Consider the following 72089-nt stretch of genomic DNA (forward strand, 5'->3'; position numbering starts at 1 on the left):
TTGCTGATGATCAAGTAGTCGTAGCACAAGATGGGGAGGATGCTAACTATATGTGCAATCAACTAGCAGTAGCATACAAAACTTGGGGTTTGAAGATTAATTACCAAAAAACAGAATACTTGACTAATGATTCAGATGAGCTACACATTGAAGGAAAGAAAATCAAAAAGATAAACACTTTCTGTTATTTGGGATCCATTTTAGAAATCGAGGGAAAATCAGAGTCAGAAATCAATAAAAGAATTAGTAGCGGACGGAGGGTCATTGGGATGCTTAACTCAGGAATGTAATGAGCAGAACTAAAAAATTAATATACAAATTCATATTAGAGAGTGTGGTTCTGTATGGAACGGAGACCTGGACAATTAACATGAAGCACATTAAAAAATTACAAGCTCTAGAGATGGACTTTTGGAGAAGATCGGCAAGAATCTCTAGGAAAGAAAAGATAAGGAACACCGAAGTAATGAAGAGAATGGAAATAAAAGAAAGAATATATGACGTAATGGATAGGAAGAAATTACAGTGGTACGGGCATGTACGACGAATGGAGGAAGCCAGAATACCAAAATTGATACTGGAGTGGGAACCGGAGGGGAGAAGAAGAGGACGACCTCTGACCACCTGGCTCCAGAATGTACAGCACACAATGAGGAGAATTGGCGCAGAGGAAGAGGACACGCAAGATCGAAACACCTGGAGAAATATTTTGAGAGTATAGTTTAAGAACGTTTATTGTTTGTATTGTGATTTCCAAGTAAATTATTACGTTGGAGATAAGCCTCTGTAATGAGGAAAAGCTCTAAAAATATATATATTTTTTTTCATGGAGGTATGTTGCATCTTCGCAACTAAATCTTAGGCACTTTGATTTTTGAGTTTCGCTTCTCTTATTTATGAAGCATCTTCAGTGGCGATGGGATCACAAAGTGAAGAGTGCAAGTGATGTGTTGTAATAAATGTGGATGAAAAACGCCACAAATCGCCCAGCTAGAGTATGGGGACTGAATGAACACATCTCCAAGACCACACCCATGGATTAACACTTTGGAAATCGCCACTTAAGATGCTTCGTAAATAAAAGCGAAACTTGTGAGGCAAAAAACACACTGCCTTAGCAAAGGCATGCGCGTTTATCACCTGCTGCCATAGCCCATTAACGCCAAATTCTGCGGTTATTTCAACCAGTGTTGTATGTCCGCTAGCATTGACAACTCTACAGTAACACAGCTGCCTTGTTCTTGGTTAAAGGTAATGCCTGAAATTTGATATTCTTGGCACGCTCTTGACGCTGTACATCTCGGAATACTGAATTCCCTAATGTTTCCCGAAAAGGAATTCGCAAGCGTCTAGCTCCAACTACCATTCTGCGTTGAGTCTGTATCACGGAATAAGTGTATATTTTTTATTTTTATAATTATATATTTTATGATTTTGGTTGGGGTGGCTTTAAATATTGTGGGCTAGCATGAGACTTTTAACTAACTTATACCGCGATACCACTCGTACGGACATCGGCTGCCCCGAAGTACGCACGATATAATTTTTTTTTTAAACACAACGCGCGACTTACCGCCTTCTAATAAATAGTTTGCGTGAGCGCTGCAATTTAGAAAAGAAAATATGTGTATTCTTTCGCAAACTGTAATTATTAATATGGGTCTAAGGGGCTACTGGTTATTCATGTACCAAATTACACAAAGATGAACTGAGATATTGCGGAATGTAATGCTTTTCAATATTTCTTTTTCATTATTTGCAAGGCCAAACTGGAGAGAATCTCGTCTGCCGTTAGGCGGTCAAAATGAAACATACTGAACTCACTCAGTATTCTAAATATTAATAAACCAAATCTATTTTGACACTTTTTTACTTTGAAATTAATGAAAGATCAAAATTGAGAAGTCTCTCGCGTTTACATTTAATATTATGAAATGAAATTTTTAATTAGATAATACAGTCATAGTAATGGCTGACTAAGTCCTGCTCCCTGCACTGCGAGTCCTGTAAAAACTTTGTTAATTATAATTAATGGTTGCGATCATGAGAGGTGACAACTAAGTCAACAGTACAGACTTTCTAATGACAATTTCTATTATATTTTTCAAAATACAGATAAAACTTACGTTAATTATCAGGCAGCACTACAATGACGCCCTACCGCTAGACGAAACAAAACAGGAGAGCTATTTCAATCAAAGCATTTTCTCTGATCTTCATGGCCTTTGTTACACAGAGATTATACCAAAAAACTGTGTTTTGTTAATTACATCGATATTTGTGTTTTGTTAATAATAACTTACGTTCTTTACTATTTGTTATACATCGCGCACACGTACACAGTCTTGAAATAGTTTATAATTCACATGTCTCCTAACAAAAACTTCCTTTCCCTTTCTCCAAATCTCCATTTATGTGACGTACCGTCACATCTGTTAATTCCTGTCGAGTTGCAAAGTTGCAAAGACGGAAGATACCTCCATGAATTTTGAAACAACTAAGGAAAGACAGAAAACGAAAAAAAGAAATTGCGTCTACTATTTAGTTGATAAGTGGTACCATTGCCAGATGAGAGGACATAAAGACGTAGGACATGCGTGTCATACCTTTGTGCCACTAGAGTTCCCTCAGTCACTACCAGCTCTGACCGGAAGTGATACCAGATGACTCCGCACGCCAAGGAGCACTAGGAGGAACCTGTAACTCTCCAAAGGAAATGTGAGTCGGGAAGAACCGCGATTCATCGCTGAACACAAAACAGCGCCATTCATCAGCAGTCCATGATTCCCTGTCGCGGCATCACTCCAAACACAGCCATCTGTGTGTCTATCCATGTCTCCCATCAGCCAGTGGTGCGATACGATGCAGACCGCTGCTGGGAGACCATTACTCGCTCTGCAAGGCAAGCGCAGTTATGAAGGTATTACGACGTGCTTGGTGCACTATGCAGTGACTCTCCTTTTTGGTTGCAAGACATGGTTCACCAGAATCTCCACGATTAGTATGACCGCCGACATGTTCCGATGAAGTCGAACATCAAGCCACTGTCACATCCCAATGTCCCACACAAAAAGATATTACAGGATCAGCTAGCCAAATGGAGACCCACAATGAGGTACCTCTTGAACCCTTGTCACCTGCTTGTTGTATCCATTTGTGTTGTATTGTATGGAACTGGGGACCTAGAAACGCCGGAGAGACTTCGTCCCTGCGGTAGACCTCAGTGGTTCACAACCCCACAACAGGCTACAGCAGTCCACTCACCCCACCGTCGCCCCACACCGAACCCAGGGTTATTATGCGGTTCGGCCCCCAGTGGACTCCCCCGGGAACGTCTCACACCAGACGAGTGTACCCCAATTTTTGCCTGGTATAGTAATAAGGGTGTACGCGTACGTGGAGAAAGTGTTTGCGCGACAATCGCCGTTATAGTGTATCTGAGGCGGAATCAGGGTCACCAGCCGACATTCGCCGAGGCAGATGGAAAACCTCCTTAAAACTCATCCACAGACTCGTCGGCACACCGGACCTCGACACTAATTCGCCGGGAGGATTCGTGCCGGGGACCGTCACGCCTTCCCGTCCGGAAAGCAGTGCGTTAGAACGCACGGCTAACTGGGCAAGCAACGCTGTATTCATAGTTGGTGCGAGGTAATTGGGAAAACTATAACACTCCAAACATTTAATATACCAACAAAATATCAACGCTTCTATTCATACCATATACAGGATAATGTAACTTTGGATCACTGTAAGCACACGTTACACCAATGATTCTTATGTATTTAGCACTGTACAGTCTTGTAAATATTTGGAGTAATAACTTCGTGCAATGACTCTCAGTACGACTTCTCTGGGTTATCAGAGATGTTAGTGAGCGGTGTCTTAAACAGACACCCGGACGAACAAATTTGCATGCAGTGAGTAGATGAGAAGGCGTCATTTGTGCCAACCGTAGGAATATGGCGAACACTGTACATAGTGTGGTGGACCCTGCTGGCCCGTTTAAACGTTGCATTTTCTATGTTCGTCACAGCAATGAACGGTGACGGATGCAGTCGCTGCGGCAGAGGCTACATTAAGAGGGCAGAAGTCTACTCCACCATAGAGTCATCCACTGACCCATGCGCTCGAAAAGTCAGGAACTGGCAAACGCGGGCCGGGGGCAGCGGGCTGGGCTGAAAAATGAAGATCTACTGCGGGATCACAATAATGACGAAAACGAAGTTGGTTTTGATGCCATGGATGGGCGGCTGTTCTGCCATGAACCGTATAATGAGCTCGGTCAGTCGTCTCCGTGACAACGACAGATTCCCATTTGTGAGGTTCGTCGAAAACACGACAAAAAACTTCCCTCGAGTGGGACTTCGTAGAAATTTGGTGTCTAAGGCAAGGTATCGAGGGATATATAGATGCAGCGAGGTGCGGTAACGACAACCATGTAACAATTCAGCTGGCGAACATCTTGAATAGACATAGTGTGAAAGGAGCTGAGGGACAATAAAAAAACATTTTGCCTCCTCTGTGAAGCACGAAGTTTGAACATCTGAGCCTTGAAAGTGTGAGCGAAACGTTCGGCTACACCTTTCGATTGAGGATGGAGCAGACCCATTCCAACATGCTGAATCTCATTTTCTTGGCGAGCTGTTGAAACTCCAAAGAGGAAAACTGCTGACCATTATTCGAAACGATTGTCAGCGGCTAACCGAAACAGAAGGGAGGGCTCTTATAAAGCTAGTGATGGTGCTCAATTCATTGGAATGACAAAATGATATTTACTGTGTGTATCCACAACAATTAGCCCTGTATGTTCCAGAAGGAACTAGTAAAATCAAAATGGATCCATTGTCAAGGACCGTCAAGTCGAGGCCAACTGTAAAATCCGTGGCATGGCGCTGTCTGTTACCCATGCATGCATGGCAGTGGGCAGTCTTCTGTTCAATCTGCCTAACATGATTCAACCACTAACGATGCTATCGCGTCATTTGCATAGTTTTAACGATTTCTTATGTCTTCTGTGTAAAAGTCAACTTGTTGATCCAATGTTGTGGCAGTCACAAGTAATGTTTGTTCATTAGGAGTATGCAACAAAATCACACCATTATGAAGAGAAAGGCTATTGCTGTGCACATGGTGTTTCCAAGCTAATTCATCCGAGACTGATTTTGGATTATGAGATCAATCCGTTCAAATGTAATACTTGAGCATTCATAGCAATTGACCGTGTTCAGTAGCTTGTGTGACCAACTGATAATCAAAGGGGAAGGCTTGCTGTGATTGCTGATCAAATGAGTCAGTTTGAAGAAGCTTCTGACGCATCGAATTCAGGATCACTTCCTACTATTGAGTGAAATAGAGCTGTAATTTATCCACCAAAGAGGAAGTAGCTTACAAAGGCATTTCTGGATATTGCTTTTCAGCCTGGGACTTTAACCAGCATGTATAACAGGAAATCCATCTAAAAATGGCAATTATGCTGTTGAATAGTCGTAAGAAGATGCTTAACGTACCCCTATATGTTAGTCACTGCCGGCCGCGGTGGTCTAGCGGTTCTAGGCGCTCAGTCCGGAACCGCGCGACTGCTACGGTCGCAGGTTCGAATCCTGCCTCGGGCATGGATGTGTGTGATGTCCTTAGGATAGTTAGGTTTAAGTAGTTCTAAGTTCTAGGGGACTGATGACCATAGATGTTAAGTCCCATAGTGCTCAGAGCCATTTGAACCATTTTTTTTTTTTAGTCACTACAATACGGTTTTACCACTGTAAATCTGAGGAATATGTTGCAGGCGATATATTGCTTACTTGCATATACGTCTCACGAAATGACTGTAATGAGAAGTAGCTAGCCATCAGTTATCCTTTACACTTGGGTGGAGTGTGGATGTGGTTTAAAGGTCAGATATTCTCTCACCACACACTGTAAGATGATATGCAGGTGTTATGCATTTTGATACAAACAGTAGCATCATCCGGAAAAAAATCTATGGATGTTCTAAGAACTGACAGGTTGACATATTGTAAGTGTAGTATGTATATGTATATCATCTAGAGACTCGGACACTACAATTTGGACCAAAGTGAAAGTATTGGGTTTGTTTTTAAAGTAACTACCACTATATGTATGCCCACTTCCCATCTGGGAGGAGAAAATATATGCTGCTCCAGCCTGAATACGCTATCATGGTCATTCCACTCTCAAAAAGCATGTTCGAAAAGATGAACGATGCTGTGATTAAACGCTAATTCTGCATTGTATGCAGTTGGTTGTGGCTGATCTGTAAAGCAGCTGAACCAATGTAAATGATCCAGTGGATAGTGTTGGAAGCTCTGTGACAGTGTTAGGATTATACACTCCTGGAAATTGAAATAAGAACACCGTGAATTCATTGTCCCAGGAAGGGGAAACTTTATTGACACATTCCTGGGGTCAGATACATCACATGATCACACTGACAGAACCACAGGCACATAGACACAGGCAACAGAGCATGCACAATGTCGGCACTAGTACAGTGTATATCCACCTTTCGCAGCAATGCAGGCTGCTATTCTCCCATGGAGACGATCGTAGAGATGCTGGATGTAGTCCTGTGAAACGGCTTGCCATGCCATTTCCACCTGGCGCCTCAGTTGGACCAGCGTTCGTGCTGGAGGTGCAGACCGCGTGAGACGACGCTTCATCCAGTCCCAAACATGCTCAATGGGGGACAGATCCGGAGATCTTGCTGGCCAGGGTAGTTACTTACACCTTCTAGAGCACGTTGGATGGCACGGGATACAGGCGGACGTGCATTGTCCTGTTGGAACAGCAAGTTCCCTTGCCGGTCTAGGAATGGTAGAACGATGGGTTCGATGACGGTTTGGATGTACCGTGCACTATTCAATGTCCCCTCGACGATCACCAGTGGTGTACGGCCAGTGTAGGAGATCATTCCCCACACCATGATGCCGGGTGTTGGCCCTGTGTGCCTCGGTCGTATGCAGTGCTGATTGTGGCGCTCACCTGCACGGCGCCAAACACGCATACGACCATCATTGGCACCAAGGCAGAAACGACTCTCATCGCTGAAGACGACACGTCTCCATTCGTCCCTCCATTCACGCCTGTCGCGACACCACTGGAGGCGGGCTGCACGATGTTGGGGCGTGAGCGGAAGACGGCCTAACGGTGTGAGGGACCGTAGCCCAGCTTCATGGAGACGGTTGCGAATGGTCCTCGCCGATACCCCAGGAGCAACAGTGTCCCTAATTTGCTGGGAAGTGGCGGTGCGGTCCCCTACGGCACTGCGTAGGATCCTACGGTCTTGGCGTGCATCCGTGCGTCGCTGCGGTCCGGTCCCAGGTCGACGGGCACGTGCACTTTCCGCCGACCACTGGCGACAACATCGATGTACTGTGGAGACCTCACGCCCCACGTGTTGAGCAATTCGGCGGTACGTCCACCCGGCCTCCCGCATGCCCACTATACGCCCTCGCTCAAAGTCCAAAAAAAATGGCTCTGAGCACTATGGGACTCAACATCTTAGGTCATAAGTCCCCTAGAACTTAGATCTACTTAAACCTGACTAACCTAAGGACATCACACACACCCATGCCCGAGGCAGGATTCGAACCTGCGACCGTAGCTCAAAGTCCGTCAACTGCACATACGGTTCACGTCCACGCTGTCGCGGCATGCTACCAGTGTTAAAGACTGCGATGGAGCTCCGTATGCCACGGCAAACTGGCTGACACTGACGGCGGCGGTGCACAAATGCTCCGCAGCTAGCGCCATTCGACGGCCAACACCGCGGTTCCTGGTGTGTCCGCTGTGCCGTGCGTGTGATCATTGCTTGTACAGCCCTCTCGCAGTGTCCGGAGCAAGTATGGTGGGTCTGACACACCAGTGTCAATGTGTTCTTTTTTCCATTTCCAGGAGTGTATTACGTAGCTATGTCCCATTGGAACAAAGATAGTGCGTTACTTGCGGAATTCACTGGGTAAATTTAAGTAAACCACATTCAAACACTATTATACCACCACCATCATATATCCGCAGCAATGATCTTGAAAAGAATATGACAAATGAAATTAGGGCATACAAAGAGGAATGGAAGAATTGTTAAATGCAAGAATGTGGGAAAAAGAGGTGTCATCCACATCTTTCCCCTAATTACAGCATCCCACACAAGTCTTGTGAAATAACCACAATGAGAAATAACGGAGATTTTCCAAGCACCATTCGCAAATGTCTTACAGATAGATGACTCTAGCAGGAGAGGAAAGTACGTCTGATATCTTTCAGGAATGACACACTGTATCTCTGATCACTGTGATATTGAAACTCAAATGAAGGGTAAGTCAGCCGTCATTGCTAGAACGCCAGTTCATGGTTGACATATTCATCGACGATCATTCTGTAAGAATAAGAGAAACGCACTAGAATTGTCAAACCTTAATTGGATGTGAATTTTTTGAAAATATGAAGTGATATAGCTCTGGAAACTTACGCAGGCTTTGCGTCACATAGAGTTAGTGTTGTATTCTTTGTAAATGGTGGACCAATAGGCTGTTAAGGTGCTCGACTGGATTAAGCCTTTATTATGCATCTGTGGGTTAGCATATAGGTTTTAGCCAATGGCTATCTACTGTGCTCCACTAAGGTAAAGTTATAGAATTGCTCTCCTGCTCAAAACTGCGTGTGGTAGGCACTCTGTAATATTTGTCTCTCTGCAGTGGCTAGTTAACCCTCAGCTGATGGTTGCAGTGAGTGGAGATAGGCAATGTTGTCTGCGTTCAGCATGCTATGGATGGGTCCACTTTGAATATGTTCTGGAGACCCCATGCTACAGTTTTTGTTTGTTTTAGATAAAGAAATAATCGTTGCCCTCTTTTCTCCCTACTGCTAAGCTAGCTGATCATGTGTGCAGTAATTGCTGCAGCAAGGAAGCATGGGCTGTCAGTGTTATCTTTTTAGTGATGAGTGTGTGTGTGTGTGTGTGTGTGTGTGTGTGTGTGTGTGTGTATACATGCCTACTCGGATTTCTCACTGTTACTTTACAATTCCACATTAATCTTAGAGTCCCAGAATCTTAGAGTGTTCGACCCATCTTAGCATACCTAACAGTGACGTCACACGCTAGTAACGATGGAATAAATTCCTTACAGCGAAACAATTTAGCACTAGCGTATTTGTTGCATTGCACTAAGCATTAACTATTATTGAACCAGTGCTGTTTGTTTAACTATTGAACTCTGGTGTTATTTGTTAAACAATCAGAGTCTTGTACTTATGTGTGTATTCTTAAAAAGTGGGAGAAAATTGGCAAATCTATAAAATTAAATTACGGTAAATAAGATCACAGTTGTGGATCATTAATTAGATCCTAAGCAAAGAAAACTAAGAGCCCAAGTGAGTGGTTTGTATCCATAAGTACGTTAGAGAAAGTGGCCAGGATGTTTAGATAAGGAGAACAAAGGATCCCTTGTGGTGAAATGCCCATACCCCACTACTTGTTATTCTTCCCATTCTGACCTTGAATATAATGGGATAAAAATTAATATGGTAGATGTAACATACTTTAATATTACATATTTTGTAGAAGTGGTGCTCCTCTGTACTTCAAAAAAAGAAGACATGACTCCTAGAAGCTGGAATATAATTTCATTAAATCACTACTCTCATATAATATTGTCATACTCAGGTCGTCCTATTTACACAACGTGTAAATAAGTCATGCTTGTTTTCTAGGGCAAGTTATTGTCATAAAATGTGAAACATTAAACGTCGTACAAAGCTTTCGCTGATGTCTGCCTATTATGCAGGTATAGTAACAAAAATTTGTACAGTTCTTATTTATTCTTAATATATAAAGACAATGGCAGACCCTATCATGGTAGTATTGCTTAATTACAAATTGCGTTAATAGGTCGACCAGAAGATAACAACATTATTTCTACCAGTAATGGATAAAAAGTCATATTGCAGCTTCTTGACGGTCATGTGCTTTTCTTTCTTTTTTCTTCAAGTTAGTTGCAGATGAAGATGCCTCAGTTGGTAGATGGTATCTCATTGCCTCGGTGGCCACTCGTTTGTGAGCTGATTATACGAGTTGCGGACCAAGCGCGGATCCTACGGGAGCTCATGGGGTTACAGTCCTTCCCCCTCCCCCCCCCCCCAAAAAAGTTTTACTAAAGATGGTCATATTTTTATATTTTTACATATATCTGTATGAAAATGCAACAGTTCGAAAAATAAGAGTCCCAATCAGTGCTAGCAATTCTAGAAACTAAGAGAAGCACAGACCTCAGCCGCAATTGGGCGACAGATTTAATTCATTGCCGCCAAGTGAAAATTTGCGCCGGACTAGGACTCGAGCATGGATCTACCGCTTTACACGAGCAGTCATCCTAATTGCTTCAGCTACCCGGGGACACGCTTTCCGTCCAACCCAAATTCTCAAGTTCTCGCACACTACACATGCAGAGTTCACTGTCCATTACCCTCATTGCTCGCAGCTTTAGCCAATTCGGACATGGCGTGCATCCACACTGAACTTATCATAACCGTCAATGCACACACATATTATTATATGTGTAGCGTCTGTTCTGTCAGACATGACTGACACAACAAACACTACGCATATAATAACTCTAGAATTGTTTTTAGAGGGATTGCCAAGCGGATGGGCTTGCGGCCTGGTCACTTACAGTGTACAGACAAAGAAAGTAAAGACGCCCACTTACTGCGTGACCATACTTGTTGTCAACCACAAATCTCGCACGATTCGTGAGCCCTTTGGTAGAACAGGCAGTCCACATAAAATCCAGAAAGGTAAAGACAATAGAATGAGAAAACCCTCTAGTATACGAGGTGACAAAAGCCATGGGGTACCTCCTAATATCATTTTTTGTCTGGCATAGTGCAGCAGCTAGAAGTGGTAAGAACTCAACAAATCTTTGTAAATCCCCTGCACAAATACTGAGCCACGTTGCCTCTATAGGTGTTCATACTGCGAAAGTGTTGCCGGCGCAGGTTTTTGTACACGAACTGACCTCTCGATTGCGTCCCATAAATATTCGATAGGATTCATGTCGGGCAATCTGAATGACCAAATCATTTGTTACAATAGTCCAATATGTTCTTCAAATCAATGTCGAACACTTGTGACCCATGACGAGGCGCATTATCATCCATAAAAACTCCATCGTTGTTTGGGAACATAAAATCCGTGAATGGCTGCAAATGGTTCCCAAATAGCTAAACATAATCATTTCTAGTCAGTGATCGGCTACATTCCATGTAAACACAGCCCCTACCATTATGGAGCCACCACCAGCTTGCACAGTCCTTGTTGACAACTTTTGTTCATTGCTTCGTGAGGTCTGCGCCACACTCGAACCCTACCATGAGCCCTTACCACCTGAAATCTGGACTCACCTGACCAGGCCACGGTTTTCCAGTCGTTCAGGGTATAACCGATATGGTCACGAGGCCAGGAGAGGCACTGCAGGCGACGTCATGCTGTTGGCAAAGGCCGGCCGGAGTGGCCGTGCGGTTCTGGGCGCTATAGTCTGGAACCGAGCGACCGCTACGGTCGCAGGTTCGAATCCTGCCTCGGGCATGGATGTGTATGACGTCCTTAGGTTAGTTAGGTTTAATTAGTTCTAAGTTCTAGGCGACTGATGACCACAGAAGTTGAGTCGCATAGTGCTCAGAGCAATTTGAACCATTTGTTGGCACTCGTGTCGATCGTCTGCTGCCATAGCTCACTAACACCAAATTTCGCCGCACTGTCCTAACAGATACGTTCATCGTATGCCCCACACTGATTTCTGCGGTTATTTCAACCAGTCCTGCTTGTCTGCTAGCACTGACAACTTCACGTAAACGCCGCTGCTCTCGGTCGTTAAGGGAAAGCCGTCGGCTACTGCGTTGTCCGTCGTGAGAGGTAATGCCTGAAATTTGGTATTCTCAGCACACTCTTTCCACTGTGGATTTCGGAATATTGAATTCCCTAACTATTGCCGAAATGAAATGTCCCAAGCGTCTACCTCAACTACCATTCCGCCTTCGAAGTTTGTTAACTCCCGCCGGGCGTCCATAGTCTCTTCGGAAGCCTTTTCACGTGAATCATGTGGGTACTAATGACAGCTCGTCCAGCGGATTGCTCCTTTGTCTCTCGTGTAAATGAAACTACCATTATCTTTGTAAGTACATATGGGCATCCCATGACTTTTGTCACATCAGTGTACACTCAGTTTCTGGAACGTACGCGGAAAGCACTGAAAGAAACGGCATTGCCCTCATTTAGCTTCTATCATTCTCTTCGTCTGCAGACGTATCTTGACGATCGTTGTGCTAAGTAAAATACTTACAATTATGAGTATACACATCTATTTTCTACTACGCAAATTATGACGATGTCCAAGTTGTGGTAATCTGTAGCTTTCTTCAATCTATAGGATGAGAAAAGTATAGGACGGGGAAATAACAGTGGCCCGGACGAAAGGATAGGATTGGTTGTGAATGTATGCATATAATAACATCCCGTACGTCCACACCACGTGCATGCTCGCCGAGTGTTCCACACGATTTCAGAACGTAGTGTAGTCTGTGTCAGTGTGGGTGAAGCAGTACAAAGGGGACGGCGGTACTCATAGTGGGGCAGCGGGTATTCGTTGTGGGACGTTACGAGACAACAAGGTCGTGGAAACTATGTGGTCAGATGTTTGATGAGAAGTTTAATGGTGTCAAAGTGCCAGCAAAGAAGGTCGTGCAACGCTTATTCCGACAATGGTGTCAGACAGGATCTGTATTGAACAAGTTAAAAAACATGTCGAAACGTGCCCGCACACCAGAAAATGGGGCTGCAGTTCACCAGAGAATGCGTCAGAGTCCTACCAAATCAACCCGATGTCTGTCACAAGAGACCGGCATGTTACGTCAATCATCTGGACGAATACTCCACCTGGACCTGCGAATGCATCCCTACAGAGAGGCTATTGATCATCCATAAAAACCAGTAGATCCTGCCCAGCGCCTCCAGGTTTGTGGCTGGCTGTTCACTCTGCATTGAGATAACAATGAATGGCTTGGATGTGGATCTGTTCTTTATGTATGATTGTACCGGTTATATCAAGTCACAGAATCACAGGTTCAGGGCAAGGGAGAATCCGCATAACTTCCACAAAACACCATTGCATGATCAGAACTTTGGGGTTTTGTCTGCAGTTGCTGCACGCCGCATTTTTATCCCACATTGTTTCAACAGATGCTGATTTCTGCGCGTTATTTTGCCAACATTTTGAAACCATTTGTGGCAGCATTAACGGAGGAGGAAAAGACCTAAAGTTATTTCCAACATAATGGCACAACTACCCATACAGCCGACCGAACCTTGGAGCACATTTACACTATCTTCACGCCTGATAGAGTTGTTAGCAGAGGTCAGATGGGTCGCGGCCCTAGCTGGCCGTCCAGGTCATCTCATCTGCCAGTGTGAGATTATTTTTTATGGGGAACCCTCAAGTCTAAGGCGTATCGCAACAACCCTCATAGTCTTCAAAAACTGCAGCAATTCCAGCGGTTCAACTTCAATCCGCCTTCAGCAACTTGCTGACCAGGGCCCAAAAGTGGCAAGAGGTGAATGGTGGTCACTTTAAACATCTGCTGTAGTCAGATTAGTACCGTATTTCCTTTCCTCTGCTGCGTTTCTTTGTAGCATGGAACTCTATTCCCCGGGCCATTTTTATTTGCCCCACCCTGTACTTCTCAGCTTGCGGACAAATGATTTTCAAAGTATATATTTTCCTGACTTGCAGTTTATTGAAAGTCTTACTACGGCAGTGCACTAAGCCCTGATGCAAGCAAATTACTATCATTGTTATATTAAATCGGTATATATACTTGCTGCTGTCATTAAAATCCTAGGCATTTGTGCATCTTTAAAATGGGAGGGAGGGAGAAGGGATGGCATTTTATATTATGGAATAGGAATGAGGAGGGATGCGAACTGTGGTCCCCCGCCCTCTCCTCCCTCCTGCAAGAACTGAAATCTGAATCGTTGCAGTCCGTAGGCTGCACCTGGTTAGTCACCTGAGACTCGGCTACGGCGTGACGGCGCGTTGTCTCGAAATAGTCCTGTGTTCACAGTGAGTCAGAACGTGACAGCGACGGCAGACACTTAAAAGTCCACCGCCAGCTGCCCGCATGACAACTCCTGCGGTGGTGACGAGATTCCACCGGTTTGCCTGGCAACGTCAGCAAAGGCCTCGCTTCGTCTTAGTAGTCGACTAGTAAAGTCTGCCTTGGATACCATACTACCAAGTGCTCACCATAATTAGAGCTCTTCGCAGATTACTGCATCCATTACCACGACAACACTGAACTTCTAGATCAAGCTAAACTCCAGTATATGTGATACGTAAACTTTGTTGGTGTTTTTGACTGCTAATTCTACAAGAATTGTTGTAACTAAATGGGGTTTGGAATCCAGTTATTCCTTCTATAAGACGAGACAACACTGCGACAGACCATTGCAGGTCATCGTCATAAATGTTTCTGACACAAACCAGGCGTACTACAGTGTGACCCACTTAAAAAAAAAATTAATTACATATTTCAGTCTCGGGTCACGCAAGTTTTTTCATCACCGCTTTTAACTTACTACCAAGTCATCATCAGATGATCTTTTTGAAAAGAAAGGATAGGCGATAACAAAATACTAAGAAATTGAATTCCAAACCAAAGTAACTTCTGTACATAACTATAGGACCACGTTACATAGGCCTATATTCAAAGGAAACTGGAAAAAAATGGGGAAAATTTTTCAAAGTTTTCAAACTTTGGTAAAACACTTATAGAGCATGTAGTAGTAAGAAACAGAAAAGTTCGCTCCCCTGTTGGGTGAGCATCTCACTCACCCAACACTTAATATAACTGTTTTCTCTTTTTTATTTAATTTTTACGAAAACGGTTCATTTTACGAAGACATTTCTTATGACAAAAAAACATTCTAGTGAAATTCTGCTCATAGATAGTCATAATCATGTTTTAAGAAAGCTAACCAATCTTCGAGACAAACCTAAGGTTTGGCATAATTTTCCACTTCGATTTTAATTCAGTTACATCTTCTTCCTTTTTTTTGAACATCTCATATACGTATAGAAACATGTATGCAGCACGTGAATGTTAGTACTAACATCTGCAGGTAAAAAAGAAGAGCGGTTGATATTCCTTTTAAAACTAACTTTTGTTGATTAAAAACAATTTTGCTGTATGTACAACACCGACACAACTAACACCACAATATCTCTTGAATAAATAAGCTGATGTGTATAATTATTTACACAAAACCATTCTCCAAATCTTCTGTTAAATCAATGCGAGTCACATTAGCACATCTTTGACCTCGATCGCTTTTGTACATAGTTGTGCAGCCTCAAGTCACGCTTCACGCATTTACACTGTCTTCCGAAACCATGAGTGCAGCCGCATGAAATAAGTAGTAATATCTTGCTTGGAACTGGTGGTCGTTTCACATGAAGTGGAGACAGGGGTGTGTTTGAATCCTCCCAACACCAGTTTCTGGGGTCCAAGTTGTTCTCCATCCATAGCTGGGCTTGTAGATGCATTCGATGGAATACTAAGGTATACTAAGTCAGTAATGGGTGGTAAACGAGTGGTGTGACAGCGTTGCTTGCCTGACCCACAATTACATCAAAACATTGAAATCGGACACCATATTTCCTGTTTTGTTTATAGAAAGAAGATGAACTTCTCTCCCACTTTTCCAGAAGACGAAGTTGGATCACTGAATATTCGTGGAATATCATGAACGTGGGAGGATGGGTTGAATAGTTGCAAACGCCTGCAGATTCCGTTTACCAAACAGGGTGGAAGTATGCTGTCGCAACCACTTACTGCGTAAAGAAATAGGACTGATTCCTTGCAGTCGTGGATGAGTGAGGAGTTATGTACATCTATACAACAGTAACAACTCATTCTGACGCTGTCTTTACCTTACTTCATCGTGATAATGTCTTTTTCGTCGAGCAAGAGCTATAAATAGCACGAGAAGATCAACATTTTGACCGACAATAGAAATTTGATGCTACAATTTCTAAAAAAAGCAACCACTTTCTGCAAAAATGTTAAAAAAGAAGAAAATGATTGTTGGTGGTGGTTGGGGAGGGGCAAGGGCGGAAGGGGACGCACCCTCCCTACAGGAGCCGGACATGAACACAAACAACGCATCAAGAAATCTTGTCATTCCGTTCATTAGTTCACCCGAGTTTTCAAATAAATTTTGACTCAATGAAACTTAACTACCAAGTGTTTGTGTTTCACTTAATGTTAAATTAAAATCGTTTTTGTATTATCTTTTTCTCACGTATCCGCTGGTCTTCAATACATTAAACAAAATGGCGACTGTAATAGATAAATAAATGCCGCTATCATGGTTTCTCCCTTTGGAATGGGATTAGTAACGGCAAAACAGCACGTCATTGCAGTTATCCGTTACCACCTGCCAAGTATACTCCTCACTAAAAATCAGTAAATCAGTAAATTGTCTCAAGAACAGCGTGTATGGTGAATCACGACAAATAGAACGGAGGTACTCCATGCTATACGAAAGGCGAGTCACTACAACCTTTCTGAAGTCTAGGGCAAGTCGGTCGGTAGGAAGATATACCATTAGAAGATGTACTGCGTTTTACAAAGAGCAGAATTTTGACGTCTTTCATGACTCAATCATGTGGACGTTACGTCCGTTTGCAACTGAAGAAATGTAAATTATGAGTCAACTTTACAACATGCATTTACCCAATTTCTTGAAGTAGCATACACTGCTATCTGACTAAAGCATAAACGTATTTAGCACTTTTTATTTATATTTTATTAGATTAGGAATTCTAATTTTAGATTATAAAAAGTTATGGCATTTTTTGATTTGGCATATGTTTTATTATTAAACTGTGTGCTGGTGCACTTCTTTTATGTCTGCTTTCCTTCGGGAGTAGCAGCACTTTTGCTTCCAGAACAACAAGCAGATCGCTTCCACATTGTTCAAGAATGTGGATATGCCGTGCGTGAATTAGGGTTGCTGACCGTTGCATGTACTTCCTTAAATTGCTTTTATTAAGATGAATTAAAGCAAAACCTCTGACCAGCGACCAAAGCCATCTCATTAATGTAGTGTGTTATGGCCTTTAAAGTCAAATAGAAGTATTTAGCTTAAATGTTCTGTTTTCTTTGTTCTACGATTACATTCGCAGAACCTTCATAAACGTCCAGAGCTTTCCACAGTGAGAGCGAACAGCGCCTTACCTGAAATGAGAGACTGGTACCCGTGCGGAGTAAAACCTATAGAGTTCCAGCACTGGGACGTTAAAAAAAAATTCAAACAGGTTTTCTTGTTTCTTCCATAAATTATCACAGACAGTACTTACGTTACCCATAAGCCACTTACAACGCTGAGTTTATGATTCTATCGAATGGTCCTGTGACAGATTGTTATTGATCTAGTGTGTAGGTCCCGTCTTTATGACTTGTTTACTCAACTTGGCGCATGAAACATGGCTCCATCATAAAATGTGCACACAGCCCACAATCTGTTGTTTCTATTCTGAATTGAATCAGTATTTACAAGTGAACTAGTAGTAACATATTTTCATGGCTTCAGCTCCTACGTAATCTACAGTTCTATACAGGAGCAACTGGGGTGCAAAAGACTCGTCCGTGATATTTCTATTTCAACAGAAATCTGCAGATCGCCTTCGCTGGTTATCAGGTGAATACATTCACCATGCTCTTCTCAAAAGACGTGTAGTTGTCTAAATGCATTCTGATAATCATGTCGAAACTCACATTGTGTGAAATCTCATTATGAGTAAAAGAAAGGACATTTCGTAGTAAAATTCTAACTATGTGGGACGAGGTAGGACAACCGCCTTTGGAAAAAGGGGAGAAGAAGTATAAGATCCGTGGTGAATCACGGAAGTGTACGTATTATTTATGAGCGCGAAGACGTAAACGTGGATCACAAATAAAGCTAGGAATGTTCCTTGAATACTATCGCACAGCTGTTGCGAATTTAGTAATGAAACGAATGGAATATACACTCCTGGAAATTGAAATAAGAACACCGTGAATTCATTGTCCCAGGAAGGGGAAACTTTATTGACACATTCCTGGGGTCAGATACATCACATGATCACACTGACAGAACCACAGGCACATAGACACAGGCAACAGAGCATGCACAATGTCGGCACTAGTACAGTGTATATCCACCTTTCGCAGCAATGCAGGCTGCTATTCTCCCATGGAGACGATCGTAGAGATGCTGGATGTAGTCCTGTGGAACGGCTTGCCATGCCATTTCCACCTGGCGCCTCAGTTGGACCAGCGTTCGTGCTGGACGTGCAGACCGCGTGAGACGACGCTTCATCCAGTCCCAAACATGCTCAATGGGGGACAGATCCGGAGATCTTGCTGGCCAGGGTAGTTGACTTACACCTTCTAGAGCACGTTGGGTGGCACGGGATACATGCGGACGTGCATTGTCCTGTTGGAACAGCAAGTTCCCTTGCCGGTCTAGGAATGGTAGAACGATGGGTTCGATGACGGTTTGGATGTACCGTGCACTATTCAGTGTCCCCTCGACGATCACCAGTGGTGTACGGCCAGTGTAGGAGATCGTTCCCCACACCGTGATGCCGGGAGTTGGCCCTGTGTGCCTCGGTCGTATGCAGTCCTGATTGTGGCGCTCACCTGCACGGCGCCAAACACGCATACGACCATCATTGGCACCAAGGCAGAAGCGACTCTCATCGCTGAAGACGACACATCTCCATTCGTCCCTCCATTCACGCCTGTCGCGACACCACTGGAGGCGGGCTGCACGATGTTGGGGCGTGAGCGGAAGACGGCCTAACGGTGTGCGGGACCGTAGCCCAGCTTCATGGAGACGGTTGCGAATGGTCCTCGCCGATACCCCAGGAGCAACAGTGTCCCTAATTTGCTGGGAAGTGGCGGTGCGGTCCCCTACGGCACTGCGTAGGATCCTACGGTCTTGGCGTGCATCCGTGCGTCGCTGCGGTCCTGTCCCAGGTCGACGGGCACGTGCACCTTCCGCCGACCACTGGCGACAACATCGATGTACTGTGGAGACCTCACGCCCCACGTGTTGAGCAATTCGGCGGTACGTCCACCCGGCCTCCCGCATGCCCACTATACGCCCTCGCTCAAAGTCCGTCACCTGCACATACGGTTCACGTCCACGCTGTCGCGGCATGCTACCAGTGTTAAAGACTGCGATGGAGCTCCGTATGCCACGGCAAACTGGCTGACACTGACGGCGGCGGTGCACAAATGCTGCGCAGCTAGCGCCATTCGACGGCCAACACCGCGGTTCCTGGTGTGTCCGCTGTGCCGTGCGTGTGATCATTGCTTGTACAGCCCTCTCGCAGTGTCCGGAGCAAGTATGGTGGGTCTGACACAGCGGTGTCAATGTGTTCTTTTCTCCATTTCCAGGAGTGTATTTCTAAAAGCTATTTTAGAAAGGTGATGGCGATGTTTAAAGTGTTGAAATAGTATGTTTTAAACACAGGAATGGGATGCTTTTTCAAAGCTTTTCGCCTTGTAGAGCAGGTATGCTGTTTATAATCAAAACAAACACAGAAGCTTAATATTTCTATGAAGAAGGTAATTTTGGAGTCTAGCACATAATCTATGCAGATATGTGTCGTTTATGTCGTCTCCGTATATGCTAGAAAATCGAGCAGTGTTCATTTGCTTCCGCCGGCCTATCCATGACAATACCACAAGCCAGAACCGATTTGACAGCCATTCTGCAGTCTTAGCTGCACGGGAAGTTCAACGCTTTGCTGTTGTTCTTGGCGTTACGGGCCCACGACAACGAGACCATTAATGCCATTAGGTAGTTAAATTTTATATAATTACAGATGAATTAAATAAGAATTATACCACTTGCAGTAGATGAATAACAATATCTCGTAAATAAATATAAAAAATAAAGGTATCCAGAGGAATGTATGAAATTCTCACCTCATTAGAGTGATAATAAGGCTGCGCTTTTATTTTAAAAATGTTGGAGAAAATGTGATCTCTTGAACACAAAATATATAACGGTTGTCATACTTACTGTCTTTGCACAAAATCGCGGGTGAGTCTTCACATAAACTATGGACTACTCTCGTATTATGAAATACTAAACGTTGTGTCTGTATGTGACGTACGAATACTTGTACACTGCAAGCATTATGCACTGGATAGGTCTTCTCCATTGACAAGGAATTCAGGCGTCAAGAGTACATTGCATAGGCGCCTCAAGGGAACTTTGTCTCCTTCATTGGCGGAAAGGGGCATGTGACGGCGACACAGTCTAATTCACCGACTGCATTCAGTTCTGACCACTTTTCCTCCTAATCAGGCATGATCGTGAATCTCAACAGCGAGATGATGGCGTGCAATAAAATGGTTCAAATGGGTCTAAGCACTATGGGACTTAACTTCTGCGATCATCAGTCCCCTAGAACTTAGAACTACTTAAACCTAAACTAATCTAAGGACATCACACACATCCATGCCCGAGGTAGGATTCGAACCTGCGGACCGTAGCGGTCACGCGGTTCCGACTGTAGCGCCTAGAACCGCTCGGCCGCCTCGGCCGGCGATGGCGTGCAGGGGGATCGTATATTCACAATCTATTTCTACTTTAAGTATCTGCAGGTGCAAAGTCAGCCAGTCAATTTCGCAGAGTCCACGTGTGCTCTTTACTTTGTTTCTTTGCTGGGTACATGTTTTGAAAAATCCGAAGGGCACGCGAGAACTCGCAGCAGACGACCAATTTCTTGGCGCAGTGTCGTCTCTTATACGCCTGCGACCTTAAGATCGCATGCAACTCAGCGTGTTCTCTTAAACGACTCTAGAGGACACACACAAAGAATGCAGATGAGCTGTAAGGGAATCCCGCTGTTCAGAATCATCTGTATATACGATGACACAAAACTGGCAACCATTCAAAGTTTGTATGAAATATGACATGAGAACACATTATGTCGTATTCTGAAAAAAAATCTGCTTCGTCATGTTTGTGCTATGACTCATAACAATATCACATTACCTTCTCAATATAACGGAGGTTCTATGGCGATTATAAGTCGGCACAACAGTGTTTTCATAGTACGGGTTGGTGTTTCGAATTAACACGGTTAAGAAAGACAAATCCGTCAATGGTGAGAGACGGATCGTCCTCGTGTCCTAAAAATGCATGGATATTTAAGGGAAAAACTAGACCTACCCTTTTCCGTCAACCCAAATAAAATGAAGTTAGGAAACGTTCCCATAACGTGGAGGTCATTAGTCATCAGAGACTGAGCTATAGTTCATGTAGAAGTTCTAGGGGATATTTCTTTTTTTTTTTTTTTTTTTTTTTTTTTTTTTTTTTTTTTTTTTTTTTTTTTTTTGGAACCGCTCCTCGAATATGAATCCAGTGAACTATCTCATGTGCCACATCGTCCGTTCCAACCCCTACCTAACATCTACTGCTCTTTCAAGACATCCTCGTAAGTCAACGTGAAAGTTCTCTGTAAATAATAAAAATATGACTGCCGTACTCTGTTTTGAATAATAACAGCTGTGCAGAAGTAATAATGAATCGTAGTTACAACTGAGCTGTCGTAGGCAAGCCTTAAGTACTGGTAATGTGAATAATCTGACTACAAGAATTCTGAACAGTATAAACTACCTGAATAATGAACTTTGAGATAAAACCTGCGATAATTAGTTTTGCAAAACTGATCATAGATCCGAAACCTAAAACTGATACACAACACAGAAAAATCTAACTGTCTCTGAATGACGTAAGTTGGCCTTGATTGAATAAAAAAAAACTTCAAAATATTTAGTCCTTACCTCTGCCACGAGCAAATATGGATAACGTGTCTTGCGCGCCACTATGCTAACGCTGCGAATTACTGTATCTACACAGAGACACTCGTGACGTGCGATGGGTTCTCTGTTAGTTGCAAATCGAAGTATTTTCGCAACACACTTGGTTCCTTTTCTTGCTTTTGAAAACACCATGATCAATTAAAATTGTAAGAGAAAGGCAAGTGAAAAATGGCACTGCAATATTAAAAGAGTGACTTCAAGAAAATTATCTTATAATTTCTCCCCACGTAAATAAAAGATTCCATAACACTTCCTCCTTCTCAAATCAGTTACCATTACATAATCATAATTAAACACATCGATAAATTGAGACTTTATATTTTAAACGCAACAGTACAAGTGCTTCCTCACTTTAACACCGCTAACCACTAGCTGCTACTACGCCTACGCGCACACCAAAGATGATAACCTACCCCTGCGATACAGCTTACAACATCGTCGCTCGCTCAAGTGTAACAGCTACAGAGCAAAGATATGACATTATCGTACAATCCATTAATACTCAAATGACACCTATCAAACAAATGTGGATAACGTGGATGCTTATCGATGAACAGTAAATGAAAGTATCAAAGAAACAATGTATTATGAACTGCAATCAGCACTCAGTCTAATACATAACCAATCAAGATCAAAAAATGACATGTTACGCGTAAAACGATGATGAGGTCTCGTACTCCTAGGAGCGTAGGGAACGATGCGGGAGACCCAAGCCGCCGACTAGGCAAGGTCGTAGCGGAGATGGTTTTCCACTGCCTTCCTCCGACCGTAATGGAGATGAATGATGATGAAGAAGAAGACAACAACACCCAGTCATCTCGAGGCGAAGAAAATCCCTGACCCCGCCGGGAATCGAACCCAGGACCCCGTGCGCGGGAAGCAAGAACGCTACCGCAAGACCACGAGCTGCGGACAGCATAAAACCATACAGCCGCATTTTTTGGACCAGCAGCGAACGATTTTCCCACCAAGCTGCACATGTAACGCAATGTACTGCTTTGTACACTTTTCCGTGCTCTCTTTGAATGTCTTGACCATCATAATATCGTTCGAACCCGAAACATTAAGGCATACGACGTGTTTTTTTTTTTTTTTTTTTTTTTATTGAGATGGTCTTGAGGACAGATAGAGTGACTGACAGTGGAGTACGAAGACGAATGCATCGGTAAGCGGCGTGCATCCTGTCGTAGTACAGAACTCATGAGGGAGCTGTATTGATCTCTGCACATTTGTTTTCCGGGATACCCCTGTCGTGACAGGAAATAATTTGACTCATCGATTGCGTACACGCCATCTGCTGCCCACGTACAGGGACGGATTTCTGGCGAAGCGGATGTCGCCATTTAACCAGTTAAAAAGCAGACAGACTGAGTCGACTTTTGACCTGTCTTTCGAATACTAAATACATGCATCGTATTTACTGTGTGTTACTGGAAGCAGAGTATCTTAAACTAGGCTAGAGGGGTCTTCCGCCGTTATGCGGTGGCGCCGTTATTTCTTACTAGTGGCAAGTTCAGTTCCCATTTCGGCGATGGGTCTTTGCTATTACCATATATATGAATGCGAGGAAAATTGCTAGCAAAACCGATCAGAAATTTCAGGAGAAGTAGATGGAAAGACAAACTTGAAGAAGCCAACACAGCCTTCAAGAAACACAAATCGTGAGTCGTTTTCAGAGAAATGAAGAGCACAAGCCTTCGAGGCAAAAGAACCTCTCGTAATAGGAAAAGATCGCACAGTAAAAATTGACGAGAAAGAGGTGTGCGAGGAAATGGCTAGGTATTTTAGGGATTTGCTGAATGTAGAAGCACCGACAGTAAAGTGGACAAACTTACACTCTAGGGACGAAAGTGAGAATAGTCTAGACAATGCACCCACCAGGGCAGAAGTAGCAGAGGCAATCAGAAACCTCAAAAACAACAAATCATCAGGCAATGATCGTATCTGTGGTGAAGAGATCAAGTGTGTGTGGGGGGGGGGGGGGAGGGGGGGCTGAAATAGAAAGAAGTATGTACAATACAATAATGGATATCTGGGGAAATACGAAAGTACCCATAGACTGGAAAGAAGCCATAAGAAAGGGGACAAGAAAGTACTAGATAACTACAGGGGCAACTCTCTCTTAAACATAGGGTACAAGGTTTTGTCGAGAATCTTGCTGAACAGAGCTGAAGAACAACTGGGGCCAACAATAAGAGAGTGCCAGTGTGGCTTTAAAAAGGGGAGGAACTGTACAGAACAGCTGTTTGGAATAAGGAGGATAATAGAACACAGACACAGGAAAGGAAGAGAGATAATAGTGACATTTGTGTGCTTCCAAAAGGCCTACGATTCAGTTGACAGAATTACTCTGCTTGATGTGTTAGAAGATAGATGACTGGATGCTTCAACACACGCAGTAGAAAAGGAAACGTTAAGCGACTCTACAGCCAGTATCAGGCATCGACGTACACTGTCAGACAGCTTCGAAATAGAAACTGGAGTCCGGCAAGGAACATGAAGATCAAAGGTGTGAAAATAGGGTACAAGGTCAAACATAATCCAACAGTGGACTGCCTGACATTCGCAGATGACATGGCACTCTTAAATGAGACATAAGAAGAGGAAAAGACAGCACTAAAAATCTAGCCGAAACAGCAGAAAATGTCGGACTGAAGAGGACCAAGACATTGAACACTGAGTCTGATTCGAAGATAGATGGCCAAGTGGTTGAGAAAGTCAACAGTTTTCGTTATTTGGGGGAGAAGATTAGTGGTGGCATACAGAGCAACAGTAGCGCACTAAACAGGGCACAGCTTTTGCAGAAGCTTCGGTATACGGTGAAAACAATATAGGATGTTGTGTGATGTCCTTAGGTTAGTTAGGTTTACGTAGTTCTAAGTTCTAGGAGACTGATGACCATAGATGTTAAGTCCCATAGTGATCAGAGCCATTTTTGAAAACAACATATGGCAAGAAAAATCTGTCACGGAATGCCAGATTGCGACATTAGACGGCAACTGTAAGAAATGCTGCTCTGTATGCATCAGAAACGATCACATTCGGCAAGATAGCTTGTATACAGTTGGAACAGGAGGAGCGGAAAATTTTGAGGAACATATGGGGCACCAAAAAACATGGTGATATCTGGATACACAGAGCAGGACAGGAACTGTATGAAAATATTGAACTCATATCGAGCGAAATACGGAAGAGAAGGTTATGATTTGTTGGGAACATCTTGAGGATGGACGAGGAGAGATTGACTAAGAAGATATGGAATGCACCCTGTCATACACGAAACAACTGGGTGAAGGAAGTCAGAGATGACTGTGAGGCTGTAGGAATAAAAGAAAGAAATCTGCAGGTGTATTACAGGACAGGGAGAAGTATAAAGGGTTGGTGGATGGTCACAGGTGGCTGGACACCAAAATAAAAGTTGCCTTAGCAGAAGAAGAAAGAAACAAAAGAAGCGAGAGAATGAAGAGGTATTGGCAAGAAAGAAGACGTGAAAAACAAGCCGCACGTGGTCCTGAAGGATCCTGACGAAGCAGAAGTATGTATATATTTATAAACAGACATAATGATGATGAACAATTTGATAGACAACGTCTATCAAACCGGGAAGCGACCTCAAATTGGCCTATAAAAGCCACCTAAGTTACTATTGCGCAAGAGTGTCACCTGGGATTTTCAATATTCTCTTGCTCTCTTACGCTACTTAGTGGCCTATTTCGTTAACACTATTAATTTTTCCTATATGGAAGGAAGAAAAACTTTTGTAAGCGTTACGCAAAAAAGAATTATATTTTCAATTTCATCTAGACACAACCCTTATAAGCAAAGTGGTTTCATAATAACAAGGCCAGGAAAATAAAATTATTTATACGTTAATTTTTTTCTGTTACAGTTTAAAATATTTTTAAGTGATGTTTACACTGAAGGGAGTGTGTATATATAATAATTTTATCCTTTTTGGATATCTTAGGACTGGAATGTAATATTTGTATCGTTTAGTTATGTGGGCGCACTCTCGTCAGAGACGCTGCGCTGCTCGGAGACTAGTCAGCTCATCTTCGCTCTGCGGGGATGCGCGCGTGTTAGGAGGAAAGAGAGTTGTAGCGGGGCGTCGTGTCAGTGAGCTCGTACAGGAAGGACGCAGAACATGCTGCCCTTGGGAACTATTTTATTAATGTGATGGAAGATATTATAGTGCTAAAGGAGTGTTATCTTTATGCTTTGAATGAGACGGATTTTTTAAGATAGACACTGTATGCAACTTCTATTCATAAAGAGACTTTACATTCAGAAAGAGACAGTCCAGAAGCAAAGCAAACAGGTACACATTCTCACAGTCTTCTTTATCTTTTTTTATTTTGTGAGATAACTTTCAACATAAACGTCCATTTTACATTTTATAAGTGCACGAACAAGTGATTTGCAATATTCAATGACGGTTTCAGCCAAAATCTCGCTCGCAAGGACAAGATAAGGGAAATTAAGCCTCGTATGGAGCCATATGCACAGTAGCTTTACCTTTGCTCCGTTTTCTAGGAAATGAGTAATGCTGGCACGGGATATCCCTCCGCCGTGCACCATACAGTGGCTTGTGGAGCATGTACGTACGAGGGTTGGAACTTAAATAGTGGCACCTATTTATTCACAACCGATACAAAAGAGTTACATGTTTGCACCTGTTACTGTCCCTCAAAGTAGTCATCAGCGTTGTGCAGAACCCATTGCCAGCGATTTGGAAGGCGTAGTATACCATTAGTAGAGCCTGTTCTGCGGTGTGAATGGAGCAGCCTACTGCCTGTCGAATCTCTGGAACAGTTCTGAAGCAAATGCCACGAAGTGGTTCCTTCGTCTTTGGAATAAAATCAAAGTCACAAGGACTTAAGCCCGGGGAGTATGGTGGATGTTACAGTACTTCCCATTCCCATCGACAGAATAGAGCAGCCACAGCTTGCGCCGTATGCGCCCGCGCATTTTCGTGCAAAATGGTGGGTGGTTTGTGCAGAAAGTGTCGCCGCTTGTTTCCCAAAGCTGGTCGCAGGTCATACTCCAAAAACGAGCAGTAATACTGTGCATTGACGGTCTGCCGTGGAGGAACGTAATGCGTTAGGATAACACAATCACAGTCGTACACGAGAATCACCATAACTTTAGGCCGCTCCATTCGCACCATCAACACAATAGGCTCTGTTAACGGTATACTACGCCTTTCACATCGCTGACAACGGGTTCTACACAACGTTGGTATCTACTTTGAAGGACAGTAACAGGTATAAACATGTAAGTCTTTTGTATCGGTTGTGAATAAGTAGGTGCCACTATTTAAGTTCCAACCCTCGTAGATGGAGATTTGAGTCCGTTTGCATGCTTGATACTCTACAAGTATTCTATACCATTTCGTTGATCTCGACATCACCTACACCATTGTGGTAAGTTGTAAACAGTTATCGTTCATACTTCGTGTCCCTCCTAAAACTAGTCGGGAGTATTTTCTCTGGCCTTTCAGCTGATATCAACAATTTCGTTTCTACAGTATGTAGTTGGAATCAGGCCAGACAGATACTGCTCATCACGTCCTTCATGCGAAATCCAGTGTCCAGCAGCGAATGAGTAGCGCTGCTGCATGGCGGAAGCAGTCGCGATAGATCAGGGCGGAACGGTCGCTGTGGGAATACTGGTTATTGTGATTCTTGAGTTTCTCCCGGCGTATTTGATAATCAAAATATCCACGGGTGTACTGCCGCTGTATAGTGTCCAACGGGCACAATATTTCGGCGATCATACATGTCGCCATCATCAGGTGAACTGACGGACTGAGCTCCTGTGAACGTGCCGGCACGGAGATCCGTACACTATGGCTGCTCAGAGGGAACTGGGTTCGGTCACGGCGGCGGCCGATTTAAATACCCTCCGCCAGGGGCGCGCTCCCTCCGCCATCCGCGCCCCGCGCCACGGTCGCGCGGTGGAACAGATTGCGACGGCGTCTGAGATGACGTTGGTGTGATGGCTCTGTCCGCCGTGGTCGTCACAACTATACGTTTGCTCGATTTACTCTTGATTAACCCAATCGCTGCTTCCCAAGGCTTGCTAAGATTATAACCACAGTCTCGGTTTATGAGGGCGTCATTGGTGCGAATTTCGATGGCCTCTCTAACAACGCTGTCCCAGTATCTCGACGTCTGTACCAGAATCCTCGTGCGTTCATACTCCACAGCGTGATTTTCCGACAAACAATGTTCAGCGACCGCCGACTTGCTCGGATACATCAGTCGAGTGTGCCTCTGGTGTTCACGGCACCGATCCTCGACGGTACGCATCGTCTGACCAATATACGACTTGCCACATTGACACGGAATCTGGTACACGCCGGCCTTCCTCAAACCGAGGTCATCTTTGGCGCTCCCCACCAGTGCACGAGTTTTATTCGGAGGACAAAACGCAGTTCCGACCCGGTGTTTCTTCAAAATACGGGCGATTTTCCCCGAGAGTGCGTCTGTATATGGAATAAACGCAGTGTCTATCTCCTGCCTCGTGACTTCATCCATCTCCACAGATTGTGCTGTAGTGGTTGGGCGGAGAGCACGTTGAATCTGCCACTCTGAGTACCCATTTTTTGGAAATACAGTTCTCAGATGTTCCAATACCTGGGGTAGACTCTCTGCGTCAGAGATAGTGCGCGCCCTATCTACTAGAGTTTTAAGTACCCCATTCCTCTGTGAAGGATGGTAGCAGCAGTCTGCGTGCAAATACAGATCAGTGTGCGTTGTCTTCCAATATACCCCATGACCTAGGGTGCCGTCAGCCCTTCTCTTGACCAAGACGTCAAGGAAACGTAATTTACCCTCCGTTTCAGTCTCCATAGTGAATTTGATGTTGGGTTGTATGGAGTTTAGATGTGTAAGGAAGTCAAGGAGTTTATCCATACCATGTGGCCAGATGACGAACGTGTCGTCCACGTAACGGAAAAAGCAAGTTATGTTTTGCAGTCCCTGTTAAAACGCGTCAATAAAATAGATATCGGACTAGTTTAATATGGGACTTCTGTTGAATGGAAACGTAAAATTCCGCTTTATAAATCATTATGATTATAATAGGAAACAAAGTCGACACTTTCTATGAAGGACGTGATGAGCAGTATTTTCGAGGGCTGACTCAAGCTACGTATCATAAAAACGAAATTGTTAATATCTGCCAAAACACGAGAGAAAATTCACATGAAGATTTTTTGGAGGGACATTCTGTGTATAAAGGTGATTAAACAGCCCCTACCGCTGGGTGCTATGCAGGCCCACAACGCCTTCAAATATCACGCGCAAGATTTTCATATTCTTTCACTCGGTACCTGCGAACTGTTAGTCCTACAGAAATAAAATGAATGGGACATTTTTGTAGGAAATTTAATTCAATTAAATTTTCTACTTGGCTAGGTTTTAGGTTGACACCACGGTTTTCGATTTATTCAAGAAAAATGCGTCTGAAAGTCACTTTTGCACTTTTTCTTCAATAAAGCGAAAACTACGGCCCCTATCGAGACCGCATCCCATACAGAATTTAACAGCATCAAATTTGTTACAAGAAAGTCTCACTGATTTTTTCTGTAGGACTAATAATTTGCACGTAGTGAGCGAAAGAATAAGAAAACCTTGCACGTGGTATCTGAAGGGGTTGTTGATTGCACGGAGCTCTCAGTGTTAGGTGTAGCTCAGCCACCTTGTACAGATTATATATACAGACATGGTGAACCAGAACTCAACGAAAAAAGTTTCAGAGGTTGTTCGAGGATACTGTATGAGTATTTTGGTCTCCAGCGGCTCGTTATAGAATTATTGCATATTGCTTGGTTTTTCGCACAGTATGGCTATGTGTGTGTATTGAACTGAAAACAGTACATAATAGCGCAAAAGTCGACGGCATGTGCTGTGTGTCTTGTTTGGAAACAAACCTGTGCTTGCTGCAGACATCATTAAGGCTCAATTCATCCTCATCACTCCAGCTTATATTCAGTACTGCTCGCTCCAGTGTCGGGTTTGTTTTTCCGACAGGGTTAATTGTACGATAACAGTGATGCACAGCAGCGTGAATAGGTTCCCCGATGAACAGTTGCCCGATGTGCATCTCGTGTACGGCTTCAGTGAACGCAATGGAAGCGCGGCATAACGACGCTACGCTGATCCGTTCCCTCAGCGACACCAACCACACCACAGCACTTAGGGTTGTTCAATTAGGTGACTGTATGTGACAAGACCTTTCAGTGTTATGAAGATAGTTTCATAGAAACAAAGCTAATTTGTATCAACAAACCGAATAAATCGTAATTACATTAATACTCTATAATGAGCCACCAGAGAGTCTTTGAACGCTTGTTGGTTGAGTTCTGATTCATCCAGAACATAAACTGGTGATCCGTCCCACGCCCTTTGTCTTTCAATTGATGTGTCGATCCGACGCAAGGAGAATTGGCCACTCTTCGGGGGCAGGTGGAGGCTTTGTCTGTTAGGCTCATCGAGCTCGAGGCGCAGGCGTCGGCTCGTAGTGGCGTTGGGGCAACTGTGGTGAGACCTATGCCTACTTCGGTGGCCTTGGAATCACATGGAACCCCTGATGTCGCTGCGTCTTCCGCAGTGAGCATCTTACCGGTCAGCCATCACTCCAGGGTGAATGGCGGACAGTGGTGGGCTCGCGCGTGCCTGGCCGAAAGGCGAAGGTGGGATCTGGCCGCGTGGCAGCTGCCTTACCCCTTTCCAACAGGTACGGGGTGCTTCCTAGTGGTGATGACATCGTTTCCGAGCCACCACAGGATGCCTCGCCTGTTGGGCCAGTGGCCGATTCTCCGGCAAGGTCCCGACAGTCACAGAGGGCGGGCCTATTAGTTATAGGGAGCTCCAACGTTAGGCGGGTTATGGAGCCCCTCAGGAAAATAGCGGGTAGGTCGGGGAAGAATGCCAGTGTGCACTCGGTGTGCTTGCCGGGGGGTCTCGTCCGTAATGTGGAGGAGGCCCTTCCGGCAGCTATTGAACGCACTGGGTGTGACCGGCTGCAGATAGTAGCACATGTCGGAACCAATGACGCCTGCCGCTTGGGTTCTGAGGCCATCCTTGGTTCCTTCCGGCGGCTGGCTGATTTGGTGAAGACAACCAGCATCGCACGCGGAGTGCAAGCTGAGCTTAATATCTGCAGCATAGTGCCCAGAGTCGATCGCGGTCCTCTGGTTTGGAGCCGTGTGGAGGGTCTAAACCAGAGGCTCAGACGACTCTGCGACTATAATGGTTGCAAATTCATCGACCTCCGTTATTGGGTGGAGAACTGTAGGGCCCCCCTAGACAGGTCAGGCGTGCACTACACACCGGAAGCAGCTACTAGGGTAGCAGAGTACGTGTGGCGTGCACACGGGGGTTTTTTAGGTTAGAGGGACCCCCCCCTTGGACGAAACGATAAAATACCTGACGGCTTACCAGAGAGGACATTATCATCGTTGATAAAGAACGTCCGTCCTCAGAGACCAAAAACAGGAAAAGTTAACGTAATATTGGTAAACTGCAGGAGTATCCAGGGCAAGGTTCCTGAATTAGTATCTCTTATTGAAGGAAATAGTGCGCATATAGTATTAGGAACGGAAAGTTGGTTAAAACCGGAAGTGAACAGTAACGAAATCCTAGACACAGAATGGAATATATACCGCAAGGATAGGATAAACGCCAATGGTGGAGGAGTATTTATAGCAGTAAAGAATTCAATAATATCCAGTGAAGTTATTAGCGAATGCGAATGTGAAATAATCTGGGTTAAGCTAAGTATCAAAGGTGGGTCAGATATGATAGTCGGATGCTTCTATAGACCACCTGCATCAGCAACCGTAGTAGTTGAGCGCCTCAGAGAGAACCTGCAGAACGTCGTGAAGAAGTTTCGTGATCATACTATTGTAATAGGGGGAGACTTCAATCTACCAGGTATAGAATGGGATAGTCACACAATCAGAACTGGAGCCAGGGACAGAGACTCTTGTGACATTATCCTGACTGCCTTGTCCGAGAATTACTTCGAGCAGATAGTTAGAGAACCAACTCGTGAAGCTAACGTTTTAGACCTCATAGCAACAAATAGACCGGAACTTTTCGACTCCGTGAATGTAGAAGAGGGTATCAGTAATCATAAGTCAGTGGTTGCATCAATGACTACAAGTGTAATAAGAAATGCCAAGCAAGGAAGGAAAATATATTTGCTTAACAAGAGTGATGGGCACAAATCGCAGAATATCTGAGTGACCACCATCAAACGTTCATTTCTGAGGAAGAGGATGTGGAACAAAAATGGAAAAAATTCAGAAACATCGTCCAGTACGCCTTAGATAAGTTCGTACCGACTAAGGTCCAAAGCGAGGGGAAAGATCCACCGTGGTATAACAATCATGTACGAAAGGTACTACGGAAACAAAGAAAGCTTCATCATAGGTTTAAGAGTAGTCGAATCATAGCTGATAAGGAAAAGCTGAACGGAGCGAAAAAGAGCGTAAAGAGAGCAATGAGAGAAGCATTCAACGAATTCGAACATAAAACATTGGCAAACAATCTAAACAAGAACCCTAAAAAGTTTTGGTCATATGTAAAATCGGTAAGCGGATCTAAATCCCCTATTCAGTCACTCGTTGACCACGATGGCACCGAAACAGAGGACGACCGAAGAAAGGCAGAATACTGAATTCAGTGTTCCGAAACTGTTTCACTGCGGAAAATCGTAACACGGTCCCTGACTTCAGCCGTCGCACGGACGCCAAAATGGAAAATATTGAAATAAACGATATCGGAATTGAAAAACAACTGCTATCACTTAGTAGCGGAAAAGCATCCGGACCAGACGAGATACCCTTAAGATTCTACAGTGATTATGCTAAAGAACTTGCCCCCTTTCTATCAGCAATTTATCGTAGATCGCTGGAAGAACGTAAAGTACCTAGCGACTGGAAGAAAGCGCAGGTCGTTCCCATTTTCAAGAAGGGTCATAAATCAGATGCGAATAATTATATGCCTATTTCGCTTACGTCAATCTGTTGTAGAATAATGGAACATGTTTTGTGTTCTCGTATTATGACGTTCTTAGATAATACAAATCTCCTTCATCATAACCAACATGGATTCCGCAAACAGAGATCATGTGAAACTCAGCTCGCCCTATTTGCCCAAGAAATTCACAGTGCCGTAGACACTGGCGAGCAGATTGATGCCGTATTCCTGGACTTCAGGAAGGCATTTGATACGGTTCCGCACTTACGTTTAGTGAAAAAAATACGAGCTTACGGAATATCGGACCAGGTTTGTGATTGGATTCAGGATTTCCTAGAAGAAAGAACACAACATGTCATTCTTAACGGTTCAAAATCTGCAGATGTAGAGGTAATTTCGGGAGTACCGCAAGGAAGCGTGATAGGACCTTTATTGTTTACAATATACATAAATGACTTAGTTGACAACATCGGTAGCTCCGTGAGGCTATTTGCAGATGACACGGTTGTCTACAAGAAAGTAGCAACATCAGAAGACTCGTACGTACTCCAGGAAGACCTGCAGAGGATTAATGCATGGTGCGACAGCTGGCAGCTTTCCCTAAACGTAGATAAATGTAATATAATGCGCATACATAGGGGCAGAAATCCATTCCAGTACGATTATGCCATAGGTGGTAAATCATTGGAAGCGGTAACGACCGTAAAATACTTAGGAGTTACTATCCGGAGCGATCTGAAGTGGAATGATCACATAAAACAAATAGTGGGAAAAGCAGGCGCCAGGTTGAGATTCATAGGAAGAATTCTAAGAAAATGTGACTGATCGACGAAAGAAGTAGCTTACAAAACGCTTGTTCGTCCTATTCTTGAGTATTGCTCATCAGTATGGGACCCTTACCAGGTTGGATTAATAGAAGAGATAGACATGATCCAGCGAAAAGCAGCGCGATTCGTCATGGGGACATTTAGTCAGCGCGAGAGCGTTACGGAGATGCTGAACAAGCTCCAGTGGCGGACACTTCAAGAAAGGCGTTACGCAATACGGAGAGGTTTATTATCGAAATTACGAGAGAGCACATTCCGGGAAGAGATGGGCAACATATTACTACCGCCCACATATATCTCGCGTAATGATCACAACGAAAAGATCCGAGAAATTAGAGCAAATACGGAGACTTACAAGCAGTCGTTCTTTCCACGCACAATTCGTGAATGGAACAGGGAAGGGGGGATCAGATAGTGGTACAATAAGTACCCTCCGCCACACACCGTAAGGTGGCTCGCGGAGTATAGATGTAGATGTAGATGATACATATAGACAAGAGTATGTGGTATCAGTACCTAACTGAGCTTCTCTCCATTATTCCACTTTTGTAAGCAGACTCTTAGCTGCATGAAGAAAGAGCGCCCCATCAGCGTGACAGGACAGTTCTTTATAACAACATCGATTTCCTCGGTTTAATTCTTAAATTCTAAGTTTTACTGTTGTAGTACTCCGAAATAGGAATCGGATTTTGAAGAGTGAAACGTCGTTGGATGTCTCATTTACAACTTCGATACTAACCTACAGTTATAATGTTTTTTCGCAATTCGTTAAGTGAAAACAATTACGAAATCTGAAACGCCCCTAATATGTTCGTAGTTAACAGCTGAGCTGAGTCACCTTAGGGTACAAACACGAAACCTACAACGTAAAAACAAACTGTCAGTGAAACAAGTAGGAGGAAAAGTGTGCATTCTTCCATTATAATAATGTTTCACCAAGCAGACTCTCACAGCAAAGACGACAGAAATTATGATGCTAGAAGGTATGCCGTTGTCAGTGCCATGAAACATATACTTCATGTGCGATGGAGTTACTCCTCATTGTATTGTTAACACTGTGACGGTACATCACATAAATTGACATTTTAAAAAAGTAAAGGGTTTTTGCTTGTGTGACGTGTGAACTATAAATTACTTCAAGACTGTGTACGTGTGCACGATGTATAATAAATATTAAAAAGTGTAATTATTACCACCAAAGCTCACAAACAGCGATGTGATTACCAAAGAACATGGACACAGTCGCGAGGGAACTCCCATAAGGAATCGATGCTAAGACGAGCAAACGTCAGGTACACTTTCTGAAGTAACTAATGGAGATGAAGACCTGAAACTTTTACAGTGTACAGCTGAAACATCATTTACAAATCACATAAAAAATGGTTAATGTATTTTATATATTTCATGAGTAATCATTTTTTTGTTCTATAAGACAAAAAATTAAAACTTTTCTAAACACCTTGGAGCTTGTAAATCTGCTCTTTTTATCACTACTGGTCTATTTTTTTATCTAATTAATCATCGTTGTATTAACAAGAGATACTGTAAGTCTGATGTATGTAGCAGTGATAGTTTTTGAGAAAAGTGTACCAGAAGGTCAAAAAATCAAGTTTTGAGAAAAATGGTATTAAAGTTTTACATGCAAGAAATTAACGTACAGTGTCATACAGACACACTTTCAAAACATTCCAGGGCTACACTGTGGCTCAGCTTCTTGATCTTTATCTTCTTTTCTTCTTTTCTTTGATCTTCTGTCTATCCTGGCCTCCTTGGTAGCATTTCCTGCAGAAATATCAGCATAACGGATACGGTCCATGTCAATCTTTTTCAGTCCCCTTTCAGTATTGATACCATCCTTTGTTCCCAAGATTCTTAATACATCAGTCTTCTTTGACACACCAGCATTGAAGCACATCACTGCATCATGAACACCAAATTTTAGTGTTTCTTTTCTAACGAAAACAGTTTTTGGTAGCCTTGTCCAAATGACAGAATTCAAACTTTCATTTGGGTTTTGAGTTTTTCCATGGAGACACTTTTTCAAGAGCTCTTGTTGACTAAGGTCTCTGAACATGGGATTTACAGCTAGCAGGATTTTTTCTGGAATTGATTGTTTGTGCTTATAACTGGAAGATGTAGCTGGGTTGTTGAATTTGCACCATCTGTCAGGTCCCCGGGGGCAAAGGTTACGTTGTGGTTCCTCATCTGTTGAAATTTTATGAAAGAATATAGCCCAGATGGCTCTCCTCATTGCTTGTACATTGTTGCAGTTATTTCTAATGGCCATACCATAATAAGTCTGAATCCTGTCTATTTCAGCCTTTGTCAGGCCCCCTTTACCACCTAACTTTTTTTTCTTACATATCTTTAGAAGTCGTGATCCCATTCTTTTCTGTACATGTCCTATACATTCCAGTTCATTAATTTTGACTCTAGGCCCATAAGGTTTATCTTCTACCACTTTCTGATAAGCCTTACTGTCCCCGTCCCCAAGACAGTCTGTATAGAGGACACCTCTTGACTGCACAGACCTTTTGAAAATGTTAGCAACACCAGCCACTTCCATGCCTCCACTAGAACCATCATAGTCCTTTTTGCACATATGTTGTATAGTGGGATTTTTGTTACAGATGTCACAGAACTTAGTAATAATTTCAATATCCAGAACCTTCACAGTATCAAAAGAAGTTGCTGACACAATGCCATTTAAGGATGTATGCCTACGTTTCTGCCAACTGCCATCAAAACCAGCAGAAATTTGCCTTGGGTTAGATTTCGTATCATTCAACTGAACTGCTACTTTGGCTGCTTTCAACATTGTAGATTCACTTACCTCAGCTACAACTGCACCAATAGTCTTGTTGTAAACATCAAACTTTCTTGGAGGTGGAGGAATGTTCATCACTGCACACAGAACAGCACCTGCACTTCGCCCTTTTCCAATAGATCTAAGTGCATACACTAATCTTATATTGTTTTCATACAATCTGCTTCTTGTTACGTGGGATGACATTGTATTGGCAGTACAGCTACATTCCAAACATGTCAAAACTAAATTACAAACAGTTCCCTTGGTTTTCACCACATCTTCGTGCAAAGTAACGTTTCCACCACAGTTTTTACAATTTGTGTGTTTCTCAATAAGTTCACGTAATAACCTCATGGAGATCAGAATGTTTGTGTCAGTAACAACAGAAACACTGTTCACACCACATATTGCATTGTCACGCATTTGAGAGGCACTTGGAAAACCGGCAGCACCTAGAAGCTTCTTGCTTGAAGCACTGACACTCGCACTGACTTCACTTTCAATATTATTATCTGCCCTCTGTTCAAAACTAGCAGTTTCGCGGTTACTTTTACATATTTATTTCCACGAAACTTAGGCTTATATCCAGACTTCCTTATTCTATCCATTGTGTTATAACGTTTCACAAAATCATTACATTTGTATCACCAAAACGTAAACAACGAGGATGAAGAAACTGACAAACGATAGTCAACATTGCAGACAGGCTGGCAAACATCAGAATAACAATTCTCTCTTGCAACCCAAATAAAGAGTATTTATGTCCGTGGAACATAAATGATTGTTGTACTATAGTCAATTCTGACTACTGCGCAAGACACAGCAAAAATGGACGTGGCGCTAGTTACCATGCTTCACGAACAAATTAATAACTCCGAATCTAATAATCAGATTTGTATGAAACAAACGGCATTTTGTAGCCAAATAATTGGAGCATAGATTAAGACTATAAAAAAAAAATCGATTTTTTGAGCCTGTTCGCGAGTGTGTCCTCTTAATGTAAGTTTGGCCGTAATTTAGCAAAATATAATTGTTATGAGGAAGTGCGTATTATTGATTTAGAGGGCACCTCTCATGATATTAATCATTAATTATGGTCGACCATTACGCTGACGATATTTTATAATTAGAAAAATGGCTCTGAGCACTATGGGACTTAACTACTGAGGTCATCAGTTCCCTAGAACTTAGAACTACTTAAACTTAACTAACCTAGGGACATCACACACATCCATGCCCGAGGCAGGATTCGAACCTGCAACCGTAGCGGTCGCGCGGTTCCAGACTGTAGCGCCTAGAGCCGCTCGGCCACCCCGTCGGCTATAATTAGAAATTCATGTCATAATACTAAATGTAAATGTGAGAGATTTCTCTATTTTGATCTTCCAATAGTTTCAGAGCTAACAGAGTAAAAATAGATTTCATTTACTAATAGTTAGAAGAATGAGTTCAGTATGTTTTAAGTTTGGCTGCTTAACGGCAAATGTGATTCTCTCCAGTTTTGCCTTGCAAATAACAAATAATAAATACCGAAAAATATTCCATTCAACGAGCATAACAATATCTCAGTTACTTTATGGAGTTTGGTATATAATGACCAGTAGCCCCCTGAGAACCAAAAATGTTCACATGTGTGTGAAATCTTACGGGACTGAACTGCTAAGTTCATCAGTCCCTAAGCTTACACACTACTTAACCTAAATTATCCTAAGGACAAACACACACACCCATGCCCGAGGGAGGACTCAAACCTCCGCCGGGACCAGCCGCACAGTCCATGACTGTAGCGCCCCAAACCGCTCACCGCTCGGCTAATGCAGCGCGGCCCCTGAGAACCAAATTAATTATTACAGGTTGGATAAAATCACGCACATTTTCTTTTCAAAACAGCAGCGCTCACGCGAACCATCTATTACAACGCAATGAGTCGCGCGTTGCGTTTAAAATATTATTCCGTACGTACTTCGGAATTGCCGAGATCCATACGTATGTTATCGTGGTATTGGGTTATTGCAAAGTCTAATGCTAGCCCACAATATTTAACAAAGTAAATGATATTGCAGTATTTAATAGATATTTATTTTTATTAAGTACCGCGATAAGTAAAAGAACAAAAAAAAATAGCCCTGTACGCGATAACGCCCGTTGGCTTCCAAAAAGTATTCCGTGGGAGATCGATAGGAAGATATGCATCATATTCCAGGCCTCCAATTTCTCCGGAAGTACACCCGGTAGATACGTGGGTGTATTTGAAAGCTCTTGTGTATCGAACTTCGGTACAAGAGACAGAGAATTATGGAAGGTTCTTCAAATACCACGTAATACTCACTAATCGTAGATATCATCCACCGTCATGTGATATATGAGGACGTACATTAGGACCAAAGCCGCTACTCTGCCCATCTGTCCATTACGCGACCAAGAACAATTTGTCATATACAAGGTGATAGGGGTGTAAGTGCAAGCATTCTTGTTGCTGACCAAGAACAGTGTACTGAACATTACGTCAGGATTTACTTCATTTGCAGACTTATAATTGCAGCTATCAGGACACAGTTCATAGTTTGTGAGTTGGTTAGTACCTCCAAATACATGTGGTAAGAGCAAGCTAATTTTCCCCTTGGAAGCAGATGAGGTGATTTGTAGATGTACTGACGCAAAACAGTTAGTCTACACTGACAGGCGTAGTCTACTAACGGGTACACTTACGATCGTGCAGGAAACATCAGGTAATAACTTAACTGACGTATTTGCGGGAGGACTGGTAGACAACCAGGCAAAAAACAACAAACGTACTGAAGGCGGCACATATTAAGGTACCAATAATCAGGATGGAGGGGGGGGGGGGAGGAAGGAGTTGGCTCAAATGGCTTTGAGCACTATGGGACTTAACTTCTGTGGCCATCAGTCCCCTAGAACTTAGAACTACTTAAACCTAACTAACCTAAGGACATCACACACGTCCATACCCGAGGCAGGATTCGAACCTGCGACCGTAGCGGTCGCGCGGTTCCAGACTGTAGCGCGTAGAACCGCTCGTCCACCCCGGCCGGCGGGGATGAGTGACAGTGGTATACAAAGTAGCCTTCGCCAAACACCTCAAGCTGGCTTGCGGAGATGTAGATGTAGATGTGCTTAGTCGAACGTGAAAGTTACCGTACAGATTCATAAAAAGGAAATGAACATTGCCATATTTTAAACGACAGCATATATTCCGTTTTACTGGGAAGGTGTGATCCCCATAAATTAAACATCATTAAGCCATTTATTCCTGTGAAAGCTAAATGTTTTGCAAAGAAAATTACGTCTCGGACTACGTAAGCACAAATCACATCGACGGACAGAACAAACCTGTTTATATTTTACAGCCTTTGAGAATTAGCTGGATTAATATTTCGCGGATTCGCAGTTTGATACCTCAGTTTCACAGTTAAGTCTATCTATAGCCAATATAGTAAACCAGTGGTCGTCAAACTTTGGCTCCTTAAAGACAAATTCATTTTTTTCAAACCGTGGCTACTGACCATTTCTCAGCAGGCAGCAGCGCTGTTCAGGGCAAAAAGCACGCAGTGGCCACTTTTCCCATCCTGACCACTTTTCTATAGCTTCCCCTACCGATCTTACCATTAATTGGTTACCGGCATAAATTAGTATGTTATATTAATTATTAATAGTAATTTCAACATGAGAGACGACCAAAAATGCTTACTATACGTTTTCAATGCCATTTTTCTTTTACAAATTGCATCATTTTACAACAGCCTCAATTTGACTTAATATTACTTGCTACAAAAATGTATTATATTTGAAGATGAGTCTCTGTGATGCGGTTTCACGAATCTGTGTTACTTCCGTATGACATTTATACAATAGCAGCTGATCGTTGCTTGTTGCGCACGCTCGTGAGTTGTCATCATTGGACGACAAAGAAGAAAATATACATCCGCTCATGTCCTCTAACCCTGCAGTGGCCGTACTACTTACCCTCTGCCCCTGAAGTAAGTAGCCATATTTTCTTAGCTCAAGACCGAATTCACCAACGTCAGTTAAATTAAGTACATCTTAAAATATTCCTTAAATTTTTTAAAAAGCACTCCGTCTTCAGGCCATGAGTGGCCTACCGTGACCACCCGACCGCCGTGTCATCCTCAAGCGAGGATGCGGATAGGAGGGGCGTGGGGTCAGCACACCGCTCTCCCGGTCGTTAGGGTTGTACTCTTGACCGAAGCCGCTACTACTCGGTGGAGCAGCTCCTCAATTGGCATCACGAGGCTGACTGCACCCCGAAAAATGTCGACAGCGCATGGCGGCCTGAATGGTCAACCATCCAAGAGCCGACCACGCCCGACAGCGCTTAACTTCGGTGATCGCACGGGAACCGGTGTATCCACTGCGGCAAGGCCGTTGCCCACTTAAATTAAGCACATCTTAAAATATTACTGTCTCTGTAAGTATTTCTGTTGGTTACTGAGAAAGAAAAATGCTGTCTTAAGAAGCTCTTAACGATAGTTGATATTTTTAGATTCTGCTGTTAGTCGCTGGAAGCTTATTATTACAAAATACGGGTGAGAACCGCAGGCCGCAAGAATACATGATTCGGACCGCAGTTTGGCGATCACTGCTGTAAACAGTCTGTCGTCCAAGTTTGCTCCTATCCGGAACGCCTCGAACGACAATAGAAGCTCCTTATCCGCGGCTGATTCAATACTGAAAGAAAACAAGCGATATTTCGATGGTATTAAATTTGCTATTGTTGTCTGCATCACGTTACCGTCATTCGTCACTGTTACTATTGCTTCCATCTTTAATGTTTGCTTAGCGCCAATAAGTAGCTTTCAGTTTACTTCTTCGTTCATGTTTACGAATAGTGTGTTTACTTAACAATCAACCTTTTGTCTGGAGTAAAATGCCGAAACTCTCATTAGTGAGGAAATGAAAGAAGTATAGACTGGCTAAAAAGTTAAAAAAAGGTTCAAATGGCTCTGAGCACTATGCGACTTAACTTCTGAGGTCATCAGTCGCCTAGAACTTAGAACTAATTAAACCTAACTAACCTAAGGACATCACACACATCCATGCCCGAGGCAGGATTCGAACCTGCTACCGGAGCGGTCGCTCGGCTCCGGACTGTAGCGCCTAGAACTGCACGGCCAATCCGGCCGGCGCTAAAAAGTTACCCCCAAGCTAAACTGAATGAGACAAATAGTATCAGCAAGGATGATTCATATTTTAAAACTATGTAATGAAAAAGATTCAGAGAACGTTAACAAAATGTGTCCGATATGCTTTTGGTCACTTCCCCTACACATGGGGCAAACCCGTGGGAAGAAGAAGAAAGGGCTTCAGTAAATATAGATTAGACATTAACTATACATTTATTGAAATACATTTAAATTTATAATGTAGCACCAGTTTTTAAACTTTTAAAAGTCACAAAAATTGATTTTTAATGCCATACGTAGGAAAATTTCGTATTTAAGAAAAGAAACACAGAAATAGTGAAGTTATATCATTTTTGAAACATTCTTTTTATTTATCTTCCTTGATATAAAATACGTTATTTTTCTCTGAAAAAAGTTTATATCCCTCGTCATGGCTAATGTATAACCGAGAGAGCTGAGAATGTATGTAAGCGAAACCACTGACTGAATAACTCACACCAGCGTCAGAGATGTGTCAGCCGATTGTCTCACAGCAAGTGAAAAAACTCAAAGACGGACAGTGAGTGAAAAAATTCATATAGATGGCATGGCCGCAGGAACTAGTTTCATTCAGTTGTTTCATTCGAATGAAAAAACTGACTGAACCAAAGAACAATTAGTTGGGCCGCAAGTTGTTAAAAGCAGTCAAGTCTGTCCACCATAACAGACACAAGGGCAGCAGCTCAAAAGTAGCGATATGTATTGTACTTCAGAGGAGTTGTCAATTGAAAATGGCATAATAAGCTGGAACTGCGATCGTGAGGAATATATACATTTAATAACTGACCTGTTGGGAACGATCGCCGTTTCTAAAACTGCTGCATCATCTTGTAGTTCTACGTATACTGTGGATAATATAACTTTAAGTAGTACCACGAAATCTATTTTAATTTTTCTTGCGTTCATTCCCGGAAACGGCGCAGCCTTCCAGCCCGAGTCAAACATCTGTTGGTTTCCACCCGGCAGTCGGCACACGTTGATTAAATGGAAGCCGATTTCGGTCCGTTTAGTGGCAAGAACCGACTGCAGCTCCTAAGGACAGTTATTGCAGTCTGGATAAATAATCTGATTTTAAGCCGTCTGTTTGCCACGGGCAAACATCCCGTCAAAACGGATATGAAAATATTTGTCCGCCGGCACATTGCCGGTATAAAGCAATCAGGAACAACACTGCCCAAGCCAATAATCGGGCAAGTGAGCTCGCGGGCACACATTATGAAAGTACACACGCTCACCAACACAAGCACGAACGCCAGCCCCGCCGTGCGTGTGCGTGTGTGTGTGTGTGTGTGTGTGTGTGTGTGTGTGTCTGATCGGGCTCCATAATTCCAGTTCAGTCTTCGTTTCCGCGTCTGATATTTCTGACGCTAGAACAATGAGAAGCAAACAATTCTCATTACACTTCTGGTCTCCGCAGCAGCTGTCAGCATACTGATTCTTTGGAATGAACTCTTAAGACAACAAAAGAGGATTACGGCATATCGTAAGGACTGAAAGAAAGTAAAGACTCCTGATTTATTTCTCTTTTAACGCAAATGAATACGAAGAGAAATTTACTCAGTATATTGCGACAGCATCCGCTGGTAGTTCTGCACTTTTCAGACTAATCTCTGTTCTTTCAAACAGCTTTTTTCTACCTTAGAACAAAAATACGAATTCCTGAACGATAAATAGACGAGAACCGTTCTTGTTCACAGATTGGTGTATGGAATTTTGTCGTCTCTGGTGCGTTTTATTTAGTGGCCAGAACACGTGTGAGTCGGATGAGTTGGATCTTGTAGTGACCGAGACAAGCGTTCTCACCCTACTGTGACACTGTTGATACTTGATTCAAACAATTCTTCAAAAATGATACCCTCACGACCCTAAGAAACAGTCACCATGTCTGATTCCCTGTATTGCAAAATTTTGGATTCATCCACATCACAACCCAGACACCAATCCTTCGACTGCCTCTTCATCTCGAGTGAAAAGAAATTAATTGTGTTTTTATCAGCCACACTCTTTGCAAAATTTGCAACAGATTGGCGGATCCTAATTTCCTTTCCTCTTTATTCTCTCCGGTCGATGATGATTTTTGGTTTGTGAGGCGCTCAACTGCGTGGTCATCAGCGCCCGTACAAAGTCCCAATTTTTTCATAGTCCAATCTAGCCAGTGTCACGAATGATGAGGATGATTATGAAATAATGAGGACAACACAAACAACCAATCCCCGGGCAGAGAAAATCCCTAACCCGACCGGTTCAAAAATGGTTCAAATGGTTCTGAGAACTATGGGACTGAACATCTGAGGTCATCAGTCCCCTATAACTTAGAACTACTTAAACCTAACTAACCTAAGGACATCACACGCATCCATGCCCGAGGCAGGAATCGAACCTCCGACCGTAGCGGTCGCGCGGTTCCAGACTGAAGCACCTAGAACTGCTCGGCCACTCCGGCCGGCAACCCGACCGGAAATCGAACCCGGGACCCCGTGATCCAGAGGTAGCAACGCTAGCCACTAGAGCAGGAGCTGCGGACTCTCTCCGGTAAACATTGGTGATTATCGACTCAGCTAAATATCTGTGGATTACGGTTACGTACATCTTAAATTGGAACCATCATATAGAAAATGCTGGGAGGGGGGAATGAACGAAAGACTGCGTGTTACTGACAGAACACTTAAAGATGCAACAAATCTACTAAAGAGACTGCGTACATTACGTTTGTCAGTTCTCTTCTAGAGTATTACTGGACGCGTTACTGACATGCAACAAATCTACTAAAGAGACTGCGTACACTACGTTTGTCAGTTCTCTTCTAGAGTATTACTGGGCGGTATGGGATAGTTGCTGTATTGAACTGACGGAGGACAGCGCAAAGGCTCTAACGAGGACAGCTCTTCTACTCTTCTGCGCCAAGACAAAGAAGCGAGAGAGTGTGAAGGCTTTCGTTGTGGCGAGATTTTTTCATGAAATTTCAGTCACCAACTTTCCCACTCGAAGGGCAAAGTATTTCGTTGGCTCCCACCTGTACACAGACAGCTGACATCATAACAGAATAAGAGAAATCAGAGCTCACACGAAAAGATTTGGATGTTTATTTTTCCTACGAGCTATTCGAAAGACGAACGGTCCTGATGTAAAGCGGTTCTAAGAACGCTCTGCAAACACTGAAGTGTGAATTGCAAACTAATCATGTAAATGTAGACCAGAAAAACGACAGACTTTTGAGTAACTGAAATTATGCACTGCAGTGATCACATTGTATCTGATGCAAAACTAGCAACACACCTTATCAATTTGTTACCAGTTCCTCGCCACATTGAAACTTTCATTAGATTTTGATCGACCAACAGATTTAGCTCAACAGATTCGGAACAGTGTCAAAGAGTGTTTCAAAAATGGCTCTGAGCACTATGGGACTTAACATCTATGGTCATCAGTCCCCTAGAACTTAGAACTACTTAAACCTAACTAACCTAAGGACAGCACACAACACCCAGCCATCACGAGGCAGAGAAAATCCCTGACCCCGCCGGGAAGCGAAAGAGTGTTTAATGGTAACTAATAGCACCGTACCATTCTAAAAAAGTTCTTCCACTTTACATGAATTTGGATATGAACTTTGTCTTCAGTACTGAGTTTAAAAAAAAGGAAGGAAGGAAGCAAGGTGGATCGAAAACGACTACGGAGGACGCGCTAGTATTAGGGAAGGATGAGGAAGGAATCGACCGTGCCCCTTTTCAAAGGAACCATTCTGGCATTTGCCTTCAGAGTTTTGGGGAAATCAAGGAAAATCTAAGTTTGGAGGACCGAACGAAGATATGAATCGTCGTCCTCACAATGCTGGTCTAGCCTGCCAACCACCGCACCATCTCGTCCGGCCTCTCCGCAGCGTCTATTGGAGTGAGGGTGTGTGACAACTGTTGATGGTGACCCGTCCGTAGGATGGGGACGCTAAGTCTGGCGGCCACTTTAGTGCTATTAGAAAGGAGTAGTCTATAGCCGTCATCAGATATCATTCTCTCCCTTCTCTCATCGATATCGCACAATATGAACTAGCACTGCACTATACACGCATCCGTTACACTCTTCCACGAGGGGCGTTTGAAAAGTCCGTGCAAATTCCGAGAGATGGCACCACCGGCGCGTATCGAGGTCATGTTTAGTTAGTAGCATCTTTGGAAAGAACGCACACCAAGTTTCAGCCATATTGGTATATTTCTTTGTGTTTGGCATTCGTGTGAATCAAGGAAGTCGAGTGATTGTCAAAAAATGGACGATAAAGAATTTCGTGTGGTGATTAAACATTACTTTATGAAAGGCGAAATGCCTCAGGAGACTAAAGAGAAGCTTGATAAATATTACGGTGACTCTGCACCTTCGATTAGAACAGTTTATAAGTGGTTTCAAAATTTTCGGAGCGACCGTATGTCCACAAGTGATGCTGAACGTTCTGGACGCTTTGTGGAGGTTAAGAACTCCAAAACTCATTGATAAAATCCATGATATTGTGATGGATAACAGAAGAGTTAAGGTGCGTGAGATTGCTAGTGCTGTGGGCATCTCGAATGAACGGGTACATAATATTTTGCATAAACATTTAGAAATGAGAAAGCTATCCGCAAGATGGGTTCCCCGATTGCTCACGCTTGAGCAAAAACGGAATCGTGTGAAGTTTTGCAAGGATGGTTTGCATCTGTTCAGGACGAGTCCGCAAGAGTTTAAGCGTCGTTTCGTCACTGTGGGTGAAACATGGATACATTACTATACTCCTGAGACCAAACAACAATCTAAACAATGCGTTACGAAGGGAGAATCTGCACCAAAAAAGGCGAAGACCATTCCTTCGGCCGGAAAGGTTATGGCGACTGTCTTTTGGGATTCGCAAGGGATAATCCTCATTGACTATCTGGAAAAGGGTAAAACTACCACAGGTAAATATTATTAATCGTTACTGGTCCGTTTGAAAACCGAGCTGCAAAATGAACGCCGGCGATTGGACCGCAAAAAAGTCCTTTTCCATCACGACAATGCACCAGCACACACCTCAGCAGTTGTGGTCGCAAAATGAATGGAAATAGGATTTCAACTCATTTCAAATCCCCCCTATTCTCCAGACTTGGCTCCCTTGGACTACTGCTTGTTCCCCAATATGAAGAAATGGCTGGCAGGAGAAAGACTTTATTCAAACGAGGATGTGATTGCAGCAACTAATAACTATTTTGCAGACTTGGACAATTCCTATTATTCGGAAGGGATCAACAAATTAGAACAGTGTTGGACGAAGTGTATGTCTAAGAGGAGACTATGTCGAAAAATGAAAAAGGTTTGCCCCAAACACGTAAGTAGTTTTTATTTTTGCACGGAATTTTCAAACGCCCTTCGTAGGCCCCACAAGTACACATGCGGCACAACTCAAGGAAAGGGCAGTGCGCACGGAGAAAGAACAGGCAACTGAAGCCACCCCATGAGGTATTTCAGCCAACAGCGTTATGCTAAATTTACATTTTTTTAAATTTATTGTAAAATCCAATTCCTCTCCTTAGCATCCGTCGACGTAACACCTTCATATTTCTAAAGAATGTTGATGAATAATATAAGGTAACATCGTTCGTCGAGGTTACAGGTTTTTAAAATATTTTATGAGATAGAATGCATTACTTTCTGACTGCTCCCTGTACAATAAAATTATATTATCCTCTCAGTAATCCAGGGTGTGTCGCCGAAATCAGTACGGCGATCTTTGAGTCGCAGCGACTACAAGAGACATCGGAGCGATTCCCTTCTCTATGTTCTCACATGTCGCACGTAGCTGCCTCCGATTGTGCTGGAGTAGCAGGACGTGTGAGGAACCTAGTTGTGTTTTGCCACGTCAAAGCATAACAGAAGTTTCTGATTATCGTCCCACCACAGAGGTAGCACGTAGATCTTCAGTCCACTGTTTTGCTGCGAGACTGTAACGGAACTACCACGAACCAGACTCTCTCTCTCCCTCTCTCTCTTACTCATATAATGAGATCCGTAGCTTGTAATGATTCCAGCTCTTTTTTTATTATGATTATTTCTTCAGATAAAATAGCTTACTGAACAACGATGTTGCGTAACATTGCGTATGGCCCGGAAAGTTACTAATCATTCTTATTGGGAAGAATACATATCTGTCTGACTTTTCAGCTGAGTTACAAATATTATTAACATGTCTCAATCCAAATTACAGTTTCGTAAACTCAATAACAATCTCCATTTCCCGCAGATACTCGATCTTAGACACGCCCTGCAGTCCATCCAGCTTAGGAGCCGTCTACTCTCTCCGATGCAACACTGAACAGTTTGGTGTGAGCCGTCTCGCTAGTCGACCATTCAGCACGAAGCCAGTGACGCACAAACTGAATTGGTCCTTTCTAGTTATTCAAATGGCTGTTATTATATTGTGATTACCTAGTGTTGGTGCGGTATCAGGAGGTTCTCCCACAATATTATGAACAAAATCTCAATTTTAATTTAGATATAGTTAATAATAGAAATGAAGAGTTTTGTTGCTCAGGCCAGAGGATAATCCTCTTTTATTACAGCAATCAAGCAGAACACAAGTGATTCAGGTGACGCAGTTTCCCACGACTCCTGTAAACGGGTATCGATCCTGCCTCACTCCACCTTACGGCGTCATACGTCAATTACTGTAATTTCTCTTACATGAGATGTGATACGTGGGAATAAAGCCCTGGCTCCTCAAGCTAGATATGTCACACCAGATTGTGCGGCATCAATTATGACAGTTGAACGAAAAGTGGCAACACTATTAAAGTCTAATTAAAAACATTTAATGATGTAGGCTTATACAGTTTTATTAGGTTGAACATTACATTATAAGGAGTGTAAATATAGAAGGTCATAAAGTCCAGATAGTCCCAAAGATTTTTCGCATACAGAATGTCGATGAACGAGCGACAATAATAAAGTCTTCATTGTCTTGCCTCAAATTTTGAAACATACGGTAGACAGACAAAAATGTTGCTGAGATTTGTGTGAAATTTTTCACAATCGCAATTGCCTGAAAGGTCTTTTAAAACCCCTCTTTCTTTCAGGCTGTTCTTATATTTGCTAATAGCACACACGACTAACGACGACACAAATAAACGAAAAATGTTTTCAGGTTAACACTAAAATGACGTACTACACAGGATTTTTCAAAACTACTTGTACAAACTTAGGGGCAGATTCCTTACGCCAAAACAAAAAAAGTCTAGCAAACATGGGCTCTAAAATTCATACTGTACGAACATGAAGCCCTCTCGAGGAGACACTGTCTTAAGCCATCACTGTCACTGCGGGCAAGAGGGTTTGGGCATGAAGCAGAGTATACTGGAGGTGGTATAGTTCTTGCATACGAGCCACACAAAGAGTATCCCTCAGCGTTCCATGTCCTCCTTTATACGATCCTCAGTTTTGCCTTCTTGAGATGGTAACATAGGGTGCGCGGAACTCTTAGCCTATTTTTGGGAGTAAACCCTGGGAAAAAATCACGGTCCTCCAGGTTGGGCGTTCAGGAGGGTCCCACCCCAGCAAAAACAGGTTTCTCTACGTCTCCCAAACAAAGTAAAAGACAGAACGGATAAAAAGGCATCGAATGTGGCTAAGAACAAGGACTCTGAATTGTAGGACATATCATGTACAGAGGTTAGCAGGAAAATTTGAGAATATAACTAAACTGCGATTGTTTGCTAATGATGCCATGGTGTACCGGAAACTGTCGAAGTTGAGTGAGAGTAGAAACATGCAAGACGACTTCCAGTTGGTGTGATGAAAAGCAGCTAACTCTAAATGTGGAGAAATCTACGTTAATGCAGATGAGTAGGAAGATCAAACTTGTAATGTTCGGATACAGTGTTACAAGTGTTCAAAAATTCAAATGGCTCTGAGCACTACGAGACTTAACATCTGTGGTCATCAGTCCCCTAGAACTTAGAACTACTTAAACCTAACTAACCTAAGGACATCACACACATCCATGCCCGAGGCAGGATTCGAACCTGCGACCGTAGCAGTCGCGCGGTTCCGGACTGAGCGCCTAGAACCGCTAGACCACCGCGGCCGGCTGTTACAAGTGTCCTGCCTGACAAAGTCAAGTCGTTTAAGCATCTGGACGTAACGCTGCAAAGCGATACGAAATGGACCGAGCCTGTGAGAACTGTGGTTCGGAATGCGAGTGGTCGACTTCGGTACATTGGGAGAATTTAGGAAAGTGTGGATCACCTGTAAAGGAGACCGCATATAGGACGCTGGTGCGACATATTCTTGATCACTGCTCGAATTTTTGGGATCCGTACCAGGTCGGATTGAAGGAGGACATCGAAGCAGTCCAGAAGTTGGCTGCTAGATTTGTTACCGGTAGGTCCGAACGAAAAGTTAAGCTTCACGGAGATACTTATGGGACACAAATGGGAATCCCTGGAAGAAAGGAAGATTGGGTTTAACGGAATCTCTGAAGGAAAGGCGACGTTCTTTTTGAGAAACACTATTGTGAAAATCTACAGAACAGGCATTTGAAGCTGACTGCCAAACGATTCTACTGTCGCCATCGTACATCGCACGTAAGGACTACGAAGATAAGACGCGAGAAATTAGGCATATAGACAGTCGTTTTTCCCTCGCTCTATTTGCGAGTGGAGCAGAACAGGAAAGGACTAGTAGTGGTACAAGGAACCCTCCACCATGCACCGTACGGTGGCTTTCGGAGTGTCTTTGCAGATGTACACGTAGGTGTGGTTGTAGGAAGGAACGGAAGTACTGAAAACGGATATCCTCGTAGTGACAGAAAGGAAAAGTGGACACTAAGCGATTGGAGATTATATTCTGTTTTGGAGTGGAATGGAAAAAACTGAAAGAGGAAAATCAGTTAGTTTACGCGCAAGATACACTGATGAGCCGAAACAATATGATTAGAATGATTAGCTCCCACCACGAGAGTGAATACCACCTTTTGGCACTGCGTACATGTGACATTGTAAGAAAAGTGTGTAAGCGGAGTAGAGGAGAATGGGGAACCATTCCAAAGATACGGGCAGTGCCGCAAGTGAGGAGCTCCACCGACATAAGCGACTTTGACAAAGGGCAGAGTATTATGGTTCAACGCATATCGGAAACGGAGCTGGTCGGCAGCATACGACATACTGTAACGAGCATCTTTGGAAACTGGTCTAGAAGTAATGAAACAATGAGAAGGCAACAAGATGTTGACCATCACTCTCCACCACAGAACGTGGCGGTAACAGACTTTCCGGCTGTTTAAAACACTACAGCAGCTACACTACTGGCCATTAAAATTGCACACCAAGAATAAATGCAGATGATAAACGGGTATTCATTGGACAAATATATTATACTAGAACTGACATGTGATTACATTTTCACGCAATTTGGGTGCAGAGATCCTGAGAAATCAGTACCCAGAGCAACCACCTCTGGCCGTAATAACGTCTTTAATACGCCTGGGCATTGAGACAAACAGAGCTTGCATTGCGTGTACAGGTACAGCTGCCCATAAAGCTTCAACACGATACCACAGTTCATCAAGAGTATTGACCGGCGTATTGTGACGAGCCAGTTTCTCGGCCACCATTGACCAGACGTTTTCGGTTGGTGAGAGATCTGGAGGATGTGCTGGCCAGGGTAGCAATCGAAAATTTTCTGTGTCCAGAAAGGCCCCTGCAGGACCTGCAATATGCGGTCGTGCGTTATCCTGCTGAAATATAGGGTTTCGCAGGGATCGAATGAAGGGTAGAGCCACGGGTCGTAACACATCTGAAATGTAACGTCCACTGTTCAAAGTGCCGTCAATGCGAACAAGAGGTGACCGAGACATGTAACCAATGGCACCCCATACCATCACGCCGGGTGATACGTCAGTATGGCGATGACGAATACACGCTTCCAATGTGCGTTCACCGCGATGTCGCCAAACACGGATGCGACCATCATGATGCTGTAAACAGAACCTGGATTCATCCGAAAAAATGACGTTTTGCCATTCGTGCACCCAGGTTCGTCGTTGAGTACACCATCGCAGGCGCTCCTGTCTGTGATGCAGCGTCAAGGGTAAACGCAGCCATGGTCTCCGAGCTGATAGTCCATGCTGCTGCAAACGTCGTCGAACTGTTCGTGCAGATGGTTGTTGCCTTGCGAACGTCCCCATCTACTGACTCAGGGATCGAGACGTGGCTGCACGATCCGTTACAGCCATGTGGATAAGATGCCTGTCATCTCGAGTGCTAGTGATACGAGGCCGTTGTGATCCAGCACGGCGTTCCGTATTACCCTCCTGAACCCACCGATTCCATATTCTGCTAACAGTCATTGGATCTCGACCAACGCGAGCAGTAATGTCGCAATACGATAAACTGCAATCGCGATAGGCTACAATCCGATATTTATCAAAGTCGGAAACGTGATGGTACGCATTTCTCCTCCTTACACGAGGCATCACAACAACGTTTCACCAGGCAACGCCAGTCAACTGCTGTTTGTGTGTGAGAAATCGGTTGGGAACTTTCCTCATGTCAGCACTATGTAGGTGTCGCCACCAGTGCCAAACTTGTGTGAATGCTCTGAAAAGCTGATCATTTGCATATCACAGCATCTTCTTCCTGTCGGTTAAATTTCGCGTCCGTAGCACGTCATCTTCGTGGTGTAGCAATTTTAATGGCCAGTAGTGTATCTGTGGCAGATCTAACGACAGAGTGCAGTGCTGCTCACAGTGTTTCAGCACACATGGCTGAACATGGGGCTCCTCAGGGGACGACCGCGAACTGTTGCCAAGTTGACTTAACGATCTCGTCAGCTACGATCGCAGTGGGTACGCAATCGTTGAGACTAGTTCGCGGATCTATGGTAATGTGTCGCCTGGTTGCTTAAATCTCATTTCTTGATAATCGCGTCGAGACATTCCGTCATCCAGACGAACGAAACTTGTACCGCGCCGCGGACTCAGGCCAGCGCGGGCAGTACGAGGGTCATTCAGTAAGTAATGCAACACTTTTTTTCTCGGCCAGTTTCTGTCGAAAAAATGCGGGATTTGTCGTGGAACATCGAGGAATATTCTCGCTTCAGCCACTATGGTTTTGTGAAGTTGCAATGCAAGGCGACGTTATGTCTTCAAAATGGCGTCTGTAACGGAGTTGGGTTCCAAGGAGAGAGCTGTCATTGATAGGAGCTTGAAGAATACGAAGACCTGGCAGTGAAAAAAAGCACGTTGAGTCGTTGGGTGAGGCATCTGTCATCATCGCAACAAACTCGAGCAAACCTGACCCATCTTCCGCGCTCGAGCCGGCTGCACGTTGCTGCCACCTGTAATGTCGAAACGTGCGGACACTCTCATTCGAGGTGATCTACAGATCACAATCAAACAGCTCTCTGCAGAGCTGGACGTCTCTGTTGGTAGTGCTGACAACTTGCTCACCAGTTGACGTACTCAAAGGTGTGTGACCGCTGCGTTCCTCACCGCCTAACAGAAGACCATAAAGAGCAACGAAGGACCGTCTGTGCATAATTACTTGAACATTACGAGGCTGATCGTAACATTTTTTTCGCACATCGTCACAGGCGTTGAAACATGGATTCATCATTTCAAACTGGAAACAGAACGGCAATCCAAGGAGTGACGTCACACTATCTCTCGACTAAAGCCATGATGACGGTTTCTGGAGATCTGAAGGGATTATTCTCTTAGATGTCTTCCCTCATGGTACAACGATCAACTGCGAAGTGTACTGTGCTACTCCCAGGAATATGAAGAAACGACTTCAGCGTGTTCGTCGCCACAAAAGTGCAAACGAACTTTTCCTTGTACCTGACAACGCAAGGCCTCACAAAAGTCTATACACCCCAGAAGAATTCACGAAACTTCATTGGCCTGTTCTTCCTCATCCACCCCGCAGCCCGGATGTCGCACTTTCTCCCTTGTGTTTAGCACAATGAAGGATGCACTACGCGGGAAGGAGTACGTGGTTGACGTGGAGATTATTGGTTCAGCAAAACGTTTGCTTTGACGTCGACTAAAGTGCACGTCATTTATGACGGCGGCCGAGTTTAGGTTCGTTCTGCGCATCTGATGTCACAAAACACAGTCAGCCAATGAACAGAGAACGACGTTGCCAGAGCTCGACTGCAATGCAGAGGACGGACGAGTGTCTACAGTTTTAGAAACGTTCAGTCATAAATAAAGTAATTGAACAAAAGCAATGTCTTGAAAGCAGACTTTCTTTTATAGAAAGTTTGGAAAAAGCATTCTTTATACCAATTGCTTCATATTCTATTAATCAATTAAACCAAACAAGCAATAAGCCTCCTAATTCAGGCGATAGCAAGGAAAGGTGTGTGTATCATTTTCACTAACCGCTTATTCGCAATAAAGAACAGCGGTAATTGTTTATTTCCTATTGCACTTCGACGAAACGTGAGTAATTCATAATCATACCAACAGTGTTTGTCGGTATTTTGCGTGATCTATTAAAGTCCTCCGGGAAAAATGTAGAACCACGAGTTGCGTTCGCGTAATGGTTAAAGTGTATGGCTGTTAAGCGAAAGGTTCTGAGTTCAAACCTTGATTGATGCTAAATATTTTCTTTATTTTAAAAACAATATCGAATTGTCTTACTTTATGAATTTTATTCGTTTGAATGTAATTTTTTGAAATTGCTAGTGGCAACTAAAATCGACCATACGGAAAGTATACACTATGGACTTTTACCTCTGCAAACTCTTCAAAATTTCGTGCAAAGGTTTACTACATCTAATGCTGCACAATAACTGCGTTGAACATCGAAACAAAATTAAGTCATTTATGGGGGAAAGGTATCAGTCAAGAAGATGTGTAAAAATCAAATTTTTGGGCCAAATAGTTTTTATGAAATCGAATGATAAAGTGTGTCAGAGCAGTCGAAACACCATGTGTCTGCACAGGCGAGCAGTGCAGTGATGACAAAATCGCGCACATCGCGGAATGCGGGGAGCACGTCTCTGTAGCAGTGAAAGGGTTAATGCGGCCGTGGTGGCTTTACTTCATAAACTGCGCGCTCCCCCCTAAACGTAAGTTTGCGAATTATACTATGGCGCTGCTTTTCTTGGCGCGTACAACTGGCAACGCAGCAATCTCCCGCGTCTGGGCGGGCATGCGCGAACCGCCAAGATAAAAGAATTGAACTATAGTAGAGGGGTACCAGGCCCTCCGAGTAAGGTGGCATAAGACACGGAATGGAGACTATGTTGAAAAATAGGGTTTTGTGGTCAAAAGCGTGGGGAATAAGATGGTGTATTCGAATCCTGAATAAAAAACAGTCTGCTTTCACAAAAAAATGTGTTGCATTATTTATTGAACGCACCCCGTATTATACTATGAGGGATATTCACCTGCGTTTCCATAGGACATGGGGCAGTAATCGAAGGCACCACGACAGCTGTGGTCACGTGAAAATTATTGCGTCCACCAGCGTTCTTCCATGCTTGATGTCTGCCCCGACGCCGATGGGCATTTGGTACCACATACTTCCGACAACTTGCCAAGTACTTGTCGCACCAACATGCAGAACCGCTGCTGTATTGCATTCCAAAACGCTGTTAAACAGATGGTCGTAATGTTTTGGTTCATTAGTGTGTTTGTTGGCAGTTCGCTGGTTCGCGTGACGTCCATTTTTTTGCAGAGTGAAGGGCTCTGCCGGCAAGTGGTCAGCAGCACGGCGGCCCCCTCCCCGGCTCCCAGCCGCCGCACTCAGGCGCTGTCAGTCAGTCGGCCAGACGGCGCGTCCTTATTGAGTCCGGATCCATTCTGCGCCCGCGCCTGCTCCAGCGCCACGAGAGCTCTAATAACGCGCCGATGGCCCTCCATCACGCGCCGCACGTCACGGGCAGACACACAGGCAGTCCCGGTGCCCCGCGCTCTCCACGGCTACCTCGACTAGGCGTCTGCCGCAGCTCACGCACATCTGTGCAAAGAATCTCTTCCTTGCAGTCAGATCAACAGCGGGAATACACGCCAGCAGGGCTTTGTTCCACTACTGCGGAGTGGCTCAGTTGTGAGACGTTCCTCTGTCAAGGGTTCGCCAGAAAAGAAGCGGGACTGAATGAGTAACACAAAAAACACTACCGTTTCCGAAAGTTACGTAACTAAGAATGACTTGAATGTGTTACGTTGAAGAACATTACAGCAGCACAAACTAATTGAGATTCCAGAAAGATGACATGTCTAGAGGCTCCCTCCTCTTCCTTCTCTCTCGAAACATCCCCTAGGCTGTGGCTAAGCCATGTCTCCGCAATATCCTTTCTTTCAGGAGTGCTAGTTCTGCAAGGTTCGCGGGAGAGCTTCTGTAAAGTTTGGAAGGTAGGAGACGAGGTACTGGCAGAAGTAAAGCTGTGAGGACGGGGCGTGAGTCTTGCTTGGGTAGCTCAGTTGGTAGAGCACTTTCCCGCGAAAGGCAAAGGTCCCGAGTTCGAGTCTCGGTCGGGCACACAGTTTTAATCTGCCAGGAAGTTTCATATCAGCGCACACTCCGCTGCAGAGTGAAAATCGCATTCTGGACGGATAAATAAGTTAACACCTGGAATAGTGAGGTTTTCTCCATAGACACGTGACATAAGGAAAGCGAGCTGGAGGCCTGCTTGCCACCCCGCCACCTTGCGTCGCCCCGGGGTCACTGGTCAGCAGCAGCGGCAGTGGGCGGCGGCGACGAGCCAGCTGGCGGAAGCTGAGGCCGGCGTGTTTATCGACAGCGGGGAAGATCCCGAGCAGTATTCTGCGGCCGGTCGCTGGACATGTTTGCTTTCGTTTTATAGTAAGCAGCAGCCGGGCAAGCCTTTAGCGTGTGCAAACAGAGTAAAGTACCGGCTGGGAACGGGCCGCCAGTCGTCGTAAAACACGCAACGGGAAGGGAAACACGACACGACCACCGCCGGACACTGGACGCCGCGCAGCGCTATCCAGCCATTCACCTGCGTGCGGGCTCTCGAGAGCCGTCTTCCATTCAGCCAGGGCCCACGCTGTTTGCTGCGCTACTCCGTCGCGTTCCTCACCGCCGCCCCATACGGCGGGCCACTGGCCTTTGAAGAAGTTCCAGCTGCGCCCTTCTTAACCCTGTGTGGGACTTGCAGCATACGAGTATAATGTGTCACAAGACATTATGCAGTGAACTGGAGGATACTATGCTGCTTGATACTTTGTCTCTGTATCTAAGCTCATCTCGGCTTTATTGTCTTCATCAGTACATGTCCTGACGTTGTAAATGGACATAACTCTGAGTAAATTATTATTGTTCTGTCTAGTTGTTGAATGTAGCTTTTTTTTCAGAAACCTTTTAAAGCTGTTCGATAATTTGCTGTCTCGCGTATATTATAATACATTTTTTATTATACGACAGTCGTAGAAATTTAAGTTAGACAGCTACGACTATCAGATAACAAGAAACGTATTAAAATATACACTGAAGAACCAAAAAAAAACAATTGGCCAAGCGGTTCTAGGCGCTACAGTCTGGAAACACGCGACCGCTACGGTCGCAGGTTCGAATCCTGCCTCGGGCATGGATGTGTGTGATGTCCTTAGGTTAGTTAGGTTTAAGTAGTTCTAAGTTCTAGGGGACTGATGACTTCAAAAGTTAAGTCCCATAGTGCTCAGAGCCATTTGAACCATTTTGAACCAAAAAAATGGTACATCTGCCTAATATCGTGTAGGGCCCCCACGAGCAGGCAGAAGTGCCGCAACACGACGTGGTATGGACTCGCTTAATGTCTGAAGTAGTGCTGGAGGGAGCTGACACCATGAATCCTGTAGGGCTGTCCACAGATCCTTGAGAGTACGAGGAGGTGGAGATCTCATCTGAACAGCTCGTTGCAAGGCATCTCTGATATGCTCAATAATGTTCTTGTCTGAGGAGTTCGGTGACCAGCGGAAGTGTTTAAAATCAGAAGAGTATTCCTGGAGCCACTCTCTAGCAGTTCTGGACGTGTGAGGTGTCGCATAGTCCTGCCCAAGTCTGTCGGAATGCGCAATGGACATGTTTGGATGCAGGTGATCAGACAGATGCTTAGTACGTGTCACCTGTAAGAGTCGTATCTAGACGTATCAGGGGTCCCACATTCGCCCAACTGCACACACCCCACGCCATGACAGAGCCTCCACCAGTTTCAACAGTCTCCTGCTGATAAGCAGGGTCCATGGATTCATGAGGGTCGTCTCCATACACGTTCACCCACTCGATACAATTTGAAACGAGACTCGTCCGACTAGGCAACATGCTTCCAGTCATCAACAGTCCAATGTCGGTTCAAAATGGTTCAAATGGCTCTGAGCACTATGGCACTTAACTGCTGTGGTCATTAGTCCCCTTGAACTTAGAACTACTCAAACCTAACTAACCTAAGGACATCACACACATCCATGCCCGAGGCAGGATTCGAACCTGCGACCGTAGCAGTCACGCGGTTCCAGACTGTAGCGCCTAGAACCGCACGGCCCCAATGTCGGTGTTCATGGGCCCAGGTGAGGCGTAAAGCTCGGTGTCGTACAGTCTTCGAGGGTACACAAGTTGGCCTTCAGCTCCGAAAGCCTATGTCGATGATGTTTCGTTGAATGCTGCGCACCCTGACACTTGTCGGTGGCCCAGTATTGAAATGTGCACCAATTTGCGGAAGGGGTGCGCTTCTGTCACGCTGAAAGATTGTCTTCAGTCGTCATCGATCACATTCTTGCAGGAACTTTTTCCGGCTGCAGCGATGTCCGAGATTTGATGTTTTGCCTGATTACTGGTATTCATGGTACACCCGTGAAATGGTCGTACGGGAAAATCCCCACTTCATTGCTACCTCGGAGATGTTGTGACCCATTGTTCGTGCGCCGACTATAACAACATGTTCAAACTCACTTAAATCTTCATAACCTGCAGTTGTAGCAGCAGTAACCGATCTAACAACTGCGCCAGACACTAGTCTTACATAGGCGTTGCCGACAGCAGCGTCGTAATATGCCTCCATACACATCTCTCTGTTTCAAAACTCATGCGTATACAAGTTTCTATGGCGCTTCAGTGTACATACAACAGCAAATGGGGAACAACTTTAAAACGTTACTAAAAATTATATAACTTCCAATGACTACGGACAGCAATAATAGTTTACTCAAAGTTGACATATGTCCATCTACAACGTTCGGACCTGTACTGATGAACGCAATGAAGCCGAAATAAGCTTAGTTACTAAAATAAACTATGAAGCAGCATACCGTCAACAATTCTCTGCTGCATTACTAAACTTACTGTCGTTGTTGGTGGGACAAACTCAGCAGCTTCATGATGCAGCAGTATTCTTTCTGGGGTGTTTTGTGGGGGTGCAACTTCAAATTCTTTTCTTAAAATATCACTTCATCTTCGACTGTCACAGACTCTTCCACAAGATCATCACCGCAGTGATCGCCATCTATTTCATTGCGTCCATATATGGTCAGACAATGTGTCTAATAGTGTATTTTAAATACGAGAGTATGCCATCTTAGGCACTGTATAACACTTAAAACACTTGATAATGGCACTCTGAAGGCGAAATCGTGATAGTGTAATTGTAAATGTAACACTGCAAATAAACAACAGTGTAACGCTGGTACTGACTTTAAAGTAACTATTATTAGTTGCTGATTGCTCAGTGTGGTTTATCTCATCCTGTACTAAATCGTTATTTTGTAACTCGGTTAGAGTCAATTACCGTAGGTTTTGATTATTCATTGTTAGTCCCATAATTGTTAGTCCCATAAATCTGTTTATGAATAAATGTGAATATTGATTTAATCACTCATTCTGTTTGACCCCTTCAGATCATTAAAATGTAGGCTTCCAAATTATATCCAGAAAGATATTAGGAATCAGCTCAAAATCTTCACCGACATATTACTCCAGTCAGAGATATTTGTTTCCATATTCCCCATTTTAAGAGCTGTGCCTAGGGTTGTAATTTTGCAGTTAACCATGTGACTTTGAACACAAGCATTTAGAGGTTAGTTCTTAAAGAGGTGGCTTGCCCACAGTTAGTGTAGGAGGGTTCAGGCAATCTCATCACTAGGGTGTTGCAGCTGCTGGTGATCAGCCAGTCACGTAGGGACGTTAAGCATGGCGGTTCCCTCGTTGCTATTCTACAGGTTTGACCCTCTCCCTTCTCTCATTATCATACATTACAAACATAATACTGTGCCACTTGTATACTACTTGTATATCCACTAATACACGTACGACACAAGTGACACTTTCCCAAGGAAATGGGCCAATGTACTCGAAGGAAGAACACTCTTTCCGACAGGCTGCTGAGTCCTTGCAGTGGGATATCCCAGCCGTCTGGGATTAATATTTTTACAACAGTTTGGTTTTAGGGTGTAGGTGTAGGGTTGGTGACTAAATTAACGGCGTTTTTCCGTGAGCTGAATATTCACAACAGAAACAACAGTGACTTAAGTGTAGTATAAGCCTACTCTTCTTTACTATTTACAACAGTCTGTCAACGCAGGGGTAATTTTCGATTTCGTGACTGTAGAAATAGTGGTTTTGAGGTGAAGAACTCATCGAGCCATGTTTGGAACATATTTTCATCTGGAAAAGATGTTCCTCGAAGATTGTTCGATAGAGTGCGAAAAAAGTGAAAATCTACGGGTACAAAATCTGTTGAATAAGGTGTGTATGTGTATGTGTGTGTGTGTGTGTGTGTGTGTGTGTGTGTGTGTGTGCGTGTGTAGAACGACTTCTCAACTCGACGCTTGTATTTTTTGTCAGTCTTGTACAATTCGGGCGGGGATAATCGTGGAGTAAGATCACTTCACGCAGTCTTCCTGGTCGTTGTTCTTGGTCTGCGTCTGCAAGCCGCCTCAGTTGTTGAGAGTGTCAGCAGTAACGTCTATAACTCGGATCAGTGACTGTTCCATCATATGCATTACATTATCTTTTGTGGGTGCAACGCAGGTGTTTACATGGGGAGTTGCTGCTTTGACTTGGCTCAACCGTTTCATACTTTTTATTGTGTTAGCATAGATACACCACTTCTCGTCACCAGTAACGATACAGGATAGGAATGGTCGGTGTTGTTCAAAATGGCTCTGAGCACTATGGGACTTAACATCTATGGTCATCAGTCCCCTAGAACTTAGAACTACTTAAACCTAACTAACCTAAGGACATCACACAACACCCAGTCATCACGAGGCAGAGAAAATCCCGGACCCCGCCGGGAATCTAACCCGGGTCGGTGTTGTTCACGAGCCAATTGACGATGAGAAAGAAGAGATACACTGACTTTTGCGATTTAGGCTCAAAGTCTGCGGTAGCAATACACCCTATTTTTGTACTTCTCCATTGCATGCAGATGTCACACAATGGTATAACGATCACAGTTCATCACATATGCCACTCCTCGAGTACACTGACGAGGATTATAGTGGATCAATGCATTTGAATGATCTTCGTCGAATCCCGATGGTCTTCCTGAACGTGGAGAGTCAAAGCGATCCTCCTTAAAATGTGAAAAATATTTTCTTACCATGTTCTGTCGGCTGGCAGTATCCCGAGACGTGGTGGAAATGTTTTTGGCTGCGTCCGCTGCTTTTCACCGTTCAACTGAACTCTAACAGAAGAATATGTCGGTAGTGTTTCGATTACTTTCATTTGGCACTCCGTTTTCTAGAGTCCACAGTTCCGCTCAGTGCCTCCAGATGATAAAATGAGAAATGTACATTCAGACAGCATCAGTGAACTACAAGTAAAAGGTGACCATCGATAAATAAACCAGTAGCAACCGGAGTACCAACAAACAAAACTAAAACGGTAAAACATATGCACCGACCTAATAATATCAGACGAATAAAGCAGTAATGTGCGCTGACGTCTGCCAGCTGTGGTGCTTTCCCGCAGCAGGTGTGCCCGGGCCGTTAATCCAGTGGCTGCGTGTGTGGCGGCAGCCTCTCTCGCCGGTGCCGTACGGCTGTGGGCACTTAGCAGGCAGGCGCGGCGGCTGCATTACGAGAATTGAGAGGCGCTGGCGCACGCGGCCAGCATGCTAATCGCAGGCGGCCCCAGCTCCACCACTCCCACTGCTCCGGCAACCGCGGCGGTAGCGGGCGCCTCGTTTGCATCGGCGGCAGCCGCTGCGGCGCGGCTACACGTCTCACGCTGCCTGCCGTCCGAATTTGCATGTTTATCAACACGTCCGAATCCGCAGACAGGGGAAACGCCGGACGCAGCGTCACTCACTGGTAGGCTTATTCGGTTAGGAGCAACCTACCGATATGAAAGCTTAATTTACTGTTCATACAGTACTCACTTCCCGTGACGCTCGCGTTTATATCCAGGGTGGCACGCAGCCCCGTGGGAGCTTTTCAACTCAGCGCCACTGGGACACTCACACTGTAAATTCTAACGGATTGTTATGCGTTACCTGAGAGCCTTAGCAAACGAGTACGAGTCGCGGAGAAATTCTCTAGACGTTAACATGTTACGGTACTGACCATTCGAAGTTGAGGAGCTCAACGAAGATGCCGGCGTGAGTGAAAGGACATTTTCCTTTGTGCAGTCTTGTAAGGTGTCAGTCAAATCCAACACCTTCCATGAAAACCCTGACATGATAGCAAATCCGGCAGTATGTCACATAGCTCCGAATAAATACTGACATTAAATTAACCAAAGTAATACGATCAACGAGTGAGGAAATGGAATATCACAGACTAACACAAGAACGCCTAAATGTATGTCATACCTTCCCACCGTGAAACAGACAGAGTTCCGAGGAGAGAAACGAGAACAGAAACAGAGAGCAGAGTCGTGTGAGCTAGAAGGCCCTACGATAAGGGACACCCACATCGCCCGCCGACCGCCAAGACCACCCCCCAGTCCATGGTAAAAGATAGAGCCCTCCAGAAGAACAGTATAGATCTTACGATAACACTAAAAGGGCCACACCACCTGCAAGATTTAGTGTGAGACTATACGCGTCTCTGTTACGTTGCAAACATTAAAAACATTGCCCCACCACGAAAAGTATAACGATTCTCATTGGATAGACAGAATTTTTGTAGGCGGAGCTTAAGGTTAACATTGAGACCCCGATTGGTCAGTTGAAAACACATCCAGATATCTTTTTCTTAAACCCACTTCAGTAAATTGTAGTAAAGAGAAGTTAGGGAGAGTTGCTTCCGAGACGGCGAGGTGTGTGGAGCTGCGCCGTCCGCCGCACCCTGACGCTGCATAACCACCGACAAAGTAATGAACGCACGCGATGCCGCATAAGAGCGCAAAGGCTTCACTCAGAACTGCAGAAATCTCACCTGTTACATCCCCTTTTTACGTAATACTCGTGTCGATCGTCAATTAAACTTCGTGGTATTCACATTTGCTACTGGAAGTTAAAATCTGAAACGCGATGATTTTTCTGTTATATAATTATTGAGAAGCCACATCAGTCACTGTAATTTGTGACAAGTTAAATAAGTAATTAAAGATAATTGAGGGTCACTGTAGACCATTGATAGTTTTCTCTTTTATGAAACTTAACTTAAACCTAGATTATAGATGTAATATGGCATAGGTCATCCTTCGATCCATTGTAGAGCTTGGAAAACCATTCAGGGAATATTCGTTCACATTTTTGTTAAACGCAGTTGGTTTATATCATCCTGTATTAAAATATTTCTTTTTTTTTAATAGTGCAATTTATGAAGAATGTTTTGTGAGTAGAATAAAAATTCGAATGGTAAACTTAACTGCTTTTTCGACGTTATTTTACCAGCTAACTAAAAATAAGAAAGCCTTGAACCCCTTCCACTAAATTTAGTTAGTATTAAGATTCTTTTACAGGGAGTGCAGTGGAGCTGACGCTGATATATTATATCATCGCTAGTCTCACTGAACTCTTCTGAACTCTACATGTCATATGTGGTCTGGCGTCTCCTTACCAGCAACAGGTCCCAGGTTCAAACTATTCAATTCCTTAAAAAACACGCTCAGAGCGTCGTTGCGCGAAAGTGGTAGGGAGACACGCCTTAGAACAAACAGACACCATGTTAGAGACTTATAATTGCAGTCGCGGGTACAGTTCGTCGCCGATAAAGATTGAGTCGTCCTGTTAAGTAGCAATTTCAAATTGCGCTCACATTATTTCATTATCTCGTGAAGCAGTAATTTTGTGGTATCGATGGTTCTGAGGCCACAGCGTAGGTTGGCACTACGAGAGCGGAAGATGTTCGCCGACCACAGCGCCCTCTAGCCGACGCTGTGCAGCTCTACGAGCGCCGCTCCACTTTCGCCCAGTTCTCCAAGAGCAGACGGCCGAGAACCATCACTTTAGCTAGCTTTCAATTGAGACTTTCTTATCTGGGCTTTGGCTGCACACCTACGTGCTCATCACCTAAAAGTTATGTAATATGTTTGCACATGTTTATACTATAGTAAAACCTCTTTTACTTTACTTGCATTACCGACGTGCTTCACCTCACCTGCTTCTACTAGCTTCCTTTCATTCGCACTCTCTGTCAAATTACAGGAGCAGAGCCACACGCCGCCTCCCAGGCGGAATGCAAAATTTTTAAAAAGCGCTGACGATAATTAAAAAAAATTAGTACGCTCCTTTACAGATTTCCAATTCACTGCAAATTTTTTCGAAATTTGTGGTAAGTTCTTATGATACCAAACTTCTGAGATCATCGGCCCCTAGGCTTACACACTACTTAATCTAACTTAAACTAACTTACGCTAGGGACAACACACACACCCATGCCCGAGGGAGGACTCGAACCTCCGATGGAAGAAGCCACGTGAGCCGTGTCAACGTGCCCCTGACCGCACGGCTACCCCGCGCGGATTCCAATTCACTCAAGATTACTATAGCAACAGTGCATACGGCGAACATGAAATGATTACATTTACAGATCAATAGCACAAGCTGTTCTGAGATACTAGGTATCGACCCATGACGAAACAAGCATATTAATACGTGCAGTAGCCTCCACTTGCGGGAAGTAGGTGTAATCCGTTGAATTACAGACTTATATCACTAATCTGCATTTGCAGTAGGGTTTTAGAACATATACTGTATTCGAACATTATGAAGCACCTCGAAGAAAACGATTTATTCACATATAGTAAGCACGGATTCAGAAAATATCGTTCTTGTGAAACACAACTAGCTCTTTATACTCATGAAGTAATAATTACTATCGACAGGGGATGTCAAATTGATTCCATACTTTTAGATTTCCAGAAGGCTTTCTACACCATTCCTCACAAGCGTCTTCTAACCAAACTGCGTGCATACGGAGTATCGCCTCAGTTGTGCGAACAGAAGTAACATCCGGCGTTCGCCAGGGAAGTGTTATAGGCTCTCTATTGTTCTTGATCTATATTAACGACATAGGAGACAATTTGAGTAGCCCTCTTAGATTGTTTGCAGATGATGCTGTCATTTACCGTCTTGTAAAGTCATCAGATGACCAAAAAGAATTGCAAAATGATTTAGATAAGATATCTGTATGGTCCGAAAAATGGCAATTGACCCTGAATAAAGAAAAGTCTGAAGTTATTCACATGAATACCAAAAGAAATCAGTTAATTTCGATTACGTATTAAGTCACACAAATGTGAGGGTTCTAAATTCAACTAAATACTTAGGGATTACAGATACAAAGTACCTAAATTGCAATGATCACATAGATAATATCGTGGGTAGAGCAAATCAAAGACTGTGATTTATTGGCAGAACACTTAGAAGGTGCAACAGGTCTACTAAAGAGACTGCTTACACCATGCTTGTCCGCCCTATTCTGGATTACTGCTGTGCAGTGTGGGATCCGCATCAGGTGGGACTGACGGATGGCATCGAAAAAGTACAAAGAAGGGCAGCCCGTTTTGTATTATCGCGAAATAGGGGAGATAGTGTCACAGAAATGATACGTGAATTGGAGTGGTAATCATTAAAACAAAGGCTTTTTCGTTGCGAAGGGATCTTCTCATGAAATTTCAATCACCAGTTCTCTCCTCCGATTGCGAAAACATTCGGTTTATCCCCACCTACATAGGGGGAAATGATCATCACGATAAAATAAGAGAAATCAGGGCTCGCACAGAAAAATTTAAGTGCTCGTTTTTCCCGCGTGCCGTTGGAGAGTGGAACGGTAGAGATACAGCATGAAGGTGGTTCATTGAACCCTCTGCCAGGCACTTTATTGTGAATAGCAGAGTAATCACGTAGATGTAGATGTAGGCGCTGACTGTGGCATCCACTTGATCGTACGGTTAGCGAATACTGTCCTCGGATACGTTATGCCACGCCTGTTCGACCTGTTCGCAAAGTTCTGTAAGAGTTGTTGCTTGACGAGTCGCAAGAATCACTCACCCCATGATATCCCACATGTGCTCGATCAGAGACAAGTTCGGAGATCGTGCTGGCCAGGGAAGTTGATGCACGTCTTGCGAAGCACGTTGAGCTTCGCGATCAGTGTGTTTTCGAGCGTTGGAACAGCACATCACCTTCCTGTTGCAAGAACAGCAAAAGAATCTATATAACAAGATTCTGTACGTACCCAGCGCTGGTTAGCGTCGCCTCTAGAAATACCACAGCTGAACGAGAGGTGTAGCTTATCGCACCCCAGACCATGAGGCCTAGGGTCGGGCCAGTGTGTCTTGAACGAATGCAATCTTTGAGACAGTGGTCACCAGGGCCAAGTCTTACGCGTCAACAACTATCACATGAGTGCAGGTGGAATCTGCTTTCGTCGCTGAAGACCGTGCTACGCCATTCCATCTTCCAAGTAGTCATCTGTCGGTGTTAACCGAACCGCGCACATCGATGCTGTGGCGTTAGCGGGAGACGGGGTAGAGGTGTGTACCACTGCTAATAAATAGTTCTAAAGAGTTCATGTTCACACGTCTGGGCTAACAAACACTCTTACCTGTACTGTGGCACCCGTACTATCTGTCTCTGCTGCCCTTACAACACGACGATCCTGGCGGGCGCCTGTGCTGCGTGGACTCCCAGAAGCTCGTGATAATAGTCACGTGGCTACTGTTAAAGGCATCGTTGCACACCTGACGCAGCACGTCGAACTTATGTGTCAGTTCTTCGAAAGGACCATCCCACCACTCGGAAGGCCTCCGTTTGAGCCCTTTCAAACTCGCTCAATTGGCTGTAGAAAGAACGAGTGCACCTCCATAGCGTGGCTGCCTGCTTTCTTCACATGTCTGCACCACACTGAGCCTTCTGGCTATGAACGTTCTCTTTAAAGGCAGACAGAGATAAAACTCTTGAAGCTATGCTGCTACGCTACGTAGGACGTTGAAACCATTATCAGTAATTCTACTATCTCCCAGGTGGCATAAGCTGTCATCAGATCAAAATCGACAATTTTTTTTTCCGGCAGTGTATTTTGCAAATTTTTTCTGTAGCCAGCATCAACTACAGACAATCATCTACCAATGGAGTGTCTCTCTCAGTAATGCTTGGGCAAACTTTGGTTACACGTACCGCCGAACGTGCCAACCATCGCTCCTCTTCTGGGAGCCTCGTGGGGTTGCCTTCATGGTGTCAGATGTGGGCGCCGCTAGCTTACAGTTCTGTTGGTGAGCCTGTTCCAGTTACTGACATATTTGAAGAGACTGTTCTCATGCAGAGGCATACTAAAAAAACCATTCGTGAGGTGTTCACAAGCTACAGTTACATTTTCGTTGGGTTAGTCCTGTTAAACTTATTATGAACTGCGGAAGCGAATTATGTAATTTGACTAACATTTTGTGTAAGTCGGTAGATGCTAACCTGACCACAGAATAGAACTTTCGACACTCAATCCTAAACACTGAACAAGCGTTTCAATCATTCTTTCTCTCATTTTAGTTCAATTAATGATTCATCAGAGACAATGACAATCGTTAAGAGCGTCCCAGGGAAGTTCGATAGAACTACTCTTGTCCTCTATATACCAGGTGATCAAAAAGTCAGTATAAATTTGAAAACTTAATAAACCACGGAATAATGTAGATAGAGAGGTAAATACTTGGAATGACATGGGGTTTTATTAGAACAAAAAAAAAACAAAGTTCACAAAATGTCCGACAGATGGCGCTAAAGAGCAAAACGTCAGTGTCTGCGCATCAGAATCGTCTATAACAGGGGCTGTAATGAGAGAGAGAATCAGCACCAGAAGTCGCAGCATGTTGACGTTACCTGAAAAGGCGCTTTTAGTGAAGCTGTATTATCAGAATGGGGAAGATCTCTTGCGCGCGTCGTTTGGTGATGATCGTGTGCTCAGCCGCCACTTTCGTCATGCTTGGTCTCCCAGGTCCCCAGACCTCAGTTCGTACGATTATTGCCTTTGGGGTTACCTGAAGTCGCAAGTGTATCGTGATCGACCGACATCTATAGGGATGCTGAAAGACAACATCCGACGCCACTGCCTCACCATAACTCCGGACATGCTTTACAGTGCTGTTCACAACATTATTCCTCGACTACAGTTATTGTTGAGGAATGATGGTGGACATATTGAGCATTTCCTGTAAAGAACATCATCTTTGCTTTGTCTTACTCTGTTATGCTAATTATTGCTATTCTGATCAGGTGAAGTGCCATCTGGCAGACATTTTTAAACTTTTGTATTTTTTTTTGTTCTAATAAAACCCCATGTCATTCCAAGCATGTGTGTCATTTTGTACCTCTCTATCTACATTATTCCGTGATTTATTCAGTTTTCAAATTTATACTGACTTTTTGGTCACCCGGTACATAAATGGTCTGACGGGCAGGGTGAGCAGCTGTCTGCGGCTGTTTGTTGAAGACGCTGTGGTGGACGGGCAAGTGTCGTCGCTGAGTTACTGTAGGGGGACACTGAAGGCCTCTATGAGGGGGAAGATTTGTCTGATATGTTAGAAGAAGAAACAAGAGCCAAGGCAGAAGGTGTAGATAACATTCTATCAAAATTTTTAAAGTCGTTGGGAAGAAGTGGCAACAAAACGACTATTGACGTTGGTGCGTAGAATGTATGAAACTGGTGACATACCATCTGACTTTCATCCACACTATTCCGAAGACTACAAAAGCTGACAAATGCGAGAATTATAGCGTAGTCAGCGTGACAGCTCATGCATCCAAGTTGCTGAGAAGGATGATATACAGAACAATGGAAAATAAAATTGAGGTTGTGCCAAATAACGATCAATTTGGCTTTAGGAAAGGTAAAGGCACCAGAGAGGGAATTCCGACCTTACGGGTGATAATAGAAGCAAGACTATAGAAAAATCAAGGTACCCGTACATTCATAGGATTCGTCTACCGGGGAAAAGTGTTCGACAGTGTAAAATGGTGCAAGACGTTCGAAATTCCGAGAAAAACAGGAGTAATCTACAGAGAGAGACGGGTAATATACAATACGTACCAGAACCAGAAGGGAGTAATAAGAGCGGACGACCAAGTACGAAGTGCTCGGATTAAAAAGGGTGTAAGACAGGGTTGTAGTCTTCCGTCCCCTCCCCCCCCCCCCCTCTTACTGTTCAATCTGTATATCGACGACGCGCAGTGATGGAGATAAAAAATGGTTCAAATGGCTCTGAGCACTATGGGACTCAACTGCTGAGGTCATTAGTCCCCTAGAACTTAGAACTAGTTAAACCTAACTAACCTAAGGACATCACACACATCCATGCCCGAGGCAGGATTCGAACCTGCGACCGTAGCGGTCTCGCGGTTCCAGACTGCAGCGCCAGAACCGCGCGGCCACTTCGGCCGGCTGATGGAGATAAAAGAAAGGTTCAAGAGTGGAATTAAAATTCAAGGTGAAAGTATATCAACGATAACATTCGCTGATGACATTGTTATCATGAGTGAATGTGAAGAAGAATTACATGATATGCAGAGTGGAATGAACAATGTAATGAGTACAGAACGTGGATTGGGAGTAAATCGTAGAAAGACGAAAGTAATGGGAAGTAACGGAAGTGAGAACAGCGAGAAACTTAACAACAAGTTTGATGGTCCCAAAGCTGACGAAGTAAAGGAATTCTGTTACCAAGGCAGCAAAATAACACATAACGGACGCATTTCTGAGAATGTACATCTGGTGGACATCACTGTATGGTAGTGAAACGTGGGAAAACCGGAGCAGAAGAGAATAAAAGCATGTAGTTCCACAGGCAAATGTTGAAAATTAGGTGGACTGATAAGGTAAGGAATGAGGAGGTTCTGCGCAGAATCAGAGAGGAAAGGAATATGTGGAAAACACTGACAAGGAAAAGGCACAGGATGATAGGACATCTGTTGACACATGAGGGAATGACTTCCATGGTACTAGAAGGATCTGTGAAGGACAAAAACTGTAGAGGAAGACAGAGATTGGAATGCATCCAGCAAATAATTAAGGACGTATAATGCAAGTGCTGCTCTGAGATGAAGAGGTTGGAACGGGAGAGGAATTCGTGGCGGGTCGCATCAAACCAGTTAGAAGACCGATGACCTAAAGAAAGAAAAGGAGGATACTGTGATCAAGAGACCGCGGTTGCCGCATCAAAGGTGAGGGCTCACTGCAGTCCGTAACGCCTCCCCTTTCAGAGAAGCAGCGCCCTCACGCTGAGGTCATTATAGTGTCGAGCGTGCAAGAATTCAGCCCAATTAGTGACCTCATCTGAAGGAATCACCATCGTTTTGCAGGACCAAGGAGTTGTCTAAGTTTCAGATGAACTTGTACTATTGTAAATGTCGAATATTGTGCCACAAGAGAACAGTCTGTTACTTAGTGCATCAAGTTATGCTTTCATAGTCAATAACAACTGTAAGTTATGAGGCAAAGAACTGTGTCAAAGTTACGTAAATTATTTAGTCATTTATGTAATAAAATGAACTAATATTTTATGTGTTCTAGTAATTTCTGACCTAAGTTAATGCAGACGAGAGGGAAAAATAAACCGGTTATGTCCGAATACAGCGTTAGTAGTGTACTGTTTGACACAGTCTAAGGCGCTGCAGTCATGGACTGTGTGGCTGGTCCCGGCGGAGGTTCGAATCCTTCCTCGCGCATGGGTGTGTGTCAGTCGTGTCGATTAAATGTCTAGTCCTAATCTCGCAAAGTGATATGAATTTGAATGGGCACATAAATATGGTGGTAAAGAAGGTGAATGATCGACTTTGGTTTGTTGGGAGGATTCTAGGAAAGTGTAAAAGTGTAACTCATCTGTAAAGGAGACCGCGAATAGAGCAATAGTGCAACCCATTCTTGACTACTGCTTGAGTGTTCCGGATTATTAAAGGACAGTGAAGCAAGATTTGTTACCGATAGGTTCGATCAACACGCACCACGAAGAAATTATTCGAATGGAACGGAAATGAACGTGTAAAGACAAACAGGTGATTATAATTTCAGAACAATTGGAAGATTTATTCAAGAGGAAGAGCTTTACAAACTAATGTATCGTATCGAAATTTATACCGCATACAGGGAGAGCGGAAAACATCATTCGCTACGTCACGACCCTGTCGAATGTGTTTGTCGAGTGAGACAGACGGGCCATCATTGAAGAGGATTCTGCCGGAAATAAGAAAACGACAGCTAAAATAGTCGCTGCGTAATGGAATGTCGCTCCCGTGAATCCTGTCAGCACCAAAACAACGCGGAGGGAGCTCCAGAAACAGGAAATTGCAGAGCGAGCTGAAGTCAGCGATGGAAACGCCCGTAACAATAAAATGTGGTGCCGACACCGTAAAACCTTAAATGTGAAGAATGCGAGGACGTTATTTGCTAGGACGAGTCTCATTTCACACTGTTCTCAGTTTCTGATCAAGTTGACATCCCAACAGTGATGCATGGCGGGGGATCAAATGGTTCAAATGCCTCTGAGCACTATGGGACTTAACTTCTGTGGTCATCAGTCCCCTAGAACTTAGAACTACTTATACCTAACTAACCTAAGGACATCACACACATCCATACCAGAGGCAGGATTCGAACCTGCGACCGTAGCGGTCGCACGGTTCCAGACTGAAGCGCGTACAACTGCTCGGCCACATCGGCCGGCTGGCGGGGGATCAGTGATGAATTGAGCAGCTACATCGTGGCATTCAGTGGACTCCATGATTACTCTGCAAGGTCTCATTACTTAGAAGGGTTATGTGACCATTTTGGCTGATCAGCTCTATCCCATGGCACAACGTTTGTTCCGCAAGATGATATTCGAAAACAACAAGCTCCCTCTTCACGCAGCTCGCATCGTCCAGGACTGGTTCTGTGAGCGCGAGGACGAATTGTCGTACCTCCAACCGCTTCCACAGACAC

Source organism: Schistocerca cancellata, chromosome 1 (genome assembly GCF_023864275.1).
Source record: "Schistocerca cancellata isolate TAMUIC-IGC-003103 chromosome 1, iqSchCanc2.1, whole genome shotgun sequence".
NCBI lineage: Eukaryota > Metazoa > Arthropoda > Insecta > Orthoptera > Acrididae > Schistocerca > Schistocerca cancellata.